Source organism: Oryctolagus cuniculus, chromosome 20, assembly GCF_051225735.1.
Source record: "Oryctolagus cuniculus isolate XC-2025 breed Fujian yellow rabbit chromosome 20, ASM5122573v1, whole genome shotgun sequence".
Lineage (NCBI taxonomy): Eukaryota > Metazoa > Chordata > Mammalia > Lagomorpha > Leporidae > Oryctolagus > Oryctolagus cuniculus.
Window position 1 is genome coordinate 45,148,731 of NC_142886.1, and position 68,702 is coordinate 45,217,432.

General features: G+C 60.1%; 2 protein-coding genes across 6 annotated transcripts; both read left to right on the top strand.

Moving 5' to 3' along the window:
• The first annotated feature begins 13,626 nt into the window (after positions 1–13,626).
• On the top strand, positions 13,627–39,400 carry BDKRB2 (bradykinin receptor B2). 4 transcript variants are annotated; one of them, XM_070065599.2, is made up of 4 exons: positions 13,892–13,991; positions 32,175–32,282; positions 34,400–34,548; positions 36,040–39,400. In XM_070065599.2, exons 3-4 carry the CDS (start codon positions 34,523–34,525, stop codon positions 37,148–37,150), a joined length of 1,137 nt encoding a protein of 378 aa, XP_069921700.1. In that variant the 5' UTR covers positions 13,892–13,991; positions 32,175–32,282; positions 34,400–34,522; the 3' UTR covers positions 37,151–39,400. The 4 variants fall into 4 exon arrangements, with proteins under 4 accessions (XP_008247599.3, XP_017193573.2, XP_069921700.1 ...); XM_008249377.5 differs by lacking the exon at positions 34,400–34,548 and having other exon boundaries at positions 13,627–13,991; XM_070065598.2 differs by lacking the exons at positions 13,892–13,991; positions 34,400–34,548 and adding an exon at positions 14,766–14,944.
• A 3,192-nt stretch (positions 39,401–42,592) lies between these two features.
• Positions 42,593–59,821, top strand: BDKRB1 (bradykinin receptor B1). Of its 2 annotated transcripts, none has more exons than XM_008249375.5 (2): positions 42,593–42,726; positions 58,737–59,821. In XM_008249375.5, the coding sequence occupies exon 2, from the start codon at positions 58,747–58,749 to the stop codon at positions 59,803–59,805; it is 1,059 nt and encodes a 352-aa protein (XP_008247597.4). In that variant the 5' UTR covers positions 42,593–42,726; positions 58,737–58,746; the 3' UTR covers positions 59,806–59,821. The 2 variants fall into 2 exon arrangements, with proteins under 2 accessions (XP_008247597.4, NP_001075816.1); NM_001082347.1 differs by lacking the exon at positions 42,593–42,726 and adding an exon at positions 53,608–53,713 and having other exon boundaries at positions 58,737–59,819.
• Positions 59,822–68,702: the final 8,881 nt, after the last annotated feature.

Genomic DNA, 68,702 nt, shown 5'->3' on the forward strand with positions numbered 1-68,702 from the left:
GTGACCCATCCAGGGTGGGTTTGGGGAAGGGGAAGGCGCAAAGTGCCACCCCTGGGGAGATGTGGGGTGTGCCAAGCAGTGGGGCACAGGATTCAGTGCAAGAGCATTGAGGGGGGTGGTCTTCAGGGCACAGGGAAAGGCAGGGACGAAAGGGGGAGTGGGCCTAGGTCGGGAGACAGAGCTGGGGACCTTGGAGGGGCTGCCGTGGCCAGCAGTGACCACCCACAGGGACAGGACCTGCTGGGAGGAGGCCGAGAGCCACTGGGCAGTCTCTCCTGTCCAAGGCCTCAGGGCAGCGGCCCGGGGGAGTGGCACAGGGGGTGGCCCGGGTGGTTGTCACAGCAGTGAGGGGCTTCGGCTCGCAGGGCTGTGAGCCAAGTTAGCGACGGGGAGAGGAGCATGCTGGGAGCGAGTCTGGCAGCAGCTGCATCCAGCTCCCAGGTGCCCGGGCTGGGCACAGCAGCAGGGGCAGCCGCAGGTCTGTGCCCCGAGACCCAGGAGCCACTCCGACCTGGTCCATTTCTGTTGCTACAGTGAAACCTGTGGGGAGCAACTCGGACTAGACTGAGTTACTGGAATTAAGACTTATTCTATGCATCTGCTCTCCCACAATATGGTGCTGAGAAGGGAGTAAACAACTTCTACGCAGCTGTCTCTCGCCAACTTGAGTGATGACCTCCAGGAGCTGATCCTGCTCCTGATTGGAGGAGAGCAGCGTACTCGGCGTGTGGGTAGCAGAGTTGGGATTGGTGGAAGAGGACTATAAAGGAGGAGAGAGACAACATGCACCAGGAACATCTAAAGGGAACATCCAGATAACATCTGAGCAGCCCCCGAGAGAGCCGGCCTGCGGTGTGCCGCTCCCCCGCGGAAGTGGGGAAAGTGGCAGGGGGAGCCGCCCTTCCACAGAGGTGGAAGGGTCGGCAGCCAACCCGGGAAGGACCAGCAGCAAACCCGGGAAGGGCTGAGCAGACAAAAGAACGCGCAGGGTCCTGTGTCGTTCCTCCACGAAGAGGGGGAGTGACAGAAACCCCTGAGAGCAGGCCATTTATAAAGGACAGGGGTTCATTGGCTCACGGTCTGGACACCGGACAGTCCCAGAGCATGGCACTAGCATCTGCCAGGCACCTGCCTAGGGGCTTCCTGCTGCTTCGGGAGGCTGTGGAGGCCGTCACATGGCGAGACAGAGCAACCTCCAGGCTTCTCTTGCTCAACTTTTTGTTTAAGGGATTTATTTACCTGAAAAGCAGAGTAGAGAGAGAGAGAGAGAGAGAGAGAGAGAGATCTTCTGTCTGCTGGTTCACTCTTCGAATGCCTTGAAAGCCAGGGCTGGGCCAGGCCGAAGCTTGAAGTATGGAACTTCTTCCAGGTCTCCCACGTGGGTGCAGGGGCCCGGGCACTCGGGCCGTCTTCTGCTGCTTTCCCAGGTGCGTTAGCAGGAGCTGGATTGGAAGTTGTGCAGCAGGGATTTGAACAAGCACTCACATGGGATGCCGGTGCTGGTGGCTGCATAACCCACAGTGCTGGCCCCTCTCTTATTCAACTTACAAAACCATCCGTGCCACGTGGGGCCTTGCCTTCCCGACCTCGTCTAACCCTGATGACCACCCGAAGGCCCTGTCTCCACGCACCAGGAAGACGTGAATTGGGGGATTCAGTTTCCGACACAGGAACTTTGGGGGGTGTGTTTGAATCACAGCAAGCTCTGAGGTGGCTTTGGGCACCTGTGCTGGCCGCACACCCTCCAAGCCCACCCTCTCTGCGCCCCCAGCCCCAGACGCACAGACCTGCCTTGGCCTCTGAGCCCTGGGCAGAGGGCAGGGAGGGCACGCGTGCTGAGTCAGCCGCCGCCTCCCCTTGCACACTTCCTTTCGGCCGGCCCAGCGCGTGATGTCACCCTCCTTCACTCCCGTTAGATTGCTCAGAATGCCACCGAGTCAACCCAGGAATCCAAAAAGCGACCCCCGGGGAAGGAAAGGTCACCTTCTCGCTCTCTGAATCATGGGCATCTGGGAAGGTAGTCCGCGCGGCGCCCGGAAGGGGGCCGCCCCCACCCACGCTGCCTGTGCTCCGCGGGGGGCCGGGGCTATTTCTGGCAACAGGGAATTCTGGGTCCTGCTCCGGGTTCCTGACGGCTGTCTATTTATGGGGCAGGCGACAGGATGTGCTTGCTCAGGGTTGCCCCAGTGCGGGGCCCACCCCTTCCCCAGGACTCCATCATGGCCCACCAGGAAACGGGGCCACTGGAGGGGCAGAAAGTCTGGGGGCCTGGGAAGTCGTGCCGGATCCCAGACTCCGTGCTGGGCACCTAAGGGGCTCTGACTCTGAGGGCCCCTCCCCCACCACTTCTGGTCTCAGTGTCCATGTGAGAGGTGAGAGCTGGTGCCCACTCCCCCATCTCCTGCCAGCCCCAAGGTCCTTCCCCGGAGGGCGTGCGTGGTCTGTCTGGGTTACAGGGCGCCTAGCGGTCCTCAGCTCCCATGGCTTCTGCCGGTCACTCAGTGGGAGCTGAGTCCTGGCCTTGTCACCTGCAGGGCTGCAGGAGGAGGCCACTGTGGGGCCCGGTGGGGAAGGCCCCTCCCACCTCGGATGGGCTTGTGTATGGGGAGTGGGGGGTGTGACCTTGACAATGAGACAGTCCCCCTTATTGATCCCAGGCCTGGCATGTGGGACAGAGGGGGCCCAGCGGGACCCTGAGAGACGATGGCTGTGGAGATGAGGGGGTCCTGGGGCAGCCGTGAGGTGTCAGGGAGAGGGCGTAGATTGGGGTCAGGCAGAGGCCAGCTTCCTAGCCCACCCTCACCTGCCTGCTCAGTGAGTGAGTGGTGTGGAGTTCATGGCAGCTGCTCGCCTGGGGTCGGCCTGTAGCCCAGACACAGCCCCGCCCTCTGGGAGCTGCCAGCTCACAGCAGACCCAGACCAACACGCAAACACACATGATGCACATGCATGTGCACACACACCCCACATCACATCTCAGACACCCAGTGGAGAGCCCTGGGGGACACACAATGGCGGGGAGGAGAGGAGTCGGCCATGGGGGAGGAGACCGGCAGAGAACACTCTCAGCGGGGAGCATGTCGCGTGTCCTGTGCCCACGTCCTGTGGCAGGACGGTGCTGAGCAGGTGAGGAGCCCCGGGAGCATGGCAGGGGCGGTGGGGGGGCACAGGACCCTGGCTTCAGGCCCGGCACGGCTGGCAGAGCAGAGGGCTCAGGCTTGATCAGATGCTGCGGAAAACCCAGGGGGTGACTGAGCTAGAAGAGTCATCCGCGGGCAGACACTGGGCACAGCGGTCATGGGAGCACTGGGCACAGCGGTCATGGGAGCACTGGGCACAGCGGGCATGGGAGCACTGGGCACAGCAGGCATGGGAGCACTGGGCACAGCGGTCATGGGAGCACTGGGCACAGCGGGCATGGGAGCACTGGGCACAGCGGTCATGGGAGCACTGGGCACAGCGGTCATGGGAAAACTGGGCACAACAGTCATGGGAGCACTGGGCACAGCGGGCAGACACTGGGCACAGCGGGCATGGGAGCACTGGGCACAGCGGGCATGGGAGCACCTGGACACAGCGGTCATGGGAGCACTGGGCACAGCGGTCATGGGAGCACTGGGCACAGCGGGCATGGGAACACTGGGCACAGCGGTCATGGGAGCACTGGGCACAGCGGGCAGACACTGGGCACAGCGGGCATGGGAGCACTGGGCACAGCGGGCATGGGAGCACTGGACACAGCGGTCATGGGAGCACTGGGCACAGCGGTCATGGGAGCACTGGGCACAGCGGGCATGGGAGCACTGGGCACAGCGGGCATGGGAGCACCTGAACACAGCAGTTATGGGAGCACTGGGCACAGCGGTCATGGGAGCACTGGGCACAGCGGGCATGGGAGCACTGGGCACAGCGGTCATGGGAGCACTGGGCACAGCGGGCATGGGAGCACCTGGACACAGCGGTCATGGGAGCACTGGGCACAGCGGTCATGGGAGCACTGGGCACAGCGGGCATGGGAGCACTGGGCACAGCGGTCATGGGAGCACTGGGCACGGTGGTCATGGGAGCACTGGGCACGGTGGTCATGGGAGCACTGGGCACAGCGGGCATGGGAGCACTGGGCACGGTGGTCATGGGAGCACTGGGCACGGTGGTCATGGGAGCACTGGGCACAGCGGGCATGGGAGCACCTGGACACAGCGGTCATGGGAGCACTGGACACAGCGGTCAGGGGAGCACTGGACACAGCGATCAGGGGAGCACTGGGCACAGCGGGCAGACACTGGGCACAGCGGGCATGGGAGCACTGGGCACAGCGGGCATGGGAGCACCTGGACACAGCGGTCATGGGAGCACTGGGCACAGCGGTCATGGGAGCACTGGGCACAGCGGGCATGGGAGCACCTGGACACAGTGGTCATGGGAGCACTGGGCACAGCGGTCAGGGGAGCACTGGGCACAGCGGTCATGGGAGCACTGGGCACAGCAGGCAGACACTGGGCACAGCGGGCATGGGAGCACTGGGCACGGTGGTCATGGGAGCACTGGGCACCTGCTTCCTGGGCTCAGGTCTCATCGCTGCCTCAAGCCCGGCTTCTTGCTGATGCTAGCCTGAAAGGTAGCAGGTGACGGCCCGAGGACCTGGCTCCCTGCCACCCACGTGGCAGACCCAGCGGGAGTTCCTGGCTCCTGACTTCGGCCTGGTCCAGCCCTGGCTGTTGCCAGCACTTGGGGAGTGAATCAGCGGAGATCTCTGTCCAGCTCTCTCTCTGCCTTCCAAATATTTTTAAAAGTTTTTTTAAAATCCCTCTGGGGGCAGGCAGGTCGCCCAGCAGTGGGACACCAGGTATCCCCACACTGGGGTACCTGGGCTTCACACCGGACTCTGGCTCCGGACCCCGGCCTCCTGCTTGGGTGCACCCGGGAGGCAGCAGGTGATGGCTCCGGGATGGGACACCTGGATTGAGTCTCTGGCTTCTAACTCTGGCCTGGCTCAGCCCCCACCATTGTAGACATTCAGCAAATGACCCAGCCAGTGGAAGCTCGCTCATTCTCTCCCTCTCTGCCTCCCAAATAACATTTTAAACATCTTAAAAACTCCCTCTGGAAAGAGAGCAGAGCGGTGGCTGCAGGGCTGGGCTCCCTAGAGCACAAGGCCGTGCTCCAGGGTTGCCCTGTGCTGGGGAGCCAGATCCTGCCTCTGTCCCAGCCCACACAGTGACCTGTGCTGTCACTCCAGCAGCTGTGTGGAGGTTTGCCAGCTGGAGGTCTAAGAGGAGACCCCAGGGGAGAAGGGCTGAGCCTGGGTGGGTGGTGGCCACAGGACAGGGACACAATCCAGGCTGTGAGCACTGGGGACCTAGGTTTTCTCTTCGGGGACATGGTGCTGTGGTCCCCACCCCGAGATGACAGCTGCCAGCTGCCGGGCAGGGCCTGGTCATCTCAGGTGCTCGGCTCCTAGGAGCCTGGGGGAGGGGCACAGGGGGTGGTTGAGACTGACCACAGGCCGTTTCCAGGTGTGTGTTCTGGCCAGCAGGGCAGGGAGGGGGCCGCGTTCAGGAATCAGACCTGCAGGTGAACCAGAAGTTCACTGAGCAGTGAAGGGCACCCGGCCGGAGGCACCTGCGGATGAGTGACGTCACCCCGCAGAGGAATGCGCCCAGATTGCTGTGTACCTGGACAGCCTCTCTCTGCCGGGGCTGGGGCTCACGGGGGATCTGACTGAGCACCTGCGGGGGCGGGGAGGCGTGCAGGACAGGTAGCTCCAGGGAGGCCTCTGTGACCTTGGGACCAGAGTCCTGCTCCAGCCCTTGGCGGGCTCCTCGACCTTTCTGCCTCATTACCAGCCCAAATGAGCAGCCTGTGCGAACGCACGCGGGGAACTAGGAAGTGCTCCACGCTGGCACCCTGAGCCCGTGCAAACTCCACGGGCCGCAGCGTCCTTCCAGAACTGGGCTAAGTGTCTCACCTGTGAACGGAGACCGCGCCAGAGTTAGGCATTGCCGGTGAGCACGGCCTGGCCATTCCCCAACAGGCTGAGCACAGGGCCCTGCAGCTCACTTCTGGGTTTACTCCCCAAAGAACTGGAAAGAGACGAGCCAGGACCTTCCTGCGAACACTGGGAGCGACATCCGTCACCACATTGGAAGGGAAAACAGCCCATGGCGGCCAGCTGGTGAGGGGCCGACAACCCTCAGCTCGTCCGCAGGACTGGCACGGGCTGCGGCATGAAGGAGCCTCGGAAACACTTTGCTGGGTGGAAGGAGCCAGACACCAGGGCTGCCACGGTGCGTGGAGGCGACTCCACAGAGTCGGGAAGCAGATCGGGGGTGGCCAGGGGCTGGGGGCGCAGGAGTGGGCGGGGGCTGCCTACCAGGTCCACAGTCTCCCCTGGGGGTGATGAGGTGTCTTAGAATCAGATGGAGCTGTTCAATGCCCTGAATGAACCAAACGCCACTGAAGGGAGCACTTAAAGATGGGTGCTCTGTGCTGTGTGAATCTCACCTCGGATTTTTTTCACAAAGTGGGAGTTCCTGTGGCCACTGCCAGAGGAGCCTGGTGAGGGCTGAGCGCCACCCAGATCCCCACTGGGCCATTCTCGCAGCCCTGGGAGGACTATTATTTCCATTTTACCCGTGGGGAACCCAGGGCTCCTGCCCAAGTCCGTGCAGGTTGAACTTGGCAGCACGTGGCAGCACTGGGCTTGGAGTCAAGTCTGTGCTGTGGTTGCCAGGTCCCTGCCACGGGCCTGTCACCCTGCTGGTTGCCTTGTATCAGTCGTCCCGTGTAAGCTTCTCAGCCTGCCAGGCAGTATTGTCCCTGTTACAAAGGGACACTGATGGTAGGTTGGAGCCCTGTGCGTGGAGCCACCCCCGTGACAGCAGCACCGTGGCCTATGGCGTGAAGGCAAGCGTGTCCTGGGGCACTTGGGAGACCCCACACAGACAGCGAAGTCCTGTGAGTTCAGGAAGAATGGGGGCTCCCTGAGCAGGTGCGTTGGGGTGAGGGGGAGAGCGAGGGGTCGGGACCCTCAGAAACACAAGGAAGGGAGTACAGGTGAGGGGAACAGCACAGCGGGGACCAAGTACCCTGGCCCAGGGGCCTGCAGACTGGGGAGATGTCAGATGGGTCAGGTAGACACAGCCAGATCAGGGGGGCTTCTGCCAGGTGCCGAGCCCCGCCTCCTGTCTCCTCTGAGATATGAAGCCCACTGGGGCTGCCCTGGCGGGCAAAAGGAAGGAATCCGAGTTTGGGACAGAAAGGGCCGATGGGGGTTGGGGGAGAAAATCTGTCCTCCCAGCCCCCCATCTCATCCCCAAGCGTTGAGCCCCACCCCCACCCCAGCCCTGGCGTCCAGTGAAGAGGAGCCTGCAGGGCCCAAGCCCAGCTCCACCACTCACTTGAGTGACCCCCTCTGTCCACCTCGATTCCTGGTTCCCGATGAAGAGGAGGAGAGCAGGGGTGGGGAGGAGAGAGGAGCCAGCCGGGCGGGCTCCAGGCCAGTTCCTGGGTGTGGAACTGGAGCCGCCGTAGCTCGGCGGAAGTGCAAGGGCCCACAGGCAGGGCTGGCTCCTGGATTCTGGCTCAGCGATCCGCAGCAGGAGACGCGGGGCCTGAGGGATGCCGGGAACCAGCCCCACCCCTCACCACGGAGGATTTCCCAGCCTCCAGCCTCGGAAGCCCCCAACCGGCCCCGCAGAGGCAGGAAGTGAGTCACAGGTTCTCCGACCTACCGCCAATGGCCCCAGGGCCAAGGACAGAGTTCGGAAGCTTGGCCAGGCTGGCACGCAGGCTGCGGCTTTGGTCTCACCAAACCGGGGGGTGGGGGGCCATTAAGGATCCTTAACCCAGCAAGGCCAGGTCTCGTCTTCCGAGGACAGACGGAGGGGGAAGGTGGGGGCTGCACGCCTCACTTGGGTCTCCACCCCTCTGATCGCCCAAGCTCTTTGCACTAGGACTGCACGTGGCTGAAGGCTTTGTTTATTCAGAACCCATTTACAAAGCTGTCACAGAGGACTTGGCCACTGCCCCTAACCCCAAGGAGCGTCTGAGACAGCCCAGTTTTCAGGGGACAGGTGAAATATGCACACCATGACTTCTGCAGGGCTGGAATGGACGAAGTCTCTGGGTGGAGAAGTCCCTGCCCCTGCAGGGCATCCCTGCCCGCTCTCCTCGGATGCCCCAGCGACACCCGCACCAGGCCAGCTTCTTCCAGGAGTCGCGCTGGGTCTCACAGCTGGACGCGCAGGTGCCGGCTCGGAGAGGCTCAGTGGGACTGGGAGCGAGGGAGCACAGGTCCCCGCGTTCCTCCAGGGGCCCGCCTCCCGCCACGCCAGGGCTGGGTCACACGGCGAGCTCCGCCACTCACCGGGGGCCACGGAGCCCCGCGGGGTCCTTTCCGCTCGTGTTCCTTCCGCGTGGCCACCCCCACCCACACTGAGGCTGACGATGGGCACCCAGAGGCCCTGCGCCTTCCTCCCCAGGGAGAGGACAGCCCGGTGGTCCGCTGCAGAAGAGCCATGCACATGCGCATGGAGGAGCGGCGGGACACACGCTGTGCCGGCCCAGGGATTTCACACAGGTTAAAGGCACTGTTTGTGCTTTGGTGTAGCAATGAGGCTGCCTCCTGGGACGCCTGCTTGCTGCGTTGGAGGGCCTGAGTCCAGGTTCAGAAGTGGTTCCAGCTCCGGCTTCCCGGCGGTGCACACCCTGGGAGGCAGCAGACGCCGGCCCGGGGACTAGGTTCTCAGCCACCCAGGGAGGAAACCCAGGGCGTGTTCCTGGCTTCAGTCCTGGACCCGGCCCAACCCCGGCCACTGCAGGCATTTGGGGAATGAAGCAGCAGATGTCAGCGCGCTCCACCTCTCTCTCTCCTCCTCCTCCTTCTCAAGTAAAATAAAACTGGGATTGAGCAACACACAGGTGAATGATTAAATGCACACTAGTAATTTGAAATGGTAATTTTTCTGTACTTAGGACAATGTTAAGTAGCGAACAAAAACCCCCATGACAAGTCGGAAGAGAGATCGCAGAAGGACACATCTTGTGGTTTGGCGATGTTTCCTGCTTTTTGAAGAAAGGACTCCACACTTTGACTGCGTATTGAGCCCCCAAGTTGTCACTGTCTGGTTGTCACGTGCCAGGGTGGGTCCCTCAGGGAGGGGTGGCAGCCAGAGGGTGGGCAGCATAGGAGGGAAAAGATCAACAGAACAGGGAGAAATACACAGCTTGAAACAAGAGCCCCCGACAGCCGGTGAGTGGCTCCGCCACACGTGACACCTTCAAGTGTTGTAACACTGGAAGTTCATAGTTGTACACACACACGGGAGCGTGGATGGCGTCGAATCCATAACCACCCCCAGCAGTGCATTCTCAAGTGATCTTTGCTTTAAAAGTTATTTACTTATTAATTTTCATTTTTATTTACCAGAGAATAACAAAGAGAGGTCTTTCATCTACTGGTTCGTTCTTCAAATGCCTGCAATAGCTGGGGTTGGGCGAGGAGAAAGCCAGAACTCAGTCCAGGTCTCTCCCATGGGTGCAGGGACCTAAGGACTTGAGCCATCACCTGCTGCCTCTCAGGGGGTGCATTGGCAGGAAGCTGGGACTGAAATCCAGGCGACCTGATGCAGGGACAGACGTCCCACACGACTTGTTTGCTGCTACACAAATCCCCCACCTGCTTTCCACTTTTTATCTTATATACTGAGCTCAAACAACAGAGAAACAATATATACATATTGTGTGCACTGATCTTTTTTTAATTTATTTAATTTTTTTACTTATTTGACAGGTAGAGTTAGACAGTGAGAGAGAGATACAGAGAGAAAGGTCTTCCTTCTGTTGGTTCACCCCAAAATGGGCACTACAGTTGGTGCTGCGCCTATCCTAAGCCAGAAGCCAGGTACTTCCTCCTGGTCTCCCACACGGGTGCAGGCACCCAACACCTGGGGCATCCTCCACTGCCTTCCCAGGCCACAGCAGAGAGCTGGACTGGAAGAGGAGCAGCTGGGACTAGAACCCGGCACCCATATGGGATGCCTGCGCCACAGGCGGAGGATTAACCAAGTGAGCCATGGCGCCAGCCCCACACTGTTCTTTTTAAACTGCATCTGCACTGGGGGAAGAGGAAGAATGTAACCATGGAGTCAGACTCGGGCTCAAATCTCAGCTCTGAAGTTTGCAACCGCAGGATTTAAGCCAAGTTCAGTACCGTCTCTCAGTCTCGGCCCATTCGTGAAATAGGAATGCTGGTTGTTGTGAGTGGTCAGTGGGATAACCAGAGGCTTGGACCCGGGGAACGAGAGCTTGGCCTGGGCTCGAGAACAGTGCCCCAGCCACGCTGTGCAGCAGGCCTCTGTCAGAGGCTGACAGAGAGGGCAGGTGTGCTGGGAGGAGGGCTGGAGCCAAATGCAATCGCGCTGCCTTCAGGAGCCCATGGGGGCGGCAGGTGGGACGGGGCAGGAGAGAGTGCACTGGGCAGAGGTGAGAGGAGTGCCGCGCCCCGGGAAGGGGTCCTGGCTTAGTGAGGGGATGATGGAGGGCCTCTTTAGGGATGCACCGATGCCTTCAGCAATGCTCCCGGGCAGGCCGGAACCTGGAGTCCTGGAAGGGCTGAGCCACTCCCTGCAGGCTGAGGGGTGAGAGGCATCACGAGGCCGCGCTGCAAGGATTTTGCAGGATTTAGTCAGATTTTCCCATAGCAAACAATGCAATGCGCATGACGTAGTCGTGGAGACAGAAGCCAGTGTGCGTTGTGACTGAGTCGATGCAGAGCACTTTGAAGTGATGGCCCAGCCTGGCTCTGCCCATGTACGGGAGACTGACCACAGGTGGACTCCTCCCAGGCATAGGTGCGCCTGAGCCATTCTCTTCTGCCTGACAACACACTGCCCGCTGTGTGAATGGGTGAGTGGATGGGAGGAAGGATAGAAGGGAGGGAGGGGGAGAGGGAAGGAAGGAGGAAGAGAAGGAGGGAGGGAGGGAGGGGAAGGGTGGGAGGGAGGAAAGGTGGATAGGTGGATGAGTGGATGGCTGAGTGGATGGATGGACAGGAGGGTGAGTAGATGCATGACTGGATAGATGGGAGAGGGGATGGGTGGGTGCACGTGTAGGTACATGAGTATGTAGATGGAAGAAGGGAGATACGAGTGTAGATGAATAGAAGAGTATGCAATTATTTTATGATTGAAAAATAATTTTGATGGCAAGACACAACTTAATGACAAGTACATAGATGAAAGGTAGAGTGTTTTGTGAGTTACAGCTCCAAACGAGAACAAGGCAGGGCCACCCAGGAGTCTGCACCGGGGGACAGGGTACCAGCAAGCTTGGGCTCTAGAAGACAGCTCTGTGTGGCAAGCAGATGTCTCAGGCTCCCTGTGAATCGATTAATATAAAAGATGCCCTGAGTCCCGGGGCATCAGGTCTGCCCATGGCTGTTCGGCCCTGGCCCCAAGGTGGTTAGAACAGGAGCAGGGTGGACCCGAGTGTGCGAGTCTGCTGAGGCAGGTGGCTGGAGTCAGCTGTTCAAGAGCCGAGAGCCCCTAGCCAGGACCTCAGAATTGGGGCAAGACAGCACTTAAAAAAAAAAAAAAAGACTGTACGTGATGGGTGGAGAAGAGTGAAGATGGGCAGGTGCCATGGGGCTGCCCCAGCCGTGGTATCCACCGCTCACTGGATTCAGGCCTTTGAGGGTTTTCTCCCAGCTGTAGGACCTACAGTGTCCAGGCTGGGAGCAGCTTCAGGGCGTCTCTGTGCACGTGGGACACGTGGGACAGCACGCACGCTTGGGATCAAAGATCCCCTCAGTGATGTGATGAAGGCTCCTCCTCCCTGGGAAAAAACACACGCAGTTCTGAACATTTTTTTAAAGATTTATTTCTTTATTGAAAGGCGGAGTTACAGAGAGGCAGAGGCAGAGAGACAGAAAGAGAGATCTTCCTTCTGCTGGTTCACTCCCCAAATGGCCACAATGGCCAAGGCTGGGCCAGACCAAAGCCAGGAGCCAGGAGCTTCTTCTGGGTCTCCCACATGGGTGCAGGGGCCCAAGCACTTGGGCGATATTTCTGCTGTTTTCGCAGGAGAATTAGCAGGGAGCTGGATCAGAAGTGGAGCAGCCAGGACTCGATCCAGCGCCCATACGGAATGCCAGCGCTGCAGGCGGTGGCTTAACCTACTACACCACAGAGAGGGCCCCAGGAGCACTGTTTTAAGGGGCTTCCCAGAGCCCATCCATGGACCTCGGTCCCCACCTGGGAAGTGCAGACACCCCAGGCCAAGCAGCCCCGATGTGGTTGAACAGGTCAGGGTGCAGATGAGTCAGCAAAGATCAAGTCAGAGCAGGACTTGACTCAAGTTTATACAACCAGGTCACAGCCAGGCCAGGGCCAAGGCCAGATGCCAGGCCTCCCCCAGACTTTCCTGGAGATCATTGGGCTTCATCCCTGGCTTCCACGGAAGAAAGGGTCAGGGGAAGGGGGAGAGCAGCCAAGGCTAGGACCCTCCTGTTTGTACAACTCCATCTGATCCACTCTTACCCGGTATCTCTCTTCTTCTCTCTTAAGATTTGTGTGTTTATTTATTATTTATTTACTTGAAAAAGAGAGAGAGTGAGCGAGAGAGAGAGCGCACTCTTCCGTCTGCTAGTTCACTCCCCAAATGCCTACGACAGCCAGGGCTAGGACACGATGGAGACAGGAGCCCAGAACTCCATCCAGGTCTCCCACACGAGCGCCAGGGATCCAAGTACTTGGGCTATCATCTGCTTCCTTCTCGGGTGCATTAGCAGACAGCCGGAGCAGAAGTGGGGCAGCCAGGACTAGAATCAGCGCTCCTGTATGGGATGTGGACATCCTTGGTGCCAGCCGAACCCGCTGAGCCGCATCCGCCCCCGTGGTCTCCTTTTGCTGGAAGGGTTATAGGACTTCAGTAAGAGTGCTTGAGGGGCAAGCATTCAGCCTTGCAGTGACCGGCCCACCTTTGATATAGGGGTGCCTGGGCCTGACACCCAGCTCCCTGCTGACGCAGACCCTGGGAGGCGGCGTGATGGCTCTCGTCACTGCACTCCTCCCAGCCACCGGGACACCTGCCTTGTGTTCCCAACTCCCAGCTCCAGTTCCGAGTCCAGGCCTGGCCATGGTGGGTATCTGGGGAGCAAACCAGCAGACAGGAGGGTGGGAGCTCTCTCTCTCTCTCTTTCTCTCCTCTCTTTCCCAGCCTCTCTCTCTCTCTCCCCACCCCCGCCCCTGCCTGTCAACTATATATTGTCCAAATATCCCCACACTTCCCAGCCCCTACCTTCTCGGATCCAGGTGAGTTAAGGGCTGTGTCGGGGAGACTATGGGGTGACCTGAGGAAGCTGGGATGTTGGAGGGGGAGCAATGCATCCCAAACATCTCCCAAGGCATGGCCGCACCTCGGGGCAGCACCTGTCAGCAGAGAAAGGACAGGGCCAGGTGCTTGCTCTCTGAGCTTCTGCCCCACTCAGTCACCCTCTGGAGAGAAACAAGGCGCAAAAAGAAATGTCAGGAAACCTCTCCCGCCCCGGGTCCCCTGGGTGTAAATGCTCCCTGCTCACACCCACACCACAGACACAAAACAACCAGGATAAGCTGGGAGTGTTCCGTCTTTGTCCTGGTCAGCCACGGTAGCCCAGGGCCACGGCGGGAACCTCCCTGTGGCTCACAGGGCCCCTGAAGCTCTGAGGGCGGCCACAGCCATCCCCGCCTGGCCTTTGCAGGCCACCGGAGTTGGGGAAACTGCCGCCAGCCGGCCGCAGCCCAGGACAGGGACGCAGTACTGCTTGGCTGGAGGTGGCGGGAGGAGGTGCCCAGGAGGGCGATGACATCACCACCCAGCCCTTGAAAGATGAGCTGTTCCCCCGCCTCTCGGCTCCCGCGGGTCTCTGAGGGGTGGGGAGGACCGGCAGCTCTACTGGCTGGACCCAGGGAACCGAGGGAACCGCCAAGTGCCCGGCCGCTCTGGACAAGGTGAGTGCCGAGTGCCTGGCGGGGGCTGACCCAGCAGCTCTCCTGTGCCCGCGCGGCTGCGGGAGAAGTTTCGCTCGGGTCCTGGGGAGTTGGGGGAAGCTCCCAGGCTCCCCGGGTCTGGCCAGTGACTGAGGAGGGGGTTCCGGGCAGGAGGACCTGTCTTGCGGATTCCAGGTTCCTCTTTTCCTGGAAGCATGCTGCGTGCTGCTTAGGGATTTGATTTCTGTAGACTCTGAGCAGATAAAGCGGCAGGAGGAAGGGCGGGACAGCAGGGGACGGCAGGGCCAGTGTGGGGCCCTTGGCTTCCAGCTGGGCGGCCCGTGGGCCCTGTGTGTTGCTGGATAGGTGACTAAACCTCTCTGTGCCCCTGTTCTGTCCGCAAAGGCCCCTGCTCCTCTGCTTCCTGGGCACGGCAGGAGGCAATCAGACAGCAGAAAGGAGTGGGTTTGGCAAATGGTGGGTGATGTGCTTTGGGGAGGTGGTTGGTGGGTGGTGGTGCCGCCATCTCAGACAGGCTCCGGTCCCTCCTGTCACAGCCCTGGCGTCCAGCATGGAGGGCAGCCCCCGGCTCTGCGGGGGCACTGTCGGGCGAGCTACTCTGTCCCACTCTCCTGAGCTGTAAGGAAGGCCTGGTTCTGTAGGCAGTGTATGCAGTAGGCGGTCAATACTTAGTAGCCGCTACTCAAATTGCTCCGTGAGTCTAGGTGGGGGAGGGCAGTGGGCGTGGCTCTCCCAGGCAGGTTAGGATGCGCCTCACTGAGTCACCGGCTCCCTGTGGCTCTGCCGCCCACAGGAAGCAGAGCTCAAGCCTGGGTGTGGGGCAGTTAGGGGCTCCAGCGCGAACCCCACCTCTTACCTTCTCTGAGAGAAGAGCTTGGGAGGCTGGGGGCAGGGCGAGTGACCCCAGACGATGCCACCGCCGCAGATGGGGTGCCAGGGGACTTTCGGCAGTGGTGAGTCCCACGAGCTTGGAGGGGACTTTGCTCTGTGGGGGCAGCCAGGAGGAGGGATTGTGGGGAAGCATCGGGGGCCGGAAGGCGCACCTGCTAGCCCCACAGGCAGCACCCCAGGGTCTCGTGCCAGCTCTGTCCTGAATGCCCCAGACCCCAAGCCCCTCCCAGGACAGATAGGGAAGCCGAGTCTCAGGGGCACGCGGCTCGGCCACACCCTTTCTTCAATGTCCCCAGAAGTCCCTCCACCTCCTGGGGACTCGGTCTCTGTCCCCTTTACCCACGGGGTGGTCCGGATGATTGATGGAGCCTGCCAGGTGGGCAGAAGCACTCGGGATTAAGCCGCATTTGGCAGAGACTGACCAGCAGGACTGGGCAGGGGAACAGCTACACCGTGTGGCCTCTGCTCACACGGCGACCGCCTGGGTAAGCAGTCATGGGCATCTGAGGGCAACAGCTCCTCTCCCCTGTGCTGCGTGGGGTCAGGGAGGGTCCCCCAGGAGGGCCCCCTCCCCCGGGGCCAGGGAGAGCCCCACGGACTGGCCGAGGGATGACAGCAGCGACGGTGTCTCCACGGCCCAGGACGAGGCAGCACTAGGGTGTCCTGCTGAGCGACCCAACAGTCACTGAACACAGGAACGCGTCTCACGGCCGGCCTCAAAGGACCGGGCTGCACTGAGTCGAAGAAGCCGCTTATGAAAAGGCGACACACGGTGCGGGGCCAATGACACAGGAGAGTCTAGAAAATTCTGGAGAATGCAAACCTGCGGAGTGGGTGGAAGGGTCAGTAGGTGGCCGGGGGATGCAGGGCACAGAGGGGCTGCAGGACAGTGAAGCCGTGCTCTGTGGGACTCCAGCGGCGGGAGGTGACGGTCCACCGCGTCCGAGCCAGAGAGAGCCCCGCGCCGAGAGTGAGCCCTAACAGAGCCGCAGGCTCGGGGTGCCGACGTAGCTGCGGGCTCACCAGGTCTGGACACACAGCCCCGAGGCTGCGCATGCCTGGGGGTCGGGTCCACGGGGCCTCTGGAACTTGCTCCTCAGTTTTGCTGTGAACCTAAACCTGCCAGGAACAAGAGAAAACAGCAACCAGGGGTTGAAAAGGCGCTGAGCACCCCAGGGCTCCGGGGGTCATGGGAGCTCCTAAGCCTGCGTCCCCTCCGTCACCCACCCAGGCTAGGGAGCCCCCGGGTCTCCGCTCAGTGTGCGTGCTTCCGGGGGCGGGGAGTGTCTACACAGCAGCTAGCCTGTTCCATCTCAGGAGAATTCCACTCATGAGGAGCTCTGCCCTGGGCGCAGGCAAACCCGATCCCCATGGAGCAACGGGCCCGCTTTCTGTTCCTTGGAGTTCTCTGATCAAGGGTCCCTAGCCTGCCCCGTAGGAGGACGGCCAGATCCCAATCCCCCCCCCACGTCCTCTGCTTTCCCTGGGGACCCGCTGCCCCAGAACACACCCTAGGTGTCCGGTGTTTGTCAGCATGGTGGGATCTACAGGGCTCTGCGGGTTAACAGGTGTGAGCCCCCACCCCCAAAGTAAACCATCGCCATGCGGAGCAGAGCAGGACAGGGCCTTGGGTTCGAATCCTGCCTGTGGCACTGCTGAGCCTCCGGTCTCTCCCTGTGCCGTGGGAAGCATCACCCTGCCTCTGAGGACCGTCCTGAGGCTGGGGCAGGCACACTGCGGGTGCCCAGGGAGCCCAGGGATGGCCGCAGAGGCAGAAGGAACAGCCTAGGACTGCCGGAGGTGCTGTGTTTGCCTTGTGGTAGGGAACCCGGAGCTTGGGGGACCCCAGGGAAAAGCGCCCCCCCCACAACCGCCCAAGCTCCTAGGCAGCGCTCTGGGAGGCGGTGACAGCAAGGGGCCCTCATCCCGACTCCCTTCAGGGTCCAACCCTGGGTTCAGCCAGACCCCTCCCCACCCACCCACCCGATATCTCTGGCCTCTCTGAGCTCTGCCTCCAGGGCAGGGAGTGGCAAAGGGTCCAAGACCTGGGCAGCTAAGCCACATGGCAGAGCCGGAAGTGGCCAATGCCCGACGGCGCCTGGGGTGTTGTAAACTCTGGAGTGCCGGGCACCGGTCGTGGGGGTTGTTGTAAACTACAGAGTGCCGGGCATTGGTTGTGGAGTGTTGTAAACTCTGGAGTGCTAAGTAGGCACTGACTGTGGGGTGTTGTAAACTCTGGAGTGCCGGGCAGTGGTCGTGGGGTGTTGTAAACTGTGGAGTGTCGGGCACTGGTCATAGGGTGTTGTAAACTCTGGAGTGCCGGGCATTGGTTGTGGAGTGTTGTAAACTCTGGAGTGCTAGGTAGGCACTGACTGTGGGGTGTTGTAAACTCTGGAGTGCTGGGCACTGGTCGTGGGGTGTTGTAACCTGTGGAATGCTGGGCACTGGTCGTGGGGTGTTGTAACCTGTGGAGTGCCGGGCACTGGTCGTGGGGTGTTGTAACCTGTGGAGTGCCGGGCACTGGTCGTGGGGTGTTGTAACCTGTGGAGTGCCGGGCACTGGTCGTGGGGTGTTGTAACCTGTGGAGTGCCGGGCACTGGTCGTGGGGTGTTGTAAACTCTGGAGTGCTGGGCACCACCGATGCAGCCCTGTTGCTCTGTGGCTGTTGCTGTGCTGCTTTGCTCCTCTTCCCTGTAGGGGTCCCACGGAGGAGGGAGGGAGGTGGTCGGGGGCAGGGACCAAACCTCGTTGTGCCTCGGAATCCCTGACGGCTGCCCCTGCTCAGGGACTCGGGATGTGGGTACCAGAGCACCTGCTGATGTCTCTGGGGGTTTTCTTAAACATTTTTTGCTTACTCACTTATTTGGGAGACAGGGTCCCCATCTGCTGGTTCACTCCCCCAAGAAGAGTGGCTCTCCCTTCCTCTCTGCACAGCCCCCCCGGCTATGCAACCAGGGACAGATGATTCGACGTCTTTGAGCCTGAAAAGTGGGGCCACCCTCGTCGGGGGCCTTCATGAGGCCATCGAGGCGCGGCTGACAGATGGCGGCAGGCAGAGGGGCCAGGACGTGGGCAGCAGGTGCATCGTGGTGCTTCCCCTGAGGGTCCCAGCACACCTGCTCATGGGCACACACGTGGCGGCTGGGCAGACACAGGGCGGCTGAGAGTGTGGCTGTGTTGGGGGGAGGGGGAGACAGGACCAGGAGGGAGGCTCCTGTATGGGCACTGTGGTCTCCTTTGTTCTCTGAAATGTGTGTACCCCCTGCAGGGTGCTCCCTGGAGGGCGGTAAGGAGACAGGTCCACACTGTGTCCATCCACCCTGCATCTGCCCCTACGTGGCAGGGAGGGCCTGGGGGCGAGGGGCAGCAGCGGCTCATGGCACCGGGGAGCCAGCACCGCCAAGGGGCCGCTGGGGGAGCCTGGGGGGCGGTGGCGGCACAAGTGGGCCTGGGTCACTGCAGTAGGCCTCCCCCGAGCCCCCACTAGGTGCTCGCTCTGTGCTGGGCCCTGGTGCCGCAGGGGACCCAGAAGTGGGCTCTGCTGCCCGAGGCAGATCCTAGGGAGCGGCATTTTTCTGAAAAGGGAAAAAAAAAAAAAAACTTGATTAAGAAGCCTTTCAGCCAAAGGGGAATTCAATCACGTTGTGTAGTCAAGACAGGAAACGCAGGGCTGTAGGAAAGATGGTCGTGACCGCGAAACCCATCAGCGTGCAGGGCTGTGAGCGTGAGGCTCGCGCAGCGTTGTCGCGGTCGGGGGAACAGAACAGAAGAGATCTGGGAGGGGCCTGGGCGAGAGCGTCTTGTACTTCAACCAAAGCAAAAAACGCAGGGAGCTGGCGGGGAGAGTGGGAAGACGTCTGTGTTTTTCTGGGAGGAGAATTTGTCAATGGATGGGATTCCACGACAGCGTGGAAATGGGGTATTTTGCACTGTGCCCTGCAAAGAATACACCCTCCTCACACGCTATGCCCAAGCAGTCTTTACAGAAACCTGCTGTCCTGGTGCCCACAGAAGAGCCCACGATGGGCTTAGAGGAAGGACTCTGACGGGCTGCATGCTGTGGAAATTGACATCAAATATGAAAGTCAATCGTGGCCAGTGCTGCGGCTCACTTGGCTAATCCTCTGCCTGCGGCCCTGGCACACCGGGTTCTAGTCCCGGTTGGGGTGCCGGATTCTGTCCCAGTTGCTCCTCTTCCAGTCCAGCTCTCTGCTGTGGCCTGGGAAGGCAGTGGAGGATGGCCCAAGTGCTTGGGCCCTGCACCCCATGGGAGACCAGGAGAAGCACCTGGCTCCTGCCATCGGATCAGCGCAGTGCGCCTGCCGCAGCGCGCCAGCTGCGGCGGCCATTGGAGGGTGAACCAACGCAAAGGAAGACCTTTCTCTCTCTCTCTCTCTCTCTCTCTCTGCCTGTCAAAAAAAAAAAAAAAAAAAAAAAGCCAGTTGTGGCCAGTGGTGTGGCTCACTTGGCTAATCCTCTGCCTGCGGCCCTGGCACACTGGGTTCTAGTCCCGGTCGGGGCGCCAGATTCTGTCCCGGTTGCCCCTCTTCCAGGCCAGCTCTCTGCTGTGGCCCGGGAGTGCAGTGGAGGATGGCCCAGGTGCTTGGCCCCTGCACCCGCATGGGAGACCAGGAGGAGGCACCTGGCTCCTGGCTTTGGATCGGCGCAGCGCGCCGGCTGTAGCAGCCATTTGGAGGGTGAACCCACGGAAGGAAGACCTTAAAAAAAAACCAAACATCCCAAACCACCTGAAATTTTTAGAAAACACACTTCCTTAAAGCTCTTCCACTAAAGCTATTCTGAAAACTGAAACCACAGGTGTCTGAGAAATGACAAAACGCTGCCTAGCAAACCTGCGACACAGCCAGAGCCGGGGAGAAGTCACTCCTTCTCCAGGTCGGAATCCTTACACCGGGAGGATTACAAATAAGTGAATTATTTGTAAGAATAATACAGAATAGTTTAGCATTGCATGTCGACTAGAGATCAATAGGGGGAAGACAATGGTGATGACAAAACCAGTAGCCGTGTAGGGAGGAACCAGAGAAGGGAGATGAACCATCAGGCCTCGTGTGTGCCATGCAGAGAGCTGAGTGGGTGGACGGAGGTGGGCAGGTAAAGGCCAGCCTGCCGCCAGAGCCAGGCGCGTGGTGTCCCCTCTACTGAGGGCCATCCTCCACTGCCCTCCCGGGCCACAGCAGAGAGCTGATTGGAAGAGGGGCATTCGGGACTAGAACCAGTGCGCATACGGGATGCTGGCACCGTAAGCAGAGGATTAACCAAGTGAGCCATGGTGCCGTCCCCCAAAGCACGAGCTGCCGGGCTGGGGGTTCCATCGCCCACAAACGCCTCCTTTCCGTCTGGAGCCCCGTTCTCCAGGGGGTGTTGCTGATCGTCCGGGGCCTCTGAAGAGGAGGCCCCTCACCTGCAGGCAGGCAGACACGCAAGAGCTCCGGCCCCTCTCACGCTTGCTGGCGCAGGCCTGGGATCCCACCCTCCTGGTGCCCTTAGACCCCAGCTCCAAGACAGAGGGGTCTCTGGTGTAGAAGGGTCGGCCGAGCCACGACAGCCCCCAGCCTGAGAGGGCCTGGGGCCCCGGGCCGAGGGCCCACAGCAGCAGCAGCAGGGCAGCTGGAGGCTGGCAGGGGCAAGGCCGGGGAGGGGAGGACGGTCTCGGGCGAAGGGGTGGCGCTGTGGTGCCGCTGCCTGGGGTCGAGGCCAGGTCTCACCGCGCGTCCAGAGACGTGGAAGAGCTTTTGCTGTTGGCCAGCAGCAGCCCACCGGTGGACTCCCCGGCTGAACCCCCACCCCAGCACGCACCCCTTGTAATGAAATTCCAGCATCCCAGAGTTTCCCTCCATTATCACCCAGGTCCCTGCCCGAGCCCGCAGGACACACAGCTCCCAGACAGGACCTCTAGCCTATTGAAAGGACCTGCTAGCCACCAGCATTTTGGTATTTGGGGTCAGAATTTAGAAAGGGGGACCAAGCGGCCTTCTTGTCCCACAGTGCTGAGTTAGACTCAGCCAATCAGGAGGCCCGATTCCAGGGTCCCGCCTCCTCACCTGCTGCAGGGCAGGGGACAAAGGCCACGCAGGTGCTGACACTGCAGGATGGGGGGTGAAGGGCCTGTGCCGTGCCGGGGACCAGGCAGCTGGCTTAACCTTCCCTGCCTGCACCACTCCCGGAGACACCGCTCTGGGTACGCCCTGGCCATGGACCTCTGCCCACAGCCGCTCGGAGCCTAGTGGGAGAGACAGGCGAGGCTCTGCCACAGCCCCATGCGTCTGTAACCCCGGGTCCCATCCCCCGAGGGCCTGGGACAGACACAGGGAGGGTTTGTGCCTACGTGTCCTCAGTCAGGAGCCAAAGGCAGTGTTGCCATCTTCCCCTTCCTGGGCCTCTCTCTGCCTCATCCCCGAGGTACACCCACACACACACACACACACACACTCAAATGCACACACATGTACACACAGATACGTGCACTCACACATGTACACACCATGCAAGCACACGTGCACACACATACATACATAGACGTGCACACTCACATGAACACACACACTCAGCCTCTCTACCGCCTGCCCATCCCACCACCGGCTTTTCTGACGCATCTACCCTGTCTCATTCGTCACTGTGGGCAGCTTCCAGGTTGAAGGTCCTGGCCCCAGGCACAGCAGGGTGGGGCTGAATGAGGGGAGCGGTGCCCAGGGGCCTGGGAAGGGCCAGGAGGCTGCCCAGCGCCGGTGTGAGCGTTCCTAGCCCCCTCGGGCCTCGCGCCTCCTCTGGAGGAAGCCCAGCAGGTGCAGTCTGCCTGTGGCTGGGACACCTTGCCCGTCCCCTGGCTGTGTCCTGCAGGTCAGCCCAGTGGTGGGCTCGCACATGTACCATAAGGGTCACTCTTCTCCCCGGGCAGTTTCCTCCGAGAGGAGGCTGCGGTCTCTGTGGCTGAGGGGGTGGATGGGGCACTGGGGACAGCGAGGCCATTAGCGCTCCTGGGACAGGAAGGGGAGCCCACGCCAGGAAGCCCTCAGGGCCGGGGACGGCCACTCCGATTCTCACAAGGACCTCGTGCCAGGAAGTGGTGGCGTGAAGGCTCGGGGGAGGGGGGCCCCTCGCTCGAGTCTGAGTGGGAGTATCGGCAGAGCTGGGATCGGGGTGCCGGCCTGTGGGACTCCAGCATGCCGGCTCTTTCATCACCTGCGGGTTTGCCGCACTCGCCAGACAGGGTGGCCTGCGGAGACCCCCAACCCCAGCCCGTGCTCTGAGCTCCAGCCCCACCCCCGGTGGTCAGAGGGCTGAGATAGGAAGTGAGCTGCAAAGCACCCAAGCGTGCCCGTGGGCTGGGGGCGTGCAAGCGGGAGTGGGGGCAGGGCCAGGCCAGGCACACAGCAGGCACCCACGCTGGTCTCCGGCTTCCACGCAGCAGCAGACACCGTCGCCCACCCAGGAGCTCCTGCGCAGCTGGGACAGGCCGGGCGCTCAGTGACACCGCCCAATCAGAAGGAAGAACGGCGGCTGCAGTATTTGCTCCTGGCCTTGTCCTGTCTCCCTGGGATGCAATTGACGCACCAGGCAGAGTCCTGCGCCTGGGAGGAGGCCTCTGGTCCCCCAGGAAGGCTCCTCCCCAGAACGTGCCTCCGCCGTGCCGGGCTTCTCGGTTCCCTAGATGAATGTAACACATGTGGGAATCACTACAAAGAAATGCCACCACGAACCCATCCATGTTCCACGTCAGCCACCACCTGCTATGTTGCCTCCTGGACTTTCTAAGATTTTTTTTATTTTTTTATTACAATTTTAATACAATTTTCATTTTATTTGAAAGGCAAAGAGATACACACACATGGAGAGAGACAGGGAGAAGTCCTCCACCTTCATCCCCCCCCCAGATGCCCACAGCAGCCAGGGATGGACCCGGACAGACCCAGGAATTCAAGCTGGGTCTCCCACCTGGGTGACGGGATCCAGGTACTGAAGCCATCCCCTGGGTGAAGTTCCCAGGTGTGCATTGGCAGGAAGCTTGAATTAGGAGTGTAGCTGGGACTCGAACCCAGGACCTCCAAACGCGAGATTCAGGTGTCCCAAGCAGCCGCTGCACACTGGGCCAGGCACGCACCTTGCCACCGGCTTTTTGAGCCACAGGGTCCCACAGTTTGGGCCCAGGTTTCCTGAACATCACAGGCTGTCAGAAGCACCCCTCCTTTCTGGCACCCTTCAAAGCACCCTTATATATATATATATATATATATATATATATTTTTTTTATTTGACAGGTAGAGTTACAGACAGTGAGAGAGAGAGAGACAGAGAGAAAGGTCTTCCTTCCGTTGGTTCATTCCCCAAATGGCCGCCACAGCCAGAGCTGTGCCGATCCGAAGCCAGGAGCCAGGTGCTTCTTTCCAGTCTCCCATGCGGGTGCAGGGCCCAAGCACTTGGGCCATCCTCTACTGCCCTCCCGGGCCACAGCAGAGAGCTGATTGGAAGAGGAGCATTCGGGACTAGAACCGGTGCCCATATGGGATGCTGCTCCATAGGCGGAGGATTAACCAAGTGAGCCACGGTGCCGTCCCCCAAAGCGCGCTTTTCAACGCCTGCTTAACCTTCACTGCATAGACACAGGATCGTGTATTTCTCCAGCCCCTTGGCCCTGACGTTGAGGAAGTTTTCGATTTCCCACTTCTAAACCATGAGGGACGTCTCTGCGCGTGAAGCATTTCCTGTCCCCTTTTGATGAGTTTCAGAAACACGGAGAAAACAGAAAGGAGCTGTTTTTTCAGGTTGTGCATTGGCTTCGCCAAATCATCCAAACATTGACTGTCCTGAGACACGCTGGGGAGCCACCGACTCCTGGCCTCACCCCATTCCCACAGGACAGCAAAGCAGCACTCCACCTGCCTCCCCCTCCCTCCTCCCACCCCGCTCTGCCCCTTAAATCTTGCAGACCATGTTGTCCTGTTGTCCTGGCTCTGGGGGCTCCTGCAGCGTTGGGGACAGGCAGTCAGAGCAGATCCTCAGACGCAGGGGAACGGATGCCTAGCACCCACGATCAGCAACCCCCACTTGATTGACTAGGAATCCGATGCTCGGAGAGGTGGAGCCAGTGAGCACGGACCGATGGATGGATGGACGGACGCAGAACTGCAGGTCCACGGTCCCCTCCATGAGAGCAGAACGTGTGGGAGGGGCGGCCGCCCAGGTGACCCCCTGAGCATGGCCTGGGCCAGGAGGGTGGGACGCACAGGCAGGGCATCTTGGGGGATTTTGGTTCAGCTCTGCAAACGTGAGCTACAGGAAGCCGGCAACCCGGAGCAGCCAGGAATTCCCCTCCTCCCTGCTCCGGAGGTGGGAATTTTCCACCTGGGTTAGCACAGAGTCCGCTCTGGGACTCAAGGAAGAGCCTGTCCCCAGGCAGGGCGCGAGAACCCCCTGCCAAGGGAGCTACAAATCAGGGTTCCTCTGCGGGGGGCGGGAAGGGGAGTTGCGTAACAAGAGAACAGAGACCTTCTGTCCCCCAGCAGCCTGGAGGGTCTGAGGCCATAGCCTGCCCTTCAGAGCTGGGGGCCTCCCGCCCACTGTAACCCTCCTACCTGGCCCTCTGGCCACTCACAGCTCGCAGATGTAGACCAGAAAGGCCACGGGGCAGGTGGGATTCAGGCGTTGGATGGGGATTGCCATGCGTGGTCCCAGGACTTAAATCTGCATAATTTAGGGAATCTTGGACCAAATTCCCCAGACACAGGACCCAGATTTTACTTGAATACCTCCGGGGACAGGGGACTCACTGCCACCGAGAGCCACTCCTCAGCTGCTCCGCACCTGTGCAGTGACACAGCGAGTGAGTGGCGAGGCTGCGGTTTGCACCCTGGCGCCCTGCACCCTCTCTATACCGTGACCGTGGCGTAAGGAAGGACCTTAGGGAAACAAGCCGAGTAACCCCCCGCCCTGTACAGACAAGCCTGCTGCTCCCAGGCACACACTGACGCCGTGGCCCAGAGCGCGGGTGCTACACTACGTAGAACGTTAGTTAGCACGGCGACACTGAAGGCTGCCGTGTCGGACATGGGCTCCGAGCCAGCACCCAGCCGGGCGTCTGACCACACTGACTCAGGTCCCACCTTGATGGCCCAGGACATGCGCCCCATCGCTGGTCCTGTCTGTACCCCTCCCTGGAGCCCCGAAAAGCGGCAGGTCGTGGTGGTGGAGGAGCCCCTGGCTCTGAGCAGACGGCGCCCACAGCTGCACAGGGCTGGGTCAGGCGGGAGATTCCTGAGCCCCCTCCGAGCCCAGAGAGCTGGTCTGCCGATAGACTGCAGCACAACCAGCTGGGCTGCTTCCTGCTTCTCTCGTCTCTGCAGGGTTTGTGCGTGGGGTCACCTGGTGATTGCAGATAATCCACTTTCCTCCACGAGCCTCAGTTTTGTCATCTGTGAAACAGGCATAGCGAGTCCCTCGTAGGACAACGATGGGGATTGCTCTGGGTGAGAGCTGCCGCGGAGAACGTACGATGGAGACCACCGGGCACTCACCTCGCTGCCCTCCTGCCCCCGGGGCCTCCCAGGGAGACCCCTGCAGGAAGGCACAGGTTCTCATTCGCTGCTGTGACCACACTACAGAGACAGAGAGGGGAGGCGCCAGGGTTCAGATCCCGGCTTTGCCAGCCACTCACCGGGGGACTCACTACTTCATCGCTCTGCACCTCCACTTTCCTCATCTGTAAAATGGGTGTGGGTGACACAAATTATTTCATGGAAAGTACTTAAGATGCTGCTTGGCGATCATAGTCAGCTGTCCAAAATGGGAGCTGTGATGGGTGCTGGCAGCTGGCAGAGTCGGCACTCAGAAAAACACAAGCCAGGGACTGCAGGGGAAACCCGTCGGCTCTGTGGGGAGCAACCCAGACTGGACTGAGTTACTGGAATTAAGACTTATTCTATGCATCTGCTCTCCCACAATATGGCGCTGGGAGAGGAGAAAACAGCTTCTACGCAGCTGCCTCTTGCCAACTTGAGTGATGACCTCCAGGAGCTGATCCTGCTCCTGATTGGAGGAGAGCAGCGTGCTCGGCGTGTGGGCAGCCGAGTTGGGATTGGCGGAAGAGGACTATAAAGGAGGAGAGAGACGGCATGCACCAGGAACATCTAAGGGGAACACCTGAGGAACACCTGTGCAGCCCCCGAGAGAGCCGGCCGGCGGTGTGCCGCTCCCCTGCGGATGTGGGGAAAGTGGCCAGGGGGAACCGCCCTTCCACGGAGGTGGAAGGGATAGTAGCCAACCCGGGAAGAACCAGCAGCAAACCCGGGGAGGGCCGAGCAGACAAAAGAACAGCGCAGGGTCCTGTGTCGTTCCTCCACGAAGAGGGGGAGCGACATAATGGTGCCGTGACTCGGATATGAAGCCTAGGCAGGGCTTAGTGTCGTTCCTCCATGAAGAGGGGGAGCGACAGGCTCCATGCCAGCGTCAACATCCCCCAGGGGCTGCCCACGCCAGGGTCCCATGGAGAGCCCAGCGTGGCTGAGGCCTGATGTCCAGACGGAGGTGCCCCTGGGGGCCCTGGAGTCAGTGTGGTGGAGCGAAGGGGTCCAGGACAGAGTTCTAAATGTACGTGGGAGGAGCTGCTGGTGGGGTCAGCTCTCTGGGAGGTCTTCCTGGAGGAAGGGGGACTTGCTCAGACGCTTGCACGGTTGAAGCGAGGGGGCCCGTGGGAAGCTCCCAGGTGTGTGGAGCGGCAGGAAAATGGTGGGGAAGGGTACAGAGCATGGAGGAACCGGCGGGGGACCGTGCTGGGATGGACAGAGAGCCCGGCGCAGGAAGGTGCGGGCCGAGGCCCCTGGTGAGGGGAGGGAGGCAGGGCTGACTCAATCAAGCAGGCCACAGGGGCCGAAGCAGGTGCGCTGTACAGGGAAGGCAGCTGTTTCTCACTCACTGCCTCCAACACCGCTCGGCCAGGTGTGGGCGAAGGGGCCGTCCCGGCCCGGCCACCAGGTGCAGGCGAGAGGGGCTATCCCATACCGGCCAATAGACAGCAGCGCTTGGGTGTCCGACGGCTGAGCTCACCTCTACCGTTCCTTACCTGGAGTTAGCACGGACTTTACCCCATGTGGGTTAAGGACTCTGGCCCACTGGACTGCCCCAACGCAGGCGCCAATCACAAGTGCCGGACTGGACCCGTCGCTGTCTGGGCTTCGCTCACTTGCCGAGGGGCTTGTAGGATCAGGGAGATGTTTCCTTACATCTACTGATTCCTGTACAAGGGAGGACCCACCCCCACCGGGACGGCCAATGGGAGGGCTGCATGGGGCACCGACGGGGAGGGGCGTGGTGCTCCCGTGCCGCTCTGGGCGCCACCCTGGCAGCAGCTCCACGTGCTCGCCATCCCGGAAGCTCTCCCAACCCCGTGTAGGAGGGGTTCTGCTGCAGGCTTTCTCACAAGGGCTTGGCTGACTGCTAACCCAACCTCCAGCCGCCCCACCATCCTGGAGGGAGGGCGTGAGGCTTGGTCTTTCTGGCAGGCGGCTCCTGTCCTGCAGTTGGCCAGGAACACAGCAGGAGTCGCCCCCTTAGGACAGAAACACCCAGGAAGTCCCGAGGGTTTTAGGGGCCCCGTGTCAGGACGTGGGGTGAAAGACCCTTCCCACATCTGTCTCTCAGTGGATCACAGCCCCCAGGCTCTGAGGAGGATGCAGTGAGTGGTCACGCTCTCCAGCTGAGCCGCCCCCTGCGGTGGCCACGCGCTGCAGGTGGCCTTCGGCACCTGGACTCGGCTGGGTGAAGCTGGGGTGTATGGTGAGTGTGGAACACGCATCGGTAGGAAATGCTCACTACTGATTCCACACATGGCTTTCGTGTTGCAAGGCAAGTGTCCCGGACTCAGCCTTCATCCGGGACACTTTGCTTTGCTATGGCAAAATGCCCGAGGCTGGGTGACTTAGAGCGAGGTTTATTTGGCTCACAATTCAGGCTGCTGGCCGATCTACACAGCACGGCGCCAGCATCCCAGTGAGAGCGCAGAGGTGGAGAACCACAGAAGGCACTGGTCAGGGGCAGGAGGACTCGTGTGCAAGCAAGGCCGCCAGACAGAGACTGGGCGGGGGTCAGGCTCCGTCTCTTAGAACAACCTGCTTTAGTGGGAGCTAGACCAGTCCTGCCAGGCCTGACTCCTGAGAGCCGAGTCAATCCACCGGCGAGGATGGCATGCCGTGACCCGATGACCGTCCAGCAGCCCAGCCTTTTAATGCTTCCCCCTCGGGCCTCCTGAACACTGCACCTTGGAAACCAAGCCCCCGGGCACCTGAACCTCGGGGGAATAAACCGGCAGCCAAACTGCAGCAGGTGCACTCAGTTAAACCACACATTATTAAAGTTCATTTCACCTTTGCTTTCTTTAACGGGGCTACTAGGACGCTAACCTGGCCTCTCACTCACAGTCTGTCTCTATGCCCCCAGGCTGTGCCAATATCCACTGGGCGAACCCCGGGGGTTGGAAGAAAGGACAGGAAGGGACCTCAGGGGAGCTGAAGGGCCCATCATAGCCTCGCTGCGTAAAGCAAATTGGATTCTGATTTGAGAAAATCCACTCTGGGCAAGCGGGCAGCATGCGATGCTTGGGAGGACGAGAGCTGGCGCACGGCCCGGACTGCGGCACTAGCGCTAATTTCTTGTGAGCTGCTTCTAGGTGTGATAATGGCTGTGTGGTCATTTTCTGAAATAAGAGTCCTTAGCTTGTACGGCTCTGTACTGAGATATTTAGAGATTAAATGATAGACACGCAGGATGTGCATCGAACGATTCAGGAGAGGGCGGAACGGGGCCAAGAAGGCTGGCTGGCTGTGAGTAGGCAGTTATCGAAGCCGGTTGAAAGGCACACACAGTGTCGGGATGCTACCGTATCAGTGTGCGGAGACAGTCAGCCTTTTCCAAAATAAAAAGCTTGAAAAATAAACGAGTAACTAGGATTCTGGTCCACACTGCCTGGATTCAAAGCTCAGCTCTAGTCTTGTCGGCTCTGCCTATTTGCTCATCTGTAAAGTGGGGAAGGGAGTAATGGTCCCTCCGTTGCTTGGAAACATAGGAACAAAATTAAAGAAATAAGGTGGAGAGCCCCACAGTGCCCCCCTCAGGGGAGGTTGTCCCCATGCTACCCAGAGCCCAGGGGCAGAGCCAACACACCAGCCTGACTCCCGGGTCCAGGCACGATGGGAACACCTGTGCTGGGCGCCAACTCTTCTGTCTTCCCTGGGTCTCAGCCTCGTGCTGCCCTGCAGGCCAGCTCTCTGCGACATTTCCGGAAGAGACGTAACACTGGCACGGCACGGCGCCGGGGAATGCCGAGGCTGCCTCCCTGGATTCCAAAGGGCTCCTCTTGTGCAGTGGAGCTGGGCAGAGGGCAGAGGGCTCGTGGCTCAGGCATGGCTTCCGCTTGGGCAGGGCCCTGGCCTAGGCCACCTAGAGGCTGCGGGGAGCCATGTCTGTGGCCCACGTCCTGCACGGGGACCTTGCTGGGCCTGACTCATGGCGTCTGTCTCCAGAAGAGCCTCTGATGCCCAGGGTGAGGAGGTGACCTCTGACGACTCCGTGTGCTGAGCCCAGGGCCACTGCACACAGCTTCAGCCCGAGGTGCTCCCTGCCTCCCCTCTCCAGGGGTGTGGCTGTGCAAAGCCTCCAGACCATCTAGAAAATCCCCTCCATGAGGAAACAGAGACCCACAGTTGGCAAGGAATTTACCCAGGATCAGCTGGTACCCTGGCGGCCTCCCTCGGGGACGCGGGTCCCAGCTGCCCGCTTTCGCCCTGTGGTTTCCGTGGTTGGTGGTCCACTCTCCCTGCTCCTGCTGTGTCTGTGGGACCTGTACTACTATTTCCTTAATAGTGACTTACTTTGGACTGTAACTTCCCATCAGCCATCTAAACAGGACATGAGTAGTGGTTTTTTTAAAGATTTTATTTATTTGAGAGAGAGAGTTACAGACAAAGAGAGGAAGAGACAGAGAAAGGTCTCCCATCCTCTGGTTCACTCCCTAAATGGCCACAGTGGTCAGAGCTGTGCTGATCTGAAGCCAGGAGCCGGGAGCTTTCTCCAGGTCTCCCACATGGGTGCAGGGGCCCAAGCACTTGGGCCATCTTCCACTGCTTTCCCAGGCCACAGCAGAGAGCTGGCCTGGAAGAGGAGCAGCCAGGACTAGAACCAGTGTCCATATGGGATGCTGGCACTGCAGTGCTGGCCCCGTGAGTAGTGCTTGTCACTAAAGAATGGTGACTTAAAAATAAATGCAATGGGATACGAAGTTAGCCGTCAGACTCTGGCTAGACCCTGCAGCCGCTGCCTTGGTTGCAAACCTCGTGTCTGCGGCAGTGGCAGAATTCCTGAGACTGGGTCACTGACAAGCTGAGAGGTTTCTTCTGGCTCGCAGCACTGCAGGCTGGGAAACCCAGCACAGGGGAGTGGTCGGTGCTGCTGCAGCTCATGGCAGAAAATGGGAGGCTGGCCCAGTAATGCATCCGGGTCTCTGAGATGGGGGGGGGCATTCACTTGCGAAAGAAACGCATTGATCCCTTCTCGAAAGCTCCAGCTGCCCGCACTGCCACCACGAGGAAACACACACACACACACACACACACACACACGCAGCACGTGAACCCGCAGGGGACGCGCTCCCGCCGTGAGCGCTGGGGAGCTGGTGGAGGCACACGGGCATGTGCCCGATTGTCTGCTCTGCCGTGTGCAGCCCTCACTCAGGGAGGCGCTTCCCGGCTTAACACACAGCCACCAAGCACGGGGGAGGGGAGACCCCTTGCCTTTCTCCCCTCTCAAGTCCTTGCTTGGAGCTCCTGTAGCAAACGGCAGATTCACGGGAGAACAGGTGTTTAAGGGGGTTGATGTGACAGGGGTACCCTCGTAAGGAAATGCAGACGGGAAGAAGTCAGGCAGGCTGCGTATGCAGGAGTGCAGAGTGGCGGAGATGCGGCGAGCAGAGGAAGCGGGGCTGCGGCAAGGCCATGCACGTGTTCAGATTCCCCCTGGTGCCCCCTCCGAGACAGGGAGTGGGGGGGCCCGCTCACCTGCTCCAGGAAGCTCAAGAGTTCTTCCAGGGGCCGGCACCACGGCTCAATTCATTAATGCCCTACCTGCGGCGCCAGCATCCCATATGGGTGCCGGGTTCTAGTCCCGGCTGCCCCTCTTCCAGGCCAGCTCTGTGCTGTGGCCAGGAAGGCAGTAGAGGATGGCCCAAGTGCTTGGGCCCTGCACCCCATGGGAGACCAGGAAGAAGCACCTGGCTCCTGGCTTCGGATCGGTGCATTGCCGGCTGTAGCAGCCATTTGGGGAGTGAGCCAATGGAAGGAAAACCTTTCTCTTTGTCTCTCTCTCTCTCACTGTCTGTAACTCTACCTGTCAAATAAAAAAAATTAACTTAAAAAAAAAAGAGTTCTTCCAGCACCTGCTGTCTCTCAGGCTCCCTCAGCTAAGACAGGGGCAGCGTGCCCAGCACCCATCACTGGCCACGCGTCTGGGGACCCCACAGCAAGGCAACCCTTGGCTGTGAGATGACATCACCACGGCCTCCAGGGCCCCAAGAGGAAGGACCTGGGAGGCCAATGGCTCTCTCTGAGCCGAGGGTGGGATTCATCCCGACAGCTCCAGAGCCAGGGTTTTTTGAGTCAGTGGAGGGAATGGTTTAAAAATAAGTCTGCTTGGATGGGATTCTGAGCGAGATGAATACAAGCGAATCAGTGTTGGCCGTAACATCTAAAACATCCATTTAGAATGAGGGGATTTGGGCTCAGTGGTTAAGACACCACTCGGGACACCCGCATCCCATTTCAGAGGGCCTGGGTTCAAGTCCTGGCTCCACTCCAACTCGAGTTTCCTGCTGATGCACCTTGGAGGCAGCAGGTGATGGCCCAAGTCCTCGGCCCCTGTCACCCACGTGAAGGCAAGGATGGAGGTCCTGGCTCCTGGCTGGGCCAAATGGCCACCCCTAAAATGTGTTTTTACAATAATGATTCACACACACAGCTCTTACCTGAAGCACCCATTCACCCTGCTGGATGGGGGATGGGTGCTGTGTGCTCTCACGGGAGTGCACCCTTAGGTGCTCAGTGACCGGGCCACGTCTGGCTCCCTCCACCACACCGTGAGCTCCCAGGGGCTGTGACTGTTCTCACGCAGGACGTAGGCAGCGCTCACGAATGCAGCCTCCCTCCACCCCTGTCCCCAGTGCAGAAGCCGTGGACTTGGCGGCGCTGGCCCTTCCTGTCCCACTCACCCTCTTTTCTCCTCCGGTCGGCCCAGGCGCAGCCTTGCTTACATCCCCATCGGAGTCCAAATGTTCTCTTCCTTGAAGACATCAATGTTCCTGACAGTCTATGACGACCCCATGCCTGCCACAGCCTCTCTGGGGTGAGTCACAGGGGTTCCCCAGCTCACTGTTTAGGGGTGGGGGTGGGGAGACAACCAGGGGAGCTCCCAGGAGAGCTGGACCCTCGTGTCTTGGACAATGGTTGAGGCACCAGGCAATGTTAAGCCGGAGACAACAAATGTCCCACTCCCAGTGGGACCGCTGGGAGCAGCAGCAGCGTGGATCCGCGGGGCTGGGGTGGGGGCAGGAGGAGGACTCACTCCGGCTGTCGTGGGTGAGCTCCCCCTGGTGAACTTGGAAATGAAGCCAAGAGAGCCACACACTGACATCAACACCCAGGGGGTCTCCCACGAGCCACGTTGCCGTGGACACGTGCTGACATCTGGTGAGAGACCAGGACACTCCAAAGAGAGCCTGTGAGGGGGACAGATTCAGAATTGGGGCAGAGGAAAGGAGCTCCGTGTTGAGGCAGGCAGTGTTGGTGACAGCTGAGGCTGGCAGTGTTGGCGACACGCAGCCCGGGCCCTTCCTTGGTCCCGTGACAGCTGCCGCGCCCAGGGAGACAATCAGATGGGTACGTCAGCCTGGACACAGAGCGCTGGCCCTACAGCTCCAGATTCTGCACCCACTACGGGTCTTTGACCATCCCGAGGTTCCTCAGGACCAGCTCTGGCCCAGGGTGCTCCCCCCTCGGCTACCAGCTGTCTGGCTGAGAAGTTAGGAACGGGCTCGTGAGCCACCCCACGGAGACGACCACACCCCAAGCCCGGGCTTCCGAGGGTGCACTTTCTGTGGCTGCAGAAGCAGGGCTGAGGGCTGGACGGCGCAGAAGGGCCTCCCTCTGGGGCCCCAGGGAGAAGAGGCTGCCGGTTCCCACAGGGCCAGAACATGGAGCTTGGCATGTCTCCTGGGCCTCAGCTGGGGTTGGGACAGGCTGGGGGGCCGGGACCACGGGAGGCCTCACTGGGGCCAGAGGGCCGCTGCCCAGAGCAAGCTGGCTTGCACATGGAGGCTGGAGTGTCCCCACGCTGTAGTGGCTGGCCTCCCCAGGGCAAGCAGCTCAAGAGGCCCTGGCAGAGGCTGCCATACATGTTCTGGCAGGCCTCGGAAGGCCCCCGCCATCACGGCTGCTGCCGGCGAGGGGCGAGCCCCGTGTGCACCACAGCCGTGGGAGGAGCAACCAGTCTGCGCCTTCCAAGGGGAGGAACATCTCAGAAGTTTGGACACTGCTGTGCCGGAGAGATCTTTCTAGAACCTTCTTCCAGCACCATTGCCTCCATGCCTAATGCCCTCAGGGCAAAGCCTCACTCCCAGAGGACCAGTCTTCTTGTCCCTGGCCCGACTGCATCTCTGGGCTTTTCCTCCGCCCCAGCATCTGGTGCCAGCTTCCAGAACAGGCCAGCGGCTTTTCCACCCCCGTTCCCCTCCACCTGGTCCACCCGCCCTCCTCCCCATCTGCTGCTGAAATTCTCACCCTTCAAGACCCAGCTGCAGCCACCCCCAGCCTCCTCCACCTGTCACCACCGCAGTCCCACGTCCCATACCCCACACCCTGCAGCACCCATCACTGGCTGGGCTACAGTTGTCGGGGGCTTGGGCAGGGCAGGAGCCCAACGGCGGGAGCTCCTCTGAGCCCCTGCGCCCGGGGCAGTCGCTCAGCGCGGGGCAGATGCTCAGGAAACACTCACGGGATAAAAGGCTAATTCAAGGGTTACTCACACATCACAGTCTGGCTCCAGCAGGCCAGGCGGCTGCTCTGGGGGAGAGCGGGGCTGCCCCTGGGAAATCCTGGGAGCAGGGAGTAGGCTCCCCCAGGTCTGTGTCTCAGATCCCCCTCCGTGAGCCTGCCCAATACTGGGCTTCCCCGGGAAGAGCTTCGGGTCTGCCTTCCCTTGGCCGCGCTGCAGGTCACCGGGAGGACCTGCCCAGCCCCCACGGCGTGCTGCAGGCCTGTCCACGGGACTTCACAGCCACTCTCTGATCTTTCTTTCTTTCTTTGAGAGGCCGATAGGAAGAGGTGACCTCCACCTGCTGGTCTGCTCCCTACAGGCCCACAGCAGCCCAGCTAGGGACAAAGCCAGGAGCCAGAAACACAATCTGGGTCCCCCACATGGGTGGCAGGAACCTCACTGCCTGAATCATCATCATGCCTTCCCAGGGTCTGCGTTAGCAGGAAGCTGGAGTCAGGAGCTGGGGTCGGGGGTCAAAGCCGGGTGCTCCGGTCCGGGACGCAGACATCTTAACCGCGAGGCTCAATGCTCACGTCCACGTCCACTCTCGGATGGGAGCCTTGCACCTGGCACACAGGTGAGTCAGGAGGGGAGCAGTAGCCTGCTCCAGATCAAGGTGGAAGCTCAGGTCACCCAAGACCACACAACCAGGGTCGAGACCCAGGCCTGGCCAAACCCCCGACTCCTGGCTGAAGGGAGAGAGGAACGACCCTTTTTTTTCTTTTTTTTTCTTTTTTTTTTTTTTTTGACAGGCAGAGTGGACAGTGAGAAAGAGAGAGACAGAGAGAAAGAAAGGTCTTCCTTTTGCCGTTGGTTCACCCTCCATGCTGATCCAATGGCAGGAGCCAGGTGCTTCTCCTGGTCTCCCATGGGGTGCAGGGCCCAAGTACTTGGGCCATCCTCCACTGCCTTCCCGAGCCACAGCAGAGAGCTGGCCTGGAAGAGGGGTAACCGGGAAAGAATCCGGCACCCCGACAGGGACTAGAATCCGGTGTGCCGGCACCACTAGGTGGAGGATTAGCCTAGTGAGCCGCGGCACCGGCCAGGAACGACCCTTGACAGCAACATTTCTGGAAAGCAGCCCGCCTGATGGCCGCAAGACTCACCTGAGAGCGGGAGAGGCTTCATGCTGAGCTCGCTGCCTGGGGAGCAGAAGCCCAGGAGAGTGGTGCTGGCGTGTGAGGCCGGCTGTTTTCATAGGTTGGCAAGAATGGATAGCACCTGCTGTTTACGGAGCCAAACGCAGTGGGTTAGACCAGTGTGCATGACTGCAACACATTACCTGGGACAGGTGAACTTGACAAAGCAGAGGTTTGTGTAGCTCAGAGTTGTGGGGGTTCAGGGCACGTCTCTCTTGCACAATAACCCCCAAGCTGGTTGGAGGTGCTGATACAGAACCCCCAGACCTGGGTCCTCTTGCCCGAGGTGGAGAAAGCAAACGCTGACATCATGGTGGTGGGAGAAAGTCAGTGACTACTGCAAAGCGCAGAGCAAGGAGCTGGGCAGCCATTGCTGAATTCCCGGGCTCCCTGAGGAGTTGGCGGTGATGGTTCTTATGGACCGAGATCGGGGCTGAGAGGTGCCTGCTTGGCTGGTGTCCAAGTTCATGGTTGGTCAGCGGTGCCGTGCTCTTTAGGGGATTTGTGGTTGCCAGGCGGGTTCTGGTCGGTCTCGGGGCAGGGAGAGGGGGAAGGTTCCATGCAAGTGGTAGCTGCCTCTGCCCAGACCTGGGATTTCTCTGCCTGGACCGGGAATTTCCCAACACAAACCCCTCCGGACGATACTGGTCAACAGGGTATGACTGCTGGAGTCTGGGGATGGGGACCCTGTCGGGCCAGCGGTGTCGCCGCCTGGAGTCAGTGAGGTCCTTTTGATAAAGGACAGCAAGGACACGCTGGGCTAAGGGAGACGGACAAGGGCCCCAGCCCAAGTCCCACCAGGGCTTTGCCGCCGCGTCCTGGTTTGCTGCCGAGCGCACGGGCCTCTCAGCCCCCTCGCCTCCACAGCACGGTCCCCCCTTCCTCGCCTGGCCCCGAGGGGTAATAGCCTCTTTTCCACTTTCTTTCAGCGCCGAAATGCTCAACATCACCTCTCAAGTGCTCGCGCCCGCTCTGAACGGGTCTGTCTCCCAGAGCAGTGGCTGTCCCAACACGGAGTGGTCGGGCTGGCTCAACGTCATCCAGGCCCCCTTCCTCTGGGTCTTGTTTGTCCTCGCCACCCTCGAGAACCTCTTTGTGCTCAGCGTCTTCTGCCTGCACAAGAGCAGCTGCACGGTGGCCGAGGTCTACCTGGGCAACCTGGCGGCGGCCGACCTGATCTTGGCCTGCGGGCTGCCCTTCTGGGCCGTCACCATCGCCAACCACTTCGACTGGCTCTTCGGGGAGGCCCTGTGCCGCGTGGTGAACACCATGATCTACATGAACCTGTACAGCAGCATCTGCTTCCTGATGCTGGTCAGCATTGACCGCTACCTGGCCCTGGTGAAAACCATGTCCATAGGCCGCATGCGCAGGGTGCGCTGGGCCAAACTCTACAGCCTGGTGATCTGGGGCTGCACCCTGCTGCTGAGCTCGCCCATGCTGGTGTTCCGCACCATGAAGGACTACCGAGACGAGGGCTACAACGTGACCGCCTGCATCATCGACTACCCGTCCCGCTCCTGGGAGGTGTTCACCAACGTCCTCCTGAACCTGGTGGGCTTCCTGCTGCCCCTGAGCGTCATCACCTTCTGCACCGTGCAGATCCTGCAGGTGCTGCGCAACAACGAGATGCAGAAGTTCAAGGAGATCCAGACGGAGAGGAGGGCCACGGTGCTGGTGCTGGCCGTGCTGCTGCTGTTCGTGGTGTGCTGGCTCCCCTTCCAGGTCAGCACCTTCCTGGACACGCTGCTGAAGCTCGGAGTCCTCTCCAGCTGCTGGGACGAGCACGTCATCGACGTCATCACGCAGGTCGGCTCCTTCATGGGCTACAGTAACAGCTGCCTCAACCCGCTGGTCTACGTGATTGTGGGCAAGCGCTTCCGGAAGAAGTCCCGGGAGGTGTACCGGGCGGCCTGCCCCAAGGCGGGCTGCGTGCTGGAACCCGTGCAGGCGGAGAGCTCCATGGGCACGCTGCGGACCTCCATCTCGGTGGAGCGCCAAATCCACAAGCTGCCAGAGTGGACGAGGAGCAGCCAGTGAACCGCCAGCAGGGGCTGCTGCGTCCGTGTGTGAGGGACTGACGCGCCACAGCGGGCGCCCAGGAGGGAGCAGAGGCCATCCCACCTGACCGTGCGCGACGCAGCGGTGTCTCCCGTAACCACAGGGGAGCGATTGGTGCACTGCCGCATTGCAGTGAGCGTGGCTATGAGGATGGGAGACCTCACGCACCGGCAAGGGCGCCATAACCACGACAGCGGCATTTGCCCTTGTCGGCTGCCATCCCCGGCCAGCCTGCTCCTTCTCAGGAGTGGAGGGTGCGTGGGGCAGGGACAGCAGTGACTGAGCCTCCCTCCCACGTGGTGTCACTTTCTGCCACAGCGTAACAGCTCAGGTCACCAGAATGGCCACCCCCACTATGGGGCCGTGGCCAAGTGCTCAGTTATCACCCTAGGTTTCTTTAATCTGCTCAGCTGGGACCTTAGAGGATCTGCATTCATGCAGGTTGAACTCTGAGAGATCCCTGACAGGAACCCGGGGACCAGGATCCTGCAGCTGTCCTCCGTGATGGACGAGTTGATGAGCACACAGACGGACTTGCTGCAGGTGCCACACGCTGAATGCTTGGGCAAGAGCGGGGAAAGAAGAGGCAAGGTCCATGTCTTGGATGAACCTGGACTTCTGGACACTCAAGCGAGGATGACTAAGCACTCAGGACCTCCAGGAGGCTCCTCCGTGACGAGGCCAAGCGAGACAGCGTGGGCATCCAGGGGCAGAGGTGTGAGGAGCCCAGGGTTCCACTCAGCCAGTCACCACCCACCTCGTCCCTGCCTCAGTCTCCTGGGGACTGCCGTGTCCCGTGTTTCATGCGGACAGCGGGCATAAAAGGACTTTGAAAAGCAACAGGTGCTATGTGCACGTGAGGTCTCACTACGTACACCGAGTGGGGACACGTTCGTTATAAGGGACAGACGCTAAGGTTGAGAAGGGGCTCCATGGAGGACACTCAGACTGGAAGCCAGGGATGGTGGACAGCACCCACCAGTGTCCTGCACACAGTAGGCGTTCAGTACCCTGGGCTCCCTGCCACCTTTCCTTCCCATCACCCCGCCCCCCACATGCATGCACAAAGTATGTTTGCCGTGTGACGAGGCAGAGGGAGCGAGAAGCCTGAGGGGACCTGCCCCTGGGTCACGGAGCTCAGACCCTGCCGCAGGCAGGAGCTGCCCCAGGATGACCCAGCTCTGGTGACCACTTGTGGGCCCGGGGGGACCCCAAGAAGAGCTTGAGTAGGAGGCAGTGGTGGCCACTACAGACAGCTGGCCAGCGACAGGACATAAAGGTCACTGACCCAAAGCCAGGGCCACCAACCCCTCTATGTGGTGGATTGAGCCTTCATCCGTGCAGCCCACAGCCCAGGGCAGCCTGGGCCCTGGCCGAGGTGACCTTGAGGACCCCCTTCTGGGGACAGCACTCCCCCAAGATGGACAGTTCCGAGGGCCAAGGGGAAGGAGACAGAAAGCCCTCCCTCAGGGCCTTCCCTGCCTGTCCCTTTCCACAGAACCAGAGGGCGGAGTTGCTCAGGCTCCGCCTCCAGTGGTCAGCGTGTTGGCGGAGCCCAGGGGAGGAAGCTGGACCAGCCGCATCCTTGGTCAGAAGCCTCAGTCCCCTGGGGAATCCGTGTCTGCCTCCCGTGGCCAGCATGGTTGGAGCCCCGCGGGGAGACGAGAGCCGCATTACCCAGCCGGGGACAGTACCGCAGGAACTCCGACAGCTCTCAGCTCGCGGCCCCCTGGAGAGGCTGCCGCCTGCAGGACCAGGAGCGACGGCATGGCACGGAGCCCCGAAGCCTCTAAATTTAAACCAGAAAGGATCAAAAAGATGTCCCAGTAACACGCTTGGGACTAGAGGGAGCAAACAGGTGGAATAGGAAGTCGGAACTGTTTAGTATTCAAATGAGCCATGAGTATGCATGGGGGGAGGAGGCCACCCTTTACCATGTGTAGCTCTCACTCCACCCGCAGAGCTGGGGTGTTCTAGGTCTCCTAGGAGCAGGGCCACACCCCCTGGGCTCCTAATGGTCAGTTAGGGGTCCTCTCGCGGTCTGAGATGCCACTGCTGGGCCTGGGGTAGGAGCTGCCCTGGGCACTGTGCTGATTCCCTGATAAAGAACACCTGTCCTGCAAAAGACCCCAAAAGCTGTCCCACTGTCGGCGTCTCCCATGCCGGGACTTGGCGCACCATGGAAACACGTGTCTCTTCTGCATAGCACAATAAACGGATGGACAAGGAGTCTCTGCATAGCTCTCTCATTCCCTACGATTCCCAAAACAGGCCTGGAGTTTTGTCTCCAGGACGCTGTCTCGGGCAATCGGAATCCTTGGGAGAATTCCATTTATTTCTTTGGGTTCTGCGTGTGAATCCGTGGTCTGCCAGCTTTCGTGATGCATATCCCTATGGGCTTAACGCAGGGGGTGATGCATACTCAGCGTGCACTCTTATTAACGTGCATTAAATGTACATTCCAAAATGAACTCAGTGCAGTTTCAGAAAATTCCAGAAAGACATGAAAAAAATATATTCACAGAGCTTGAACAGCCTCCCCCTTGCTACATTCCTCTATGGCTACTTCATTGCCAAACTCCTGCCAGGGGCCCAAGAGGCCACCGATCAATCACACAGGCAGCGTGCATGGTGCAGGGCCTGCCGGGGGCCTTCCCTGCAAGTCTGCGGTCTCCTGTCCATACCAGATCTAAAGCCACTGCCTGCATCTACCCGGTGAGGGGGAGCTCATCACCCATTCCCTTTCGGGACTCCTTCGTTGTTCGTATTGAACTCGTGAGTGAGGGACCAAAACTCAAACGGCACTGCACATCCCAGGCATCCCTCTGTTGGGGGGACTTGGGCTCTGGCTGGGCTTCTTCGAGTTCTCAACTGCATGCGAGAACGGGGTTCCAGGAGGAGACGCAGAGGTGTGCAGGAAAGCAGGATTTGTTGAGAGGTTAGCACACTGGGGCCAACCTCTCTTCAGGAGGAAGGAGGGGCTGCTGCCCCACCCAAGTTTAGACCAGCGTTTTATTAGGGGGCAGGTGCCAGGGCAGGGCCTATTTGAAATTCAAAGGAGGCAAAATTGGGGTGGGGCTGAGTACTGCTCCCTCTGTGTGCCTTTTTTTGGGATCTTGGAAATGCCAAGGCTGGAGCACACACGTGGCCATGTATAGGAAGGTAGCAAGCCCTCTCGTGCATGATGGGAAGTGAGGCTCAGGTGCACGATGGGGAAGGGGTGTGCCGAGCCTGCAGCCATGTTGGATCTTCATGGAAGCAGGTGGGGTGCGGTGAGTGCTGCTGGCAATCTCAGTTCCCCCTCACCAGCTCCTGACCTGTCCACGTCATGTCCACCTGTGCCGGAGACCTGGGGTGTATTGTTCATTGTACCCTTCCACCTAGCGGGTCAACATCTTGTGATACCCTGTGGAGGCCGGCGCTGTGGCATAGCGGGTAAAGCTGCCACCTGCAATGCTGGCATCCCAAATGGGCACTGGTTCGAGCTCTGGCTGCTCCACTTCCATCCAGCTCCCTGCTAATGTGCCTGAGAAGGCAGCAGAAGGTGGCCCAAGTGCTTGGGGCCCTGCACCCACATGGGAGACCCGGAAGAAGCACCTGGCTCTTGGCTTCAGTCTGGCCCAGCTCCGGCCACTGTGGCCACGTGGGGAGTGAACCAGCAGATGGAAGGTTTCTCTCTCTCTCTCTCTCTCTGTCAAATCAGTCGATCAACCCAAAAGAAATGTGGCATCTGCCTCTTGGGACTGTGCAGGATTAACGTATGGACAAGCTCAGCACAGGGCCTGGAGCATGGTTGGCCTTGAGCACGCATCAGAATCAGTGACAGTGATGGAGGTGATGATGATGGTGATGAGGGCACTCTTCAAAGGGAAACCCTTCAACAGTGTCCCGCCCCACTTGGGATAAGGCTCCATACCCCTAGCATGGCCTGCCTCGTCCTGTCTCTGTCTCGCAGTCTCTACTTCCAACCTTTCTCTCCCCGCAAGCCACATTAGACCCAAGGCTCACACAGGGCCCCAGAGCATTCTCCATCCCCCCTCCAGTGCCTGCTCTTCCCACCCCGCCTGCACCCCCCTCGTTGAACACCTGAGCTCTGAGGACGTTCCCACAAGCGCCAGAGGCAGCTCATGCAGCCGGAATTTTGTCACAAGTGTGCACGTGGCTCGAGGAAGCCTGCAATGCCGAGGGAAGCCACAGGACTGGAAGCTGAGCAGGGCTCTGAGCACACACGACAAGCCAGGGGGGCCTCCTCCTCCCCTCCCAGTCCTACCCAGCCAGGCGACAGGAGCAGGCCCTGCACTCCTGGCCCCTGGGTGGAGGGAAGCCCAGGCAGGATTCAGGGAACCAAGCCAGGGGACTGGCCTGTGAGTCCACCCAGGCCTGAGTAGGCAAGTGCCAGATGCAGCGATGTGACCCGGACACCAGGGGACCTGAGGGGTCCTCACGCTGGAGACGAGGCCACTGGAGAGGCGTCTCCACGGTTCAGAGGTGAAGTCTCCATTTTACACAACCCAGCGAGGGGCTGCGCTCTCTCTTTGCTATGCCCGATCCCACTGCAAAGGCAGACCTCTGACCCTTCACCCTACGCCCGCAGGAAGTGGGGGTCAGCGATGGGCAGCTGAGGTCTGTCTGTGGTTTCCTGTTGCCCGGGGCGAAACGGCCTTGGGTCAAGGAGCCCCACCCCACTGCCAGGCCGGGAGGCAGGTGCTTGTGTGAGGGCCAGGTCAGTGTGGAAACGGAAGGGCCCAGAGAGGGAGGCAGCCAACTGAGGCCACACAGCTCCTCGGGGCAGCGCCTGCTCTTGGAATCCCATGCCTTTGAGTGGCTTCTGCAGGACCGACAGGAGCCAGGACTTGGGCTGTTTCTGCCACAACAGACCGCATCTCTAGGCCTTGCAGGGCGGCCTGTACTTGGTTCCTGCACAGTGACCTCCTCGGGGTGCTGGCCGGCACCTTTGACTCACAGTGAGAGCTCTATTGAGGGGCCGGCATTCTGGTGTGTTGGGTAAAGGCGACGCCGCATCCCCTATGGGCGCCGCTCCATTCTCAGCTGCTCCACTTCGGATCCAGCTCCCTGCTAATGTACTTGGCAAAGCAGCAGAAGATGGTCCAAGTATTGGGCCCCTGCACCCATGTGAGAGACCTGGAAGAAGCTCCTGGCTCCTGGCTCTGGCCTGGTCCAGCCCTCGCTGTCGCGGTTATTTGGGGCATGAACCAGCAGATGGAGGATCTTTCTCTGTGTGTGCCTCTCCTTCTCTCTCTGTCACTCTGACTTTCAAATAAATAAACCTCTAAAAAAGAGAGAGCTTTATCAATTATAGTCCACATTCCGCACAGTTCATCAGTCTCAGCTTTTCCTTGTTTTCAGGGTCTTACTTCATTCCAAAGCAGCATCGTCACCCCAAGAAGGGGTCCCGTTTCCTTCAGTGCCCCCCCGCGCTGCCAGCACCCACTCACCTTCAGGCCTGGAGCCTGGCCTGCCCCGGACCTTTCACATAGGCGGAGTCATAGAACGCATCTCGGGCCTCTGACTTCCTTCACCCGCCTCACACTGAGGTAGGACCTTGAACTGTAAGGGAAGAACTCTGGGGACCCAGCTGGGGCCCCTGCTCTGCCACTGACTGCCCATGTGATGACCATGTGATCAAGCCACATTGCCCATCCCCCCTCTCTGCCCTTGACCTCGGTCTCCTTATCTGGGCCATGGCACCCTGAGGAACACATTGCCCATCCCCCCCTCTGCCCTTGACCTCGGTCTCCTTATCTGGGCCATGGCACCCTGAGGAACACATTGCCCATCCCCCCCTCTGCCCTTGACCTCGGTCTCCTTATCTGGGCCATGGCACCCTGAGGAACACATTGCCCATCCCCCTCTCTGCCCTTGACCTCGGTCTCCTTATCTGGGCCATGGCACCCTGAGGAACACATTGCCCATCCCCCTCTCTGCCCTTGACCTCGGTCTCCTTATCTGGGCCGTGGCACCCTGAGGAACACATTGCCCATCCCCCCCTCTGCCCTTGACCTCGGTCTCCTTATCTGGGCCGTGGCACCCTGAGGAAGCCTGGCTCACTCAGACACGGAGACTCTGCAAAGGGGCCCTTGGGGACCATCAAGGAGGCGTGAACAAGGCCGGGGCCACCCTGGGTGGCAGCTCAGCTCTGCCACACCCTGGCTGTGGGAACTCGGGCACGGTCGCTTGGCCCATTGGGGTCTCTGTTGTCCCCTCGGTGATGGTTGGCAAAGATTAAGTCAGATACAGCTGCTATGAAGAGAGCATGCCTCCCCCTACAATCCACGTCTACCTGGAAGCTCGGATTGTGACTTGAGTCGGGAGGGGGTCTCTGCAGAACTGAGAGAGGTCGTGTGAGGTTCAGGTGGGCCCTAAATCCAATGACCAGTGTCCTTAGGGGTAAAAGGAGAAGACACGGGGACCGAGGAGGAGGCACAGGGGCAAGCGATGATCCCGACAAGCCCAGGGATGCAGAGGGCTGCCTGGAACCCCCAGAAGCTGGGGAGGAGCAAGCGTGGTCTCCAGGAGGAGCCATCCTGCTGGCCCTGATTTGGGAGGCCTGGCCCCCTGAGGTTTGAGCGGATGGATCTCAGCTGTTCGCTCCACGCTGGGACTGCCAGTCAGCGGACACGCGTGCCTTTTCCCAGCCACGGGAGAGTGCAGCGGGACCTCCCTGCAGATCCTCTTGGAGGTGCAGATTCTAGCCGGGGAGAGGACACTTCCTACGAAAGCCCAGGCCATGCGGGCTTAGGGAGTTTTAGAGGATTTTTCCACCGGAAGGCACTGAGGCGCTTCCCAGGGTCGCACGGCACCAGGTCCCCGCCGTGTGAGCCACAGGCTGGAGGCGCTGGCTTTACAGAGCTGTCTCTGCAGGCCCAGGCCCCAGGCTGCTCCGCGCCTCTCTGCCTCCCCAGACTGTCAAGGGCAGGCTGCTTGGAGGAGTCTCGGAACCAATTAAGCAGAAACCACCAGGCCCAGCTCCCGGCTTGCATGCAGCCCAGCCCCCAAGCCCACAGGGGGTGAGGCGGCAGATCTACAACCCTGAAAGATGGCCAGAGATGGGGCTCCGGGTCTTCTCGGGATGCCTGTCTCCCTGCTGAGTCACCTTCCGGGACCCCCAGCAGGCCCCCCGGGGACATCTGCTTCCTCTCTGCGGTTCTGGCCAAGCTCAAGAGACTCTTGGGCGGCCTCTCCTGGGCTGACACGACCACTGCCTTGTGCAACAGCAAAATGATAAAATCGGGGACGACCGCTACTGCATGCTTACCAGGCCAGCCGCCTCGCCGCATTAGCTCATGTGATTTCCACACTCTGCAAAGCAGCCACTCCGTAGATTAGGAAACCGAGCTTCCGGGGGCAGCATAGAAAATGTCCTGGGATCCCTGGTTTGACATCGATGGACTGAGGAGGACACGAGCCCCGGCAGGGGAGCCGGCACTCAGCCCCCCAGGTCCCACATCACAGCACCTGGTTTCCTTCCCAGCTCCAACTTCCCGCTAATGCAGACCCTGGGAGGCAGCACTGAGGGTGCAATAGCTGGGAGGCTGCCACGTGGGAGACCTGGTTGGAGCAGGCAGCTGGGGAGTGAACCAGCAAATTGGACCCCCCCACCCTCACCCCCTCCCTCCCTTCATCTCTTGCTCTCTCCCTCTCCAATAAATCCAGCAAGGTGACTCCACAGCCTACACCTGCCCAAATCAGACCTCAGGGGCCCAGGTCTTGTCTGGGTTCAGATTTGCTCACAGAGTATCCTGCATCGGGTGGAAGGCAAAGCCGGGATGCACCGTCCCGGGAGACCGGGCCATCTTGCGTGTTGGGGGGCAGTTCCTGGGGCCCTCCTCCTGCTGCTCCACGGGGAGAAGGGATCACCTCCTGAGATGCAGCCTCCTGCGTCCGCGCCTCCAGCCCCTCAGCGCGGGGTTGCACGCTCCAGCTCGGTCCTGACCCCACTCTCCTCCAGAGCTGCGCAGCTCACCTTCCAGCCTTTCACTCTTCCGCGTGTTGATGGCTCCCGTGGAGTTTCCCAAAGATCCCCCCACACCCCCCCCAAAGCAATCCTGGCTCCTGATTGGTCAAATAAGGCTGAAATGTACCCACGGCGTCTTCCTCGCCCACGGGGCTTCGCAATGCGTGGACACACTTTAAAGGCCCTGAGAAGTCCTGCAGGAGAGGCCTGCTGCACTCTGCTGTGTCTGCCCCGGCCTCCCGACTCGACTGGCACAGACTCTGACCCTCACCAGCTGCTCCTTCAGGCTCTGACTGCCCGGCGCCCCCGCTCTGTCTCGGGCCTCCTCCTGCTTCTCCTCCCTGACCTGCCCCCCCCCAAGCTGCCCCCAGCCAGAATGGTGCTCTGAACACCAGCTGCAGTTGAGAGCTTTATGTGCCAAGCCGGCTGGGCTGCAGGGCCCAGCTGTTTGATGAAACCCAAAGCTGGGCGTTCTGTGGAGGTGTGCGCCCGTGGCAGTGAGGCCTACGCCCAGCCGGCTTCAAGCCATGGAGATCACTCTCAGCCACGTGGCTGGGCCTCCTCTACGCAGTGGGAGACAGGTTCTAGCTCGGGACGCAGCACCAACCCTGCCGAGTTTCCAGCCTGCTGGGCTGCGCTGCAGGTTTGGGGTTATCACACCTCTCTGCCACGTGAGCCAGTTCCTTACAGTAGAGAAACAGAGACAGAGAGATGATAGAGAGAGAGAGAGAGAGAGAGGTAGATAGATAGACACATTTGCAGATAGATAAATGATTGATGGGTCGATGACAGACAGACAGACAGATGGATGCAGGGCAGCCTAGAGACAGGTAGGCCTCCCCTGGGTTCTGCTTTCCTGGAGAACCTGATGCCTCGTGTTAGTAACTCTCAGTGTGAGGGTATCGTCTTAGAAGCTGTCTAGGCTCCAAATGCCTCTCACATCTCTCTTTTTTAAAGATTGATTGAATGATTTGAGAGGCAGAGTTACAGAGAGAAAGAGAAAACGAAAGAGAGAGAGAGAGAGAGAGAGAGGTCTTCCTTCACTGGTTCACTCCCCAGATGGCCAAAATAGCCAGAGCCAGGCCAATCCAAAACCAGAAGCCATGAGCTTCTTCTGGGTCTCCCACGTGGGTGCAGGGCCCAAGCACTCGGGCCGTCCTCCACTGCCTCCCCAGGTGCATCAGCAGGGAGCTGGATTGGAAGTGGAGCAACCAGGACCTGTGTGGGAGCAACCGGCACCATATGGGATGCTGGCTCCGCAGGCAGAGGCTTAGCCCGCTGCGCCACAGCGCCGCCCGCACACGCATGTCAAGCTGCAGTCCAAACTGAGCCTTTTGTCCCTAAGAAACATCCTCTCTTCCTCGTCCTGTTCAGCAACTGGAAACCTGAGCCGCCCAGCCAGAAGCCTAGAAAAATCCTCCTTCCCTTGTCTCCTCCTCCCACACACTGGGCTCCACCAGGTAGCCCCGGCTCCACCTGCACCTCCACCTGACACCCACCGGCGGAGCCGCTCCGATGCACCTGTGCCCTAGAGCCAGGCTGAGCTTTGCAAAGGCTCGGGCGCCTCCCGTGGCTCCCAGCACTGCCGGCAGCTGTGCCACGCAGGTCCCCCTCTTTCCGAATGTCAGACTTGGTTCCCACCTGCCGGGGACCTCGCCACGGCCGGCCCTCGGCTGGGAGTGCAGCCTCTCCGCGGCACAGCTCTTTGGTGGGAGGCGGGGGAGGCCCAGGCCTCTTGCCCCCGACTCAGACAGCTCCGAAGGCTGCTCCGGCCTTCAGAATCTCCGGGTCAGCCAGGCCTTCTTGGGGCCACTTCACGCTCAGTGTGCCCTTTGCCCAACCCTCCTGCCTTCCCCTCCCTGGTCCCCAGACCTCTTACAGCCTGCCGGACCTGTGGACTAGCCCTCCCCACACTCCCTAAGCTGCCCCGTCTCGCCGGGTCTCAGCCCGCTGGCCAGCTGCCCCGTGTCTGCATGAGCATTCTCAGCTCACCCAGCGCACCAAGCTGTCCCGGCCCCAGGACCTTTGCTTATGCTGTTTGCTCCACCTGCAGGGACGCCTCGTGTGGCACCTGGGTCTTCTCATACTCTGGGATCCAGTGCAAGTTCTCCTGCTGCCTCCCCGGCCTCTCTGGGAGCTTCCTGCAACCGTTCAGCTTCTTCCTGAAACTCACCATGGTCAGATTCACGGGCGGGTCTCCCCGTTGGCACGTCTTTCTCCATCCCGCATCTGTAGCCCCGACGAATCAGGGGTGATTCCGAGTTTCCAGGAGAAGGTGCCATCGTCTTCAGCCGTTCCTGTTTCCCTGCACCCAGGGTTGTGCAGCTCACGCGACCGCACTAACGATGCTGGCACTGGCATCAGCTTCCCAGCCAGACAGCCCGGGGCAGCTCACTAACCACGGCAGGAAGACCCGCTGGCCCCACGGAAAGCCGCTTTTGTTCAAGGCCCCATTCTTTGCAGTACACACGGGCCAGTTAGACGCCCAGGCTGATGGCAGAGGGGTGTAAGAGCTTTTCCACCAGTGTACACAGAGAGAGCCGGGAGACAGGAGGACACGCCCACGTGCGCACGCTCGTTGTGCCGCAGTCACATTTCTCCGGCATCGACTTGAGCCTCACAGCAGTGCTCAGAAGTAGGCGGGGAGGGCGGGCATTCAGGGCAGCGGGCAAGACGCCACTCGGGACGTCCAGATCCCATATCGGAGCGCCTGGGTTCAAATCCTGCCTCCGCCTCTGAGTGAAGCTATCCGCCAGTGTGCTCCCTTGGAGGCAACGGGGGGGTGGGAGGGGCGCAAGTAACGGGACCCCTGCCACCCGCCTAGGAGACCCGGAGGAGTTCCGGAGCACAGCACCAGCCTGGCCAGCCCTGGCTGTTGTGGGCGTTTGGGGAGAGAACCAGCAGACGGGAGATGCCCAGCCCTCCCTCTGTTTACGCCCTCAGAGACCGCCGCCCACGTTGGGCTGACACTGTCTGTCTAATTCTCTTCCCTGCACCAAACCCAGAGCCTGCACAGGGCCTGCGCGAGTTTAGGAGCTAAGTGGTGCTCCTAGGAGGAGCGGGAGCCCGGGGCCTGGATTTCCTGACTCCAGGTCCTTAGCGAGCCCTGCATCGCGGCTTGCACACACGTGTGTGTGTTTCTGATACACATCAGGAATGTGCTACCTACAAAGCTTTTTCCAGTTTCCCCACCTTCCAAACTCCTATTCATCTATCAAAACCCAGCTCAAATAACCCTCACCATGAAGTCTTCCCAGACCCTGCACATCAGGGATCTCCAAAGACGCAGAACCAGGAGGGGATACAGAAGTGGACAGGGAGAGATTCAGTCATGTGGCGCCTCCGAATTCTCTCTCTCTCTCTCTCCTCCCCCACACCACCCCACCAAGCCCCACGCCGTCTCTGTCTCCCTGCCTTTCAAATAAACAAAAGAAAAGAGAGGCCCCCCCACGACGTGCTGCCCGCAGCCCGGAGACCCGGGAGGGTGAGTGGCGTGGTTCCGGTTCAAGTGGGAGCCCTGAGACCCACGCGAGGGGCCCAGCCGAGGGCACACGACGGTGCCCCCGCTGCGAACAGGCCAGGAGGACGCACTCTCCTTTCTCTTCCACTCGGGCCTGCAGTGTCCGGGTGAGACCCCCCCCCACGCTGATCTGACTGTGAGCCCATTCCAGAAACACCCTCAGGACACGCCGGATCGGGGCCCACGGCCCAGCCTGGTTGGTCCATTTCAGCCATCACTCTCGGCCTTGGGCAGGGTGAAGTGTGGTCTTCAGGCTCGGGCAGAGCTGGGGCCACCTTGCCCCGCTGTTTCCCCTCAGCCACACTGCTGGGCGCTCCTCGGGGGGCAGGGACCCCCAGCACCCACCCGGGGCCTGGCACCCACAAGGGATGCCGGCCATGATTGCTGACATCAGACCCACCCTTGGGCTGTGTGTGAAAAGGGGGTTGTGACTTCACCCAGCCATTATCTGCACGTCGGCCCTGTTGTGAGGCTGGGGCTCTGGCCCTCATCTAGAGACAAATCCCGGCTGGGTGGAGCTGGCTCCAGTGCAGGAGACAGGAAGTGAGAGAGAAGCACTTGAACGCCTGCCACGCATGAGGGGGTCTGTGAGCCTCAGTAGTGACGGACAGGGGAGGGGCTTTGTTTCCAGGAAGGGGGACCCGTGGCAGCAAGCCAGCGGCTCTGCATGTGAGGGGAGCTCCGGGTGGGGAGAATGAGCCGTGCAAAGGCCCTGTGGTGAGGGGGGACGCAGCGCGTTCAGAGCAGACTGAGGAGCCCCGGGGGCGGTAACGCGTGGGGACGCTCAGGGAAGTGGCCGAGTGTGTCACTTGCAGACTTGAGGACCACAGCCATCGCTTAGTGTTGGGCCTGGGCAGAGCCTCGGGGTGGGGTGGGGGGGCTCAAGTGGGGACGTGGCGTGGCCCAACTCAGATCTAGCTGACAAAGCAGCCGATTAGCTCCGGTCATAAAACCCTTCCACGTGCTGCCCTGGGCTGCGCTCACGCCCCATGTCCCAGGTGGGAAAGTCCTCGGTTCCCACGGCACGCTGCATGGGGAGTGAGAGTCGTAGATGGACGTTTTCTGCTCTGTCCTGGTCCGTGGAACCCTGGCCCTGCAGAGCTTCCTCCACCCTCCTGTCCCGGAGTCAGCACCCGGGGCTTGGGCACTGGCTCAGGCCAGGCAGCACCAAGAGCCTGGACCCCGGGACACACTCGCATCCCCAGCTGCCATCCTGTGCTTTGCCAAAACCATGCTATGGGGAACGGCCGGTGTGGACGGCTCGGACAGTGAGGAGCCCTCGCCCGGAGGGGCGGGGGAGGTCATTCTTAGCAAACCCTCGCAGGCAGGGGAGGCCAGGGGCTGCTGGGAGCCAGTGAGCCATCCTCTCGGCCAGGGGATGGCCGCGGGTGTCACGGCAGGACCAGGGAGGGGTTCAGGGTCCCTCGGGGTCAGGCCGCTGGCCGCCATCCTGCAAACTCCTGTGCAGCAGAAGCACAGCCTAAAGGAGCGTGGTCAGGAAGCCCGGAGCCCGGGTTCGAGCCCCGGCCGCAGCCTGAGAGGGGAGAGCCCGCAGACAGCCTCGGGCGGAGCTAACGGTGCCCCGGCCCCAGCTGTGCTCGCTCCTTCGGCTCTGCAGGTGGAGGCGATGAGAGAGGCGCCCCCCACCATGCTGTGGGGACGCTGCTCATGCTGTGTTCCAGCGAGGTGTGGAAAGATGGGCGGGGACTGCTGTCAGAGCAACCGTCACCTTTGATTAGTTTACAAGGGCTTTTCTGCTCGAGGTCACAGCTTTTTTTGTTTGTTTTTCTTTTTTTTTAAGCTTCTATTTAGTGAATGCAAATTCTGTAGGTACAGCTGCAGGAATGTAGCCGTTCTCCCCCCCCCATACCCGCCCTCCCACTCCCCTCCGGTCCCCCCATACCCGCCCTCCTACTCCCCTCCGGTGCCCTCTCCCACTCCCTCTCCCATGCCATTCTTCATTCAGATTCATTTTTAATTAACTTTATACACAGAAGGTCAACTTAATATATACTAAGTAAAGATTTCAACAGCTTGCCCCCACCCAGATACACAAAGTATAAAGCACTGTTTGAGTACTAGTTATTCCGTTAGTTCACATAGTACAACACATTAAGGACAGAGATCCTACATGGGGAGTAAGTGCACAGTGACTCCCGTTGTTGATTTAACAATTGACACTCTTGTTCATGACGTCAGTAATCACCCGAGGCTCTTGTCATGAGCTGCCAAGGCTATGGAAGCCTCTTGAGTTTACCAACTCCGACCTTATTTAGACAGGGCCATAGTCAAAGTGGAAGTTCGCTCCTCCCATCAGAGAAAGGTACCTCCTTCGTTGATGGCCCCTTCTTTCCCGCGGGGTCTCACTCACAAAGGTCCTTCATGGAGCTCATTGTCTGCCACCGTGGCTTGGCTCTCCATGCCTGAAAACCGCATGCTTCTTTCTCAGGGGCTTAGTACTAGGAGAACAAGATTGGTTCGAGGAAATATAGCTTCCCTTAACGGAGATAACATTCATGCTTCATATAATCTGGAGGAACAATCTGTACTATAAAGGCCAAAATAGTTGCCTTCAGGGCTGGCGCTGTGGCTTACTTGGTTAATCCTCCGCCTGTGGCGCCGGCATCCCATATGGGTGCCAGATTCTGTACCAGTTGCTCCTCTTCCAGTCCAGCTCTCTGCTATGGCCCGGGAGTGCAGTGGAGGATGCCCAAGTGCTTGGGCCCTGCACCCCATGGGAGACCAGGAGAAGCACCTGGCTCCTGGCTTCAGATCGGCACAGCACCAGCTATAGCAGGCATTTGGGGGGTGAATCAACGGAAGGAAGACCTTTCTCTCTGTCTCTCTCTCTCACTGTCTATAATTCTACCTGTCAAAAAAATTTAAAAAAAAAATAGTTGCCTTCAAGGACAGAGATAGCCCGCAGGTGCATGAGAAAAGGAGGTGCGGGGTCCGCCCAAGGACCCCCCAGACCAGTACAGGACACATGGGGACTTTGTTCTTCAGGCTTCTCACGTGCATCTCAGATTCCGCCCAGCCCGCTCTCCACTCTGCTCGTAGGGAACGTGTGTCGAGTCACGTGTTCTAGAATCTTTCCTCTCGGTGGACCAGACAGACCCAGAAAAGGAGAGTGGACAAGGTGACTGCAGACTGGAGTGTGACCCTGTGTCTCCGTCCCCAAGTGCCCCCAACGCCGGGGCTTGCTCCCCTAGAGCGGTCCAGCCAACACATGCGGCAGCAGGTGCAGCCTGCCTGGGGTGCCCGCCAGTGGGGTTAAGGACAAGCCCAGGGCACGGTGGCCTGTCCCAGCAAGCTGGCCAGGTTGTCCGCTCCGTCCAGATGGCAGCCCTGGCCTCTGCGCTGCCTGCCTCTTCACCCATAAGCCCAGAGGACCTTGAGCAAGCGCAGCCCCCACCAGCAGTCAGACAAACAGGGTGACACTGGAAAAGGAAGCGAAGCCGCAGCAGGGGCCCCTCCCGGCCCCCTCGGTCCTCTGCCCCTCTGCCCCTCCTGTCCCCGGCCGTGTGTTTTCTCTGCACAGATGGGGCCTCACCCCTCCCTGCCTGCTCCCTGATTCCTGTCCTGGGCGAGTAACACTGGCAACAAGCAATTCTTCCGTTCCCACCTAACCCCACCCCCCTAGAGTGGGACCCCACAGACTCAGTCCCCAGCAATGGCACTTGGTGCCCTGATAGCCCAGACCCTGCCACGGCCACGGCCACGGCCATGTCACACTCAGGCCATTCTCCTGCCGGCCCATCTTCTGGACAAGCCAAAATCAGACCCAGTGCCCCCATCCTGGCAGAGCTGGCCTCCCATTCTCCCGCCAGCAAACACAGGACAGACAGACGCACACACGGCATGAGTGCTCTCCCACATAAACCTGTCGTGACCCACACACGGCCCCACCGCAGAGAGGCCTCCCCTGAATAGGAAAGGACCTTCCCTCCCCAGTGCAGCTCCCTGCTTCCTCCCTAAACCTGCACCTGCTCCTGATCCTTGGCATCTGCCTTTCTGGGGGCGGGCGCTGGGTGCAGAAGTCAAGCTGTTATTTCGGGACACCCACAAGCCACCCTGGCCTGCATTTCAATCCTGGCTCAGCTTCCAGTTCTGCTTCCTGCTAACACCCTGGGAGGCGGCAGGTGACGGCCCCAGGGCACATGGGCGACTCGGATGGCGTTAGCTCCTGGCTTCAGCCCAGCCCACCTCCGACTACTGTGGGCATTTGGGAGCTGACCAGCAGCGGAAGCTTCCGAGGTTTCAGTCACAGAAAGGACCCAGGGGACCGCTTCCGTCCTGGGCGTTTGGGGATTGAAGCCAGGAGTCAAGTCCTGAATTCCCGGCGGGTCTCCCGCAGGTCAGTGGTGTTCGGTCGCGCGCCTCTCAAAACCACAGGCGTCTGGTCTGGAGCTCGAGGCTTCCGTGGGGTCGGCTCCCTGTGCCCCAAAGACTCACACAGGAGAGATTTCAGGACTGCCCGGGGAGGCTGGGGAAAAGTGCCTGCGACCTGACTCAGTGCTGAGCATCGCATGAGTCAGCCAGTTTCCCAGCTCCCTGTTTGTATAACGGGGCCCAGACTGATGGATTCCTGGCGTCGCGGCCTTCACGGCCAAGATTCAAAAGACGGCAGTCAAGTTGGCTCCCGTTTAAAAAAAAAAAAAAAAAAAGTGCTTCAGAACCCCCAGACGCACAGGAGCCAGCTGGGAGCGGGGCTGAGGCCACCGCTCGGTGCCAGCGGGCGCTGTGAGCCCTTCGGGAAGGCAGCCACGCCCACGCGCGCCCAGGCACAGATCTGGAGCAGGGTGGCGGCTCCCGGGTGCTACCCCAGCCAGGAGGTAATTTCCTACCGTCCCTGCAGGGCCAAGGGGAGGAGAGCTCCTCCTCTCCCACCCGGCCGGCCCCTCCGCATCAGACTCACTTTTTCATAGTCGCCCGTGAGGTCACTGGAGGCGAGGTGGTATTACTTAAGGCGGCCACACTCCCACCGGCAGCTCCCGCCGCCAGCCGAGGCCAGCCGGAGTCCGGAGCGCCTGCCTGTCCCGGCCGAGTAAGTAAATGCCCGTCTTCTTCTCTCCTACCGTCGTGAAATAGAACAGAGTCAGCCCCAGAGAGAAACGCCAGCAGAGCAGCCTCCTTTTATGCCAGAATTGTCTGCTTCTGGAAGTGCATTTTTTTCTAAATCAATGTAAAAGGATTTTTTTTTGTTCCGTACCTTGTTTGGGTTTTAATCGCTTTTTCAGAACAGGAAGGAAAGGGAAGCGTTTGGGAAGAAGGTTCCAGCCTCTGTGGAGGTCCAGGGCAGGCTACACTGCCAGGCTGAATCCAGCCGTGAGAGCCCGGCTCGGACGCCGACCACCGGCGTCTCCGGGTAACTGGCCAGGTTACCTGTGGCAGCTTCAGCACCGGTGGCTGCATTTCGAGCCCCTTTATCGTCCCTGAACCGGAGTTCATTCAAAGCGGGCTGAGCGTGGAAGAAATGCTGCCGCCTCCCACAGCACTGCCGAGGTTAACGTGTGCGGAGTCCAGGAGCCATCACGCAGGAGTTCCAGAATCCTCATCCCTCGCACACTTGCCCCCCGTCCTTTCTGGAATTCCCAGATAGATCCTATCATTGCTAATAATGTCAAAAGCTGCTGTGTCCGGAGCAACTACTATGTGCCCGGTGGAAATCAGAGCGAGAGCTTAGAACGAGGGAAGGGACTTAATGACCCGGCAGCCGCTGGTGACGACAGCCCCTCCGAAAATGAAACGCCTGGCGTGGTCGGACGTGGCCGCTGACATCCTCGGTCTGCTGACCTGGTCAGGTTCAAGCTCCGGCCCCGGGCTAGCTGGGGGTCCCTGACTTCCGTGCCATGCTCTTTCTCCCATGGGCACCTTCGTGACTACACAGAGCCCACTGGGTAACCCCGACACCTTCGCTTTTCCCCATCTGTTCGATGGGGATAGCAGTGCCCGTCACTCCTCCCAGGCGTGTGGCTGGGACCGAGCCACTACAGTGAGGCACAGGCCGTGACCCTCGGCAGAGCACAGGCGAGGCCACCGCTGGCAGCCGGGCCTGGGCAGCAGCCCCAGCGCTGGGGGAGGCAGGGCCGGGCCTGCCACACAGTGCAGGTCCTCCTGGGCACCTGTGGAGAGTGGCATGGGAAGCGGTGACCTGAGGCCCAATGCACACAAGGACCCCGGGGCAGCTGCTGGGCGCACCCCCGGGCACCCAAGAAGCCAGGTTTTCAGGGTGTGTTGGCTTTCTGGGGTCGCTGCACCTACTAAAGACCTGAGGCTGGGGGGTTGGACATCAGGGTCCCAGGGGCCCAAGCTATGAAACTAAGATGTCTGCGGGCTGGGCTTCCTGGAAGCCCCCCACCGCCGCCTCCTGGCTTCTGGAGGTGGCTGCGTCCTTTGCCCCCTAGGCTTGCAGGTGCCACCCTCCAATCTCCACCTCTGGCCTCGTCCCCAGTGTATCCCCTACTTACAGAAGCTCTGGTCTCTGGATTAGGGGGCACCCTCATCCCGCGCGATTTCCCCTTGAATACACTGGCAAAGTGAGGCCACACTCACCAGGAGTCAGGGCCCGAACCCTCTTTTTGGGGACGTCATTCTGCCCAGGACACTGGGGAAGCTGCACACCCTCCCCTTGCCCCTGCTCACACGAGTCCCGCCTCCTTCCCACCCCACACATGCAGCCTCCCCCAGGGATGCACACGCCTGCGCTGGAACCAAGCGTGGAGTTCTGTCGCCTCTCTGTCTTCACTGGGCACAGCCGTGGCCCAGGGGCTTGGAGCAGACATCGGGAAGGGGGTTCTGAGATGGGGTCCCTGCAGGTGTTCGGCCGCGTGCTCGGGCTGAGGGAGGCGGGCACAGGACACTCTGGAGGGGAGCGGGCTTTCAGCATCATCCCACGAGGAGGCTGGGGCCTGGCCGGTCGCTGGCGTGCGCTGCCCCTTGGCAAGGCAGCCCCCTGAGGCCGAGGGCAGTGCAAGGACGGAGACCCAGCAGGCCCTATCCCAGCAGCTGCGGGGTGGGGGCCTGTGCCCGGCAGAGGGACTGGGGCAGAGCGGCCCAGTACCCACCGCCCTGGCCAGATCCGGGGCTCTGCTCACTCCAGGCCTGCCCCTCAGCTGAGCATGGCGGGGGACAGGACACAGCCAAGCGGATGGAGAAATGCACAGATTTGCACCTGCAGCATCCAGGAATAGACCTGGCTTTCCTGCCCGTCGTCAGACCCGAGCTGCGTCGGGTGTGTCACCCCAACCGCAGGGACGCTGCCGGGCGGGGCACCAAGGTGCATCTCTACACACAGCAGATGGGTCGGGTCCCCCAGCGCTGTCAGAACTATTGGCCAAAGAATTATGACTCCGGGGCAGGCTGGTGTGGAGGCTAAGATGCTGCTTGGGCTGCCCACGGCCTGTCTCAGAGGCCTGGGTTCAGGTGCGCACTCCACTCCCACACCCTGGCAGGCAGCAGTGGTGGCTCAGGTACCTGGGTCCCTGCCAGCCCTGAGGGAGACCTGCATGGGGTTCCGGGCTCCTGGCTGTGGCCTGGCCCAGCCCTGGCTGGTATAGGCATTTGGGAAGTGAACCAGCAGATGGGAGCGATGGGAGATCTCTCTCTCTCTCTCTCTCTCTCGCTCACTCTCTCACTCCCTCTCTCTCTTTGTATCTCTGCTCTTTCAAATAAGTATACAGATGTGCAATATATTTATAAAATTATGTAAATGAATAGAAAGATTTATGGACAGATACACATACAACAAAAATTTTGTTATATTGTATCAACAGAGTTATAAAGTAGCTCTAGTCGAAAACAATTTTTAAAAAATCTTTAAACAAGGGGCTGGCACTGTGGCCTAGAGGGTAAAGCCGTCACCTGTAGTGCTGGCATCCCAAATGGGCGCCGGTTCAAGACCTGGCTGATCCAGCTCTCTGCTATGGCCTGGGAAAGCAGTAGAAGATGGCCCAAGTGCTTGGGCCCCTGCACCTGTGTGAGAGATCCAGCAGAAGCTCCCGGATCCCGGCTTTAGGTCAGATCAGCCCAGCTCCGGCCGTTGTGGCCATTTAGAGAGTGAACCTGTGGATGGAGGACTTTCTCTCTCTCTCTCTCTCTCTCTCTCTCTCTCTCTGCCTCTCCTTCTCTGTGTAACTCTGACTTTCAAGTAAATAAATCTTTTTAAATATCATCATCAACTTCACCACAAAGCTGGTAGTTGAGTGAGTTTGTGCCTTTGCTCTAAAATTTTATAAATTCTGTGAAATAAACCATCTACGTCGCTGGCAGAATTCTAAAACTTAATGCAATTACAAATCATGCGGGCACCACAGTCTATTCCATTACCATTCTGTTTTATTGATCTCTTCATTTAGTGAGGACACTGCGGCTACCAGGCCACAATGTGTGCTTGCATTACCCCACAAAAATGCAGTAACTTGTAAAAACTTTAAGCTGAATTTAAAGAAGGCCTGTAGTCTCGCTTGGCTGGAATGAACTTGCAGAAGCCCCCTCTGGTTCCAGGTGAAGGACTGAGTGGCGATTGGAATTCGCTGCTCTTTCTCTTGGAAGACTGTGAGGGTGCTGATAGTGCAGTCTCGCCTGTCAAGTTCTTACTGAGCCGGCGCCTAAGCAGCCATTGCTGTGCCTCTGTGCACGAACAGGTGGAACCGAAGAGCGGCTGTGTGTCCCGCGGCTTCTGTGACTATCGGGGTGAAGCCCGTGTCTTAGGGCACCATCTTCTTAAAATTAGTAACTTCTGGGGCCTGTGTTGTGGTGCCATGGGTTAAGCCATCACCTGCGGTGCCAGCATCCTATATGAGTGCCAGTTTGTGTCCCGGCTGCTCCACTTCTGATCCGGCTCCCTGCTAATGCACCTGGGAAAGCAGTGAAAGATGGCTCAAGTACTGGGACCCCTGCACTCATGTGGGAGACCCTGATGAGGCTCCTGGCTGCGTCTGGACCCAGCCCTGGCCACCGTGGGTGGAAGATCTCTCTCTCTCTCTCTCTCTCTCTCTCTCTCTCGCTCGCTCTCTGTAAGTCTGCCTTTTAAATAAGCGCATCTTTAAAGGAAGCACTTCTAAAGGAGCAGCTTCGAGTCACCACAGCCCCCAGTGATGTCAATGTCCACATTCTGTGCAAATCGCGCGTTCATCATCAGCTTCCTTGAGAAGTTCAGTACTTAGATGTGCAGTAATGTTTGTGTTTTAGCACATCACTGCCAGAATTTATTGCAAAATTTAAAAGTATTGCAAAATAAGAAAATAAACAGACAGTTGTGGATCTACGCCCTGCAATAAATAACAAAGCCGCCGTGGCCAGAGCCTCCAGCCTCGCCCAGATGCTGTGCCTTGGGCGTCTCGCGGGCACCGGGCCACCGTGGCTCATGTTTCCTGTGGGTCTGGCTGCCCAGCGCCTCACTGGCTTCTCTGTGCTTTCCCTCGGTGACTTCATCCAGTCGTGCGGCTTCCAGCTCCATCCATGTGGCTAAACTCCCAGATGTGTGTCCTTGTCTCAGACTCGTCCCTGAGCACGAGACTCATGTATCTCACCGTGCCCTTGATGTCCAGCGGACATCTCAACCCGAAGCAGCCCCAAACTGACCTGCTCCCCTTCCCCCAGGTCCCGGCCCCATCTTCACTCTGCCAGCCCCTTCTCAGTCAGTGACAATGTCACACCTCCAGGTGCTGGGGTCAAAAGTGGCACCAGCCAAGTCCCTCCTTCTCACGCCGAAACCCAACTGAAAATGATGGCGGCGGTTCGGCTGCACCTGGAGTCTGACGGCTTTGCGCCGTGCCCACGGCCAGCCCTCGGCCGCTGGCCCGCCAGCCTGCTCACTCCCACTGGTGCTGACCTTCTCCTCCCTCTGGGCCCTTGGCACATGCTGGGCAGGGACTTTTTGTCTGTGTCCCAAATGCCACGCCCAGCGCCAGACTCAAAGGAGGTGCTCAGTGAACACCAACAGCGCACAGGCAGCCGAACACGACGCGGGCACACACGGCACCCCTGTGCCGATAAAGCTTTATTGTTCACTACAGGCAGCAGGCTGGGTCCGGGCCCCGTGTTATTCCATGTGCTGCTCTTTTCAGGTCACTGTGGATGGCCTCACAGGGCCCCCTGGAGCTCCAGCCCTCCAACCAGAGCCAGCTCGCCCCTCCTAATGCCACGTCCTGCAGCGGCGCCCCGGACGCCTGGGACCTGCTGCACAGGCTGCTGCCCACGTTCATCATTGCCATCTTCACCCTCGGCCTCCTGGGAAACTCTTTCGTCCTGTCCGTCTTCCTCCTGGCCCGGCGGCGACTGAGTGTGGCAGAAATCTACCTGGCCAACCTGGCCGCTTCTGACCTGGTGTTTGTCCTGGGCTTGCCCTTCTGGGCAGAGAATGTGCGGAACCAATTCGACTGGCCCTTCGGGGCCGCCCTCTGCCGCATCGTGAACGGGGTCATCAAGGCCAACCTGTTCATCAGCATCTTCCTGGTGGTGGCCATCAGCCAGGACCGCTACAGCGTGCTGGTGCACCCCATGGCCAGCCGGAGGGGGCGGCGGCGGCGGCAGGCTCAGGCCACCTGCGCGCTCATCTGGCTCGCGGGGGGCCTCCTGAGCACCCCCACCTTCGTGCTGCGCTCCGTCAGAGCCGTCCCGGAGCTCAACGTCTCCGCCTGCATCCTGCTGCTCCCGCACGAGGCCTGGCACTGGCTGAGGATGGTGGAGTTGAACCTGCTGGGCTTCCTCCTCCCGCTGGCCGCCATCCTGTTCTTCAACTGCCACATCCTGGCCTCCCTGCGGAGGCGGGGGGAGCGCGTCCCCTCGCGGTGCGGGGGCCCCCGGGACAGCAAGAGCACGGCGCTCATCCTCACTCTCGTGGCTTCCTTCCTGGTCTGCTGGGCCCCCTACCACTTCTTCGCGTTCCTGGAATGCCTGTGGCAGGTGCACGCCATCGGGGGCTGCTTCTGGGAGGAGTTCACCGACCTGGGCCTGCAGCTGTCCAACTTCTCCGCTTTCGTCAACAGCTGCCTGAACCCGGTGATTTATGTGTTTGTGGGCCGGCTCTTCAGGACCAAGGTCTGGGAACTCTGTCAACAGTGCAGCCCCAGGAGTCTCGCACCCGTGTCCTCGTCCCGTAGGAAAGAAATGCTCTGGGGTTTCTGGCGGAATTAAAGCAGCTTGGACCCAAGGGGCTCGGCCTTCTCGTCCATCTTTCCTGATGTAGTAAATGTGGTTGTGGGAGGGCTGAGCACCGGCCCGCACATACGCCCAGGCCCCGGCCCTGGGACCCTTGCTGCTGGGGTCCAGTGGAGGTCCTGGGTCGCACAGCGATCCTTGGAGGGGGTTGGGGTCGCAGGAGGCGACGTGACTGCACAGCCCGAGGCCGAGGAGGCGCCACGGTCCCGTGGCCTCTGGACACTGGAGAAGTTATGGGCTCCATTCTTCCTCACACCCCCGAAGGAGCCAGCCCTGCCTCCCCACGCCCGGCCTTACCCATCAACTGGGCTTTTCCTTCCCAGCCTGGGGAATGGTCAGGGGACCAATGGTTGTAAACCTCTGAGTTTGCAGCATCTGTCACAGCAGCAACAGGCAAGCAGGGGCAGTGCCCAGGGAGGACGGCTCTACGTTTCCATCTGCGCGCTCCACCGGCTCTGGTCGACTGCCAGAGACCAGAGCAGACCTGGCTGGAGCGTCCATCCACAGGGACCCGAGACCCACTCCATTGCAGGAAGTCAGGGGAATCCCAGGGCTGGATCTGTGACTCGGGTTATCTGGGACACGGTCAGGAAGGGAGCCACCTGGGAGCTGAGTCCCAACACAGCGGGGCATTGGCAGGCTTGGAGCAGGGTGGGGAGGGCCGGGTCGCGCCGCAGAGGTGCAGCGGCAGGAGGGCGGGGCTGCTCTAGGGGGCTGTGTGGGCACTCCTCCTGTTCTCACGAGCCAGTGCTGAGCCTGCCCAGGGACCTGCCTGCCAGGAGCTCACAGCAAAGGGACAAGAATTAGGAGAGTGTCCTTCAGCCTGGTGACCGCCACCATCAGGTCCCAAAGAGCTCAGAGAAGGGCCCCAGCCCGGGTGTCCCCAGGAAGAAGCGTAGACGCTGAAACCCAAAAAGCAAGCAGGTGGCCAAGCCAAACAGGGAAAGGGGTGTCCTAGACCCAGAGACAGGCAGGGACGAGGGGGAGGGACCAGACTCTAAGACACTCGGGCAGTGGGCCGGGAGGGGGCACCGCAGCCCCCGGGGATGCATGGGAGGGACTGGGCCCTCTGTAACAGCATGGTGACTCCGGCCACTTGGGCCTGGGAAAGAGGCCACTGTCCCTGGAGCCCGGCAGTGTGCACCCTGGGGGCTCCCTGAGAGCAGACGGTGGTGCAGATGGCCAGGATTTGGGTCAGCAGGCAGGATTCAGCTGCACGCGTGTAACTCAGGCAATGTGGTGTCTGCACACTGCTCCTGCAGGGCGGGCGCTCAGAGCTGTGGTTCAGAGAGGAGAGGCAGAGAGAGAGAGAGGTCTCCCACCTGCTGGTTCACTCCCCAAACAGCTGCAACGGCTGGAGCTGGGTAGATCTGAAGCCAGGAGCCAGGAGCTTCCTCTGGGTCTCCCACGAGGATGCAGGGGCCCAACCACTTGGGCCATCTTCTACTGCTCTCCCAGGCCACAGCAGAGAGCTGGATCAGAAGTGGAGCAGCCGGGACTCGAACGGGCGCCCAAATGGGATGCCAGCACTGCAGGCGGCAGCTTTACCCGCTATGCCACAGCGCCGGCTCCAATAAAATAAATCTTTATTAAAAAAAAAAAAAAAGGATCCCTGCTGGGGGTGGGGGGAGGGCGTGGTTTCCATTCCTGTGCTCGGGTTGATGGGTTCACCTGGCGCAGCTGCACTGGAGGATGAGTTGGCAAACAGCCTTCCGCATCCCTCACTCCGGTGCCTGCACGGCTCCTGCTTTCTCTCTAGAACGGGGCGGGGACGGGGGCTTCTCCTCCAACCCACGCCTGGCACTGGGCCTGGTGCGACTCAGCCATGGGACCCATGCCACGTCTTGCCTCTGCTGCCCCTCCTGGCGGGAAGGAAGTGGGCTCTCCTCCTCCCCCTCGGGCCCATCCATCACCCGGGTCACGATAGGGACCGAGCCCATCCACATCGCAGCCCAGAAAACTCCCAGATGTCGCAACGGCCACAGGCATGTTCTTGTTCTCCGGGGCTGAGTCACGAGCTGGCCGAGGAGCAGGTGGGAAGCTGTTCCGGGAAGCGCCACTCCCCGTCCCAGCTCCAGCCAGCGCCGCTCCCTGCTCCAGCTTCCCGGTCCTTTCTCCACGCCCGGGCCCTTTCTCCAGATTCTGCATTCTCCCTTAGCTTTCTGGGACCCCTGGCTCAGCCTGTGTCCAACCAGGGCCTCCCCACGGGGCCACCCCACGGGTCAGGAGGGCCTACGTGGGGCAGGCGTTTGCCACAGCGGTTACGTTGTCACTCGGGACACTTGCATCCCAGATCAAAGGGCCTGGTTTGAGCCTCGGCTATCCCACTCCCGATCCAGTTTCCTGGCAATGCCCCTGGGCCAGCAGTGGATAACGGCCCAAGTGCTCAGGCGCCTGCCACCCACGTGGGAGCCCTGGATGGAGTTCCTGGCTCCTGACTTCAGCCTAACTCAGCCCGCATCACTCTACCTTCCAAATGCATCTTAAATTAAAAACAACAACAACAACACTGCATTGGAGGCAGGAGATTGGCAGTGGTTAAACCACTGATGGGGACTACATCCCGCATGGGGGGCCAGGGCCGGCTCTGCCTCCCCTTCCAGCTCCCTGCTAACGCACGCACGCCTGGGGCAGCAGGTGACAGCTCCCTGCTAACGCACGCCTCGCTCGGGGCAGCAGGTGACAGCTCCATAGCTGGGTCCCTGCCATCCAATGGGAGACCAGGCTGCTGAATAGGGTCTGGCCCAGCCGGGAATGTTGCAGGCATCTGGGGAGTGGAAAGAAATAAAATTTTAAACACGCTGCGTTAAATTGTCTATCTTGGCTACTGGGTCTGTCCTCTGCTCCTTACATTTCGTGCCCCCGACGGGTGCCTCGTTTGCCTCCCCTACTCCCAGCCCTGGGAGTAGAAACCCCCCGAGAGACGCTGCCTCGGCGTCTCTCCCACCGTCACAGCCCACAGGGACCCCAGCACGGACGAGCTTGGTGTGGTCACCTAGGCTCCCTCAGTGCCTCATCAACCTGTCCTGAAAACCTCGAGGCCTGAGACGGCTCTGCGCTCTGTCGCCACCCAGCCCGGACTCAGAGAGACACTCATAGAGACACTTTTGTTTTTCACGTAAGCGGTGTCCGACTCAGAGGAAGCCGCCAGACAACCCATCAAAGAGGACGGCTGGGATTTTTCCAGAGCCTTCTCCACGCATGAGGGGTCGGAACGCGTGCAGGCTCGGAGGAGGAGCCTGGCTCGCAGGGGGCCAGTGCCAAGGCAAGTCCCGCTGGGAGGGAGCGGGCGCCCTCTGCTGGCACTGATGGCAGACTGCGCTTTCCCGGAAACAGCTTCTGCACACGTTTTCTTTCCAAAAAGATTTGTCTGTTTGTTTGCAAGACGGAGTGACAGAGAGAGAGGGAGAGACGCAGAGAGAGCTTATGTCTGCCGATTCACTCCCCAAATGGTTGCAATGGCCGGGGCTGGACCAGGCCAAAACGGGAGCCTGCCACTCCGTCCAGGTCTCCGAGGTGGCACGGGCTGCGCGTCAGGCGTCTTCCACTGCTTTCCCCGCCGTTAGCAGAGCAGCTGGGACTCCAAGCGGCAGTCAGACGGGATGCCAGCGTCACGGGCTGCGGCTTCACCTGCCGCCCCACTACACTGGTCCCTGTGCACGATGTCAAAGCGAGCCCCCAGGACAGGGATGACCCCTCTGTTACCCCTGCTTCCAGAACATGCTAACAGACGGGCAGTGACTCCCCTTGATTAGGGTCACCAAGAGATCTCCTCAAGGCCATTTCTTTGAAAATGGTCGGCCTTGAAGATGCGCACGCCCGCAGGCGCAGGCGCTGTGCACGGCCGGCTAGCAACGGCCACCAGAGGTTCAGTGGGCGTCGTGGGTCTCTGACACTTCTCCCCTGGGACTGGCTAATCCCCGGGGATAATGGAGAACACAGGGAGGTGCTTTTTGGGCTTCAAAATGTTTGCTATAAACGGGGCGAGGATTTCTGGCAGTGGAACGCTAACACTTGGTGGCGTATTGAAAAACGGCAGGGGTCCGAGAGTGGTGTTTTCTGGGCCTTGTGCTAACTGCAGAGGGCGCCCCAGACATGCTGCCTGGGAGTCTGCACCAGGGAAGGCACTTGGGCCGCATCTGGGCTGACAAACGCGTGTTAGGAGCCGGCGTTGTGTCGCAGTGGGTTCAGCTGCTGCCTGCGACACGGGCGTCCCAGGGGAGTCCCAGCTGCTCCACTTCCGCTCCAGCTCCCTGCTAACGTGCCTGGGAAAGCCGCAGCAGATGGGCCCCTGTGGAAGGAAGCACGCTCTCTCTCTCTCTCTCGCTCGCTCGCTCGCTCCCTCTGTCTTTCAAATAACTAAAGCAAATCTTGGTTCAGACGCCCACGGGAGGGTTTTGGAAGCCAAGCTGGTGCTTTGCACGGAGCAGCCACGCTTTCTGTCCCTCAGTGGGGCCCAGACCGAGAAGGGCGTTCTGCCGTCTCCGGCAGCCTTGGCGATTCTCAGCGTGAGATGTGCTGCCAGCGGGCTTGTGGTTTTTGCAAACATCTCAAGACCCTGAAGACTTTGCCTCTAACGCCTCTCTGAATGTTATTTCCCAGTGACCCCCACGACGCATCCCTCCATCAGCTTTCCCTGTAGCCAGGAGTCCTGAACGCCAGGCTCAGGAGGACCCAGCTCCCCCAGCTGCCCCAAGGCTGCACCCACGTTTAACGCCCGTCCAGATGGCCAGGGTGTAGACACGCTGAGGTCTCCGGGATCGGGACTTCCAGTTCTAAAACTGGTCTGAGTGGTGAGGGCTCCTTCCCTCAGCCTCACGAAACACGATGCGAGCCATCGCAGGAGCCAAACAAATCTGTCTACGTTTGTAAGGAACCATCGGCCGGGCTGGGGGCTGTGCCTAGCGTCGGCCCACTGGGTTCTGTGCTCGCTCCCGGGGCCCAAAGATCCCACCTTTCGTCCCCAGCACTTCAGCTCCGAGATCAGACGCCGTCCCAGGCACTCTGTGTATTTAACTCATATAAGCCGTGGGGTAACAAGGCGCCGACCACAGTGACTGACACACCCCGTATCAGAGTGCTGGGTTGGAGCCCTGCCCTGTTCCTGTCTCCGGCTTCCTGCTGATGCACACCCCCGGGGGCAGCAAGTAGTGGTTCAAGGACTTAGGTCCCTGCTGCCCTAGGGGGACCCTGGATTGAGCTCTGGGCTCCCGGCCTCGGTCTGGCTCAGTCCTGGCTGTTGCGGGTATTGGGGGCGTGAACAGTGGATGGGAACTCTGTCTTCCTCTCTTTGTCTTTCGAAATAAATGAAAATAAATAAATAAGTAATGTGTCGTCCTCAGAGCAGCCCTATGGCCTGTTTTATAGAGGGAACGGGAACGCAGAGAGGTTAAGTAACTTCCCCGAAGCCACACAGCTCACCGGCAGCAGGCCTGCACATCTCAGCCAGAGCACGGTGCTTCCCAGACTTGCGTGCATACCCCAGGCACCGGGAGCTGTCAGCCCCCTGCAGGGCCTGTGCTTTCCTTGGTCCTGGGCGTGGACTGGGCTTCGGAGGCTGTAGGAGGTCCCCCAGCGGCTCTGCCGCAGACAAGTTCCGGGAGCCGCGGCTTCGTCCACCCTGTGGCCTCGCCAGCAAGTCTGCTCAGTGCAATGTCTCTGCTCCCGAGGACTTGCTTTCAGGAATATAAACGGATAAACCAGGAGGAGAAACAGAAAACAAGGCCCTTCCACGGGCAACAGCAAGCTCTCTTGGTGCACAGCTGACGGTGACTCCGAGTGTGGAAGGACGAGGCTCTGCCGTCGGAGGCGGCTGGATTCGAATCCTACACCGCTGGTTGTGAGCTGCAGGTAACAGAGACCAGCCCTCTGGCCTGGGGCTTGTCGGCCAACTTCCTTCCTTCCAGGGCCACCACGGGGCTACACCGCCCACAGGGCTACACCGCCCGGGTTCCCTTCAGCCTGCGGTGGCCACGAGACGGCTCTGATAGGGTGTGGGCAGACACGAGGCCTGGCCCTTCTCTCCCAGGCCTGGGTCCCAGCCAAGCAGAGCCAGTGGGCACTCGGCGGAGCAGCGGTCAGGGAGGATAAATTTAGCATTAATGTTGGACTTCTGATTTTGTTTTATTATTTTTTAAAGATTTTATTTTTTCGAGAGGTAGTTACAGACAGTGAGAAGGAGAGACAGAGAAAGGTCTTCCATCCGCTGGTTCACTCCCCAAATGGCTGCAACGGCCAGAGCTGAGCTGATCCAAAGCCAGGAGCCAGGAGCTTCTTCTGGGTCTCCCACGTGGGTGCAGGGGCCCAAGCACTTGGGCATCTTCCACTGCTTTCCCAGGCCATAGCAGAGAGCTGGATGGGAAGAGGAGCAGCCGGGACGAGAACCAGCGCCCATATGGGATGCTGGTGCCACAGGCAGAGGACACGGCTGGGGCTGGGGCTGAGCCCCCAGACCACGAGAAAGGATCTCTGTGGCGTCCAGCCCACCTCGCACGCCCGGCTTCACACTGCGTCCACACTTCAGTGAAACAGTGTGCTCTTGGAGAAATGCACCTGCGTGCACAGAGCAGTGTCTGTCATCCGATCACAGAGCCCTTGTGGGGAGCAATTCGGACTGGACTGAGTTACTGGAATTAAGACTTATTCTATGCATCTGCTCTCCCACAATATGGCGCTGGGAGAGAAGAAAACAGCTTCCGCACAGCTGCCTCCAGTTCAGCCAATGGACTGTAGGACTTGCTCCTGATTGGAGGAGAGCAGTGTACTCGGCGTGTGGGCAGCCGAGTTGGGATTGGCGGAGGAGGACTATAAAGGAGGAGAGAGACGGCATGCACCAGGAACATCTAAGAGGAACATCTAAGGGGAACATCTGAGGGAACACATGTGCAGCCCCCGAGAGAGCCGGCCGGCGGTGTGCCGCTCCCCTGCGGAAGTGGGGAATGCGGCCAGGGGGAACCGCCCTTCCACGGAGGTGGAAGGGACGGCAGCCAACCCGGGAAGAACCAGCAGCAAACCCGGGGAGGGCTGAGCAGACGAAAGAACAGCGCAGGGTCCTGTGTCGTTCCTCCACGAAGAGGGGGAGCGACATAATGGTGCCGTGACTCGGATATGAAGCCTAGGCAGGACTTAGTGTCATTCCTCCACGAAGAGGGGGAGCGACAGCCCTGACCAGGGCCTTTGCACCCCAGGGGACATCTGGCCACGCTGGAGCTTTCACAGTGGGGAGACGGCAGGTTCTCCTGGCGCATGGCAGGCCAAGGCGGCAGGCTCCAGGGAACAGGCCCCCCCCCCCGCCAATGTCAGGGGCTGAGGCGGAGGGACTGATAATTCACCCCCATCCTCAGACTGTGATGTGCACTAGGGGGGTCCTGAGCTTCCGCATCTAAAAGGAGACGTCCCCCGGGTGGCTCCACCCCTGCTCCCATGCCTGCAGCAGACAGACGGGGGCAGGAGCCGGAGCGCGGTGACATCTGTCCCCTTAAAGGCATCTGTTTTCAAACTAAGTCTCTCCCATAAGCCTCTTCCAAGCAGAAACACTCCCCCAAATAGAAAGGATTCTTCCGGGATTTCCCTGGGGCCTTGAGACCAAACGACACACGGCTCTTGCCACTGCCGCCTTGTAGGAGAGACACACTGATGATTCCTGTGCACAAGGGGGCGTGGGGAGGTTAAGGCTGTACACCCTACATACCCGACGACGGAGACACGAGGTTTGCTCTCAGAAACGCCAGCCCTGCGGGCAGGTGTCGTGGCACCGTGGGTCAGGCTGTGGCTTGGCATATGGGAGTGCCGGTTTGAGTCCCGCCTCTTCCACTTCCCATTCAGTGCCCTGCTAATGCACCTGGATGATGCCCCCAGTACTTCGGTCCCTGCCACTCGTGTGGGAGACCTGAGTGGTGTTCCTGGCTCCTGGGTTCAGTCTGGCCCGGGCCTGGGCATTCTGGGGAGTGAGACAGAGGATGGAAACTAACTCTCTCTCTCTCTGTCTCTCTCTGGCTCTCTGTCTCTCTCTGGCTCTATCTCCACCTTTCAAATGACAAATCTTTTTAAAAAGGAAACAGACGGCAGCATCATAGGAACACGGCTTCCCAGCAGCAGGTGCAGCACAGCCCTGCCCACCCCCTTCCCGAGAGTGTTCCCTGCAGGCTCTGGACCAGTTCTTGCCATTTAGTTGTGTTTAAAGAGTAAGTATTTTGGGGCTGGTGCTCTGGTGCAGCAGCTTAACGCCCTGACCTGCAGTGCCGGCATCCCATATGAGTGCCGGTTCGAGACCCGGCTGCTCCACTTCCCATCCAGCTCACTGCTATGGCCTGGGAAAGCAGTAGATGATGGCCCAAGTCTTAGGCCCCTGCACCCACATGGGAGACCCGGAGGAAGCTCCTGGCTCCTGGCTTCGGATCGGCGCAGCTCCAGCCGTTGCAGCCAATTGGGGAGTGAACCAGCAGATGGAAGACCTCTCTGTCTCTCTTTCTCTCTCTCTCTCTCTCTGCCTCTCCTCTCTCTGTGTAACTTTGACTTTAAAATGAATAAATCTTAAAAAAAGTAAATATTTTAATTCTCTTCACGAATACTCAATTTCATAATAATTTCAACAGTCACTAACAAGTTACAGTTCCACAAAAATACTCGCACAGCATCAGTACTCAACATATTCACGGCCACGGTCCCCAGAATGAGCAAAGGGGAAACTTGGCGACGACAGGCGGACCACACAAAATGTCACTTTTCTCGGCTGCGGTCAGGACGGGCGCAACCAGATTTCTCAATGAAAAAGCAGACAGCGCCGTGTGACCGGAGTCACAGAAGCACTGCAAGACACAACCAGCTGGAAACCGGAACTCTACTTCATAGGCACAAACACCACGCGGAACGGG

What these genes read in the sequence shown, in the direction of transcription:
- BDKRB2 (XM_008249377.5), top strand. Translation starts at nt 13,870, where the DNA reads ATGAGCTGTTCCCCCGCCTCTCGGCTCCCGCGGGTCTCTGAGGGGTGG. An exon ending in GCCCGGCCGCTCTGGACAAG is followed by an intron (nt 13,992 to 32,174) that starts GTGAGTGCCGAG and finishes CGGTCGGCCCAG; the next exon opens with GCGCAGCCTTGCTTACATCC. An exon ending in CCTGCCACAGCCTCTCTGGG is followed by an intron (nt 32,283 to 36,039) that starts GTGAGTCACAGG and finishes ACTTTCTTTCAG; the next exon opens with CGCCGAAATGCTCAACATCA.
- BDKRB1 (XM_008249375.5), top strand. Translation starts at nt 58,747, where the DNA reads ATGGCCTCACAGGGCCCCCTGGAGCTCCAGCCCTCCAACCAGAGCCAG.